We start from the raw sequence: 72,089 nt of genomic DNA, 5'->3' as shown, positions 1-72,089 counted from the left end.
TGAGATGATTATTCGTGCAATATCCCTAGGTCAAGGTTAACCTGGTTGACTAAGCTTGAGTTGGCTCAAGCTTGAGTCTTGATATTTGGGTTTCGATATTTGATAATATATAGAGATTACATATGCAATCTCCCGTTTGGGGAGATTATTGATACAATTCCCCTCTGGTCAAGGTTGACTAGTTAGATGTGAAGAAGAGTCAAGTAGGTCAAAGGGTTGACCGAATACTTGACTGGGAAAGTCCTAACTAGAGGTTAGGCAGTTGAAAGTCCTGGTGAGTGAAACCAGACAGTTGGGAAATCTTGGTGAGTGAAGCCAGGTGAAAATCCTAGCGAGTGAAGCTAGGTGAAAATCCTAGTGAGTGAAGCTAGGTGAAAGTCCTGGTGAGTGAAGTCAGGTAGATGGAAAGTCCTGGTGAGTGAAGCCTGGCACGTGGAAATCCAGGTGAGTCAAGGGTGACCGAACATCTGGTGGAATTCTAAATGGGTCATGGAGGATCGGACACTTGGCACAAAACAGTAAATCCATGTGGGTCAAGGTTGACCAGATATTTGGCACAAGCAGAAAAGTCCAAGTGGGTCAAAGGGATTGATCGGACACTTGGTGAAGAAGCCTTAGCAGGTCAAGGGTGACCGGATACTAGGCATGATGTCCCAACAGGTCATGGTTGACTGGATGTTGGGTTTGGGAACCTTGGACTTGATTTAGGCAAGTCAAAGGTGGGCCAATCGATCAACCGATCGATTGAACCATAGTCCAATCGATCAGTTGATCGATTGGATGTGTATCGTGAAGAAGGTTTGGCTCAATCGATCGGTCGATCGATTGGTAGCAATTGTCTCGAGCACAGAACCTTTTCCAATTGATCGATCGATCAATTGGAGATAGGATTTCTCACGCACAAACGTGAGAAAGGTTGGATCGATTGGTTGATCGATTCAGCCATTTCCAAAGAGCACAGAGGCGCTTTGAATCGATCGATCGATCGATTCAAAGCCTCCTCAATTGATTGAGAGTCATTCAATCGATTGGGATCCGACCATTGTGCAGGTTTAATGCTGTTGCGATCAATTTCTTTGACACGGCTTCAAGCGCTTCTTCCCCGATCTTCACGATCTGTTCTCCACTGAGCTCACCGATACACACCAGATCATGGAGGCTTAGAGAGGAGTGTTTTTGCACTTCCAAGCAAGTCAAGAGGTGTATTTAAGTAAGAAGAAAAGCAAGCTAGGGTTTCTGCCGTGTAAATCTTGTAAGATATGATATTGTATTAGCTTGTATTTTGTTCTTCTTGTATATCTTTGTGTGTGAGCTTATACAAGGCTTCTTCGCCTTCGGTAATTACCGTAAAGGAGTGTTTTCATAGTGGATGAGTAACTGAGGGTCGGATTCTTGGATTAGTCACCTCTTCTTAAGGTGGATACCAAGTAAATCCTAGTATTAGCATTGCTTGAGTATTTTCCGCTACATATCATCATCAAAGAAGCAAGCAACGAGCGTGCGACGAGCTATTCACCTCCCCCTTTTAGCATATTTTGACCCTAACAATGATTAGATCAATAGAATTTGAATTTAACCCAAACCTAACTTAACTCAAATAAAACTCATATTTTAAATTAAACTAAAATTTAAAATTAAAATTAAAACTAAAACTAGATATTAAAATTAAACTCAAACTAAACTTAAACTTAAATTAAATTTAAAGACTAAAATTAAAACTTAAATTTTAAATTCAAAAGTAAATTAAACTTAAGGAAAGTAAACTTAACACTTAAGCTAAATTTTGACTCCTACCTTCTTGTAGGAATCTAAGTGGAGTATGGATAGTGGCTACTCTAGACACATGACTGGTATCACACTAAATTCACCAAACTCAAATATAAAAATTTAGGATCGGTTTCCTTTAGAAACAATAACAAACTTAAGGTAACTAGTATAGGTAACATTGAACTTGAGTCTAATTTCATTTTTTTTGTAAAATATTACTTGTTGAAAATTTTAATTTCAACTTACTCAGTATTAGTCAATTATGTGATTCGGAGTATAAGGTTAGTTTTTCATCAAATGAATGTTTAATAAAACATATAAGAAACCCCACAATAAAATTTAAAGGACTTGGGACTAACAATCTTTACACAATTGACCTAGTCAGCTCCTCACTTGAGTGTCATTTGACACAAAAAGAGAAAACCTGGCTATGACATAGAAGACTGTCCCACACTAACTTTCAAATCTCACTAAATTAAATAGACTAGTTAAAGGACTACCAAAATGACCTAATTTAGATGTAACAGTTTGTAATGCTTGTCAACAAGGAAAACAATCCAAGTCAACCCACAAACTAACTAATCAAACTCAAACTAAATAAATACTTGAACTTCTACACCTAGATCTATTCGACTCTCATGGACTCAAATCAATTAATGGAAACCTATATTATTTATTAATAGTAGATGACTATTCTAGATTCACCTAGGTAAAATTCTCAAGAAATAAAGATGAAATATTTAAAATCTTTAGTGATTTTTGTAAACAAACAAAAAATGGAAAGGACTTGAAAATCAAACGAATCAGAAGTGACAACGGTGGAGAATTTACAAACTATAGATTTACTAAATTTTGCTTAGAAAATGTGTATCATCAAGAATTCTCATGTTCCAAAATATCGCACACTACAACAAAAACTGCAAATGACAACACCCCTACGACAACGGTTTTAAGAGAAAGCATTGCGTATTTGCTCAAAGACAACGGTTTTTGACAAAACCGTTGTCTTTGAACTCCCCATTAAATATAAAAGACAACGGTTTTAGCAAAACTGTTGTCATTGAGCGAGTTTTTTTTTAAAACGACAACACTTTTTACAACGGTTTTATAAACCGTTGTCTTTATCCGCGTTTTTAGCGGCTACAACAACAGTTTTGAAAAAACCCGTTGTAATTGAATTTGGTCATTTCCCCCCTTCGTTGTTTTTCTTTCCCTCGCTGTTTTCTTTTCGGCGCCATGTTTTCGCGTTCCCAAACCTAAGCCATTTATCTTTCCCTCTCCTCATACGACGTTGTACTCCTTCTCGTTTCCTGGTGAGCGGCGGCGTTCTCCAATTGGCTGCCGAAGATCTAGACGCACGGGAGGGAGAAACCCGAGAACGGAATCTGCCACCACGACAGCGCGCCGCCGGTGAAGGCGAAGACCATCGACGAACTGCACTCCCTGCAGAAGAAGAGGTCGGCGCCGACCACCCCCATCAAGGACGACGCACAGCAGGGCAACGCTGCCTTCGCCACCATCTCAGAGGAGGAGCGCCAGAAGCTCCAGCTCCAATCCATCAGGTCAATATTTAATCTCCAAATAAACATCTCTTTCTCAATAATAAAAAAAGGGGGAAACATCCAGATTCCTTGCCGGATACTGGTGGCACACAACGACGTAGATTTGCTTGTTCTATGTGTGATTCAATGGCCACCACATCCTTCGCCTTCACCTCTGTTGCCATCAATAGCCGTTGTTGCTATTGTACCACTTGCACACCCATCAGTTTCCTTTGTGTTTCCACTCTGCCGCCCCTGCCAACCCCTCATCAATTTTTGCTGCAGAGTCTCCTAGACCCGCATACTTGATCCAACAAAAGTGCCACATCGCTGGATTCAAAGGTCGGTTCCCTAATCCCCTCTATTGTAAGCGGGTGATAGATGGATTACTCTTGTTGCAAAGATCAAAACTTTCTGTCTGTTTTTAATGAGATTTAAGACGCTTTTGGGGTTTTCGTCTTTCGTATTTCCTCTTTTTGGTGGCTAATAATTTCTTTCCCCCCTTTTTGTGTGTGTGTTTATGTAGTTTTGCCTCTGTGTTGTTGTTGTAACCAGTTGTGGGATTTGTCTTATTTTCTAGCTTTACAATCTATTTCCTAACTAAAGTTATTTGGGAATGCATCTCTATAACACTGTGGGCTTTTGGTATTGAAATATAACAAATTTGCTTCGCAACTGTGGAATTTTGTTTCGAGATGAGTGAGCTTTCTAATTATGCAGCCTCAGACTTCTACCACAATCATGCTGCCTAAAAATTCATGATCTCTTTCTTTAACTTTTACCAATGGACAAGAACTGTTAGTGTTGTTAAATTTTTTAAACATAAAACATTCTACCATCTGACTTCAATTTTAACTGAAATTTCTATATTAACAGACTGGTGAAGCATACCAATCATAGTTTGGGTGCTTATCAAATAAACTATAGAATGGAAAGTGGAACGAGTAAAAGTAAGGTGAAGCGTCATGTGGGTAAATATGAGCTCGGGCGCACAATTGCGGAAGGGACATTTGCAAAAGTTAGGTTTGCAAAGAACATTGAGACCGGGGAACCTGTTGCTATCAAGATCCTTGACAAAGAGAAGGTGCTGAAGCACAAGCTAGTAGAACAGGTATCTTCTAAATCATATTCACAATTTGAGATTCAAAATGCTGCATCTATAGATATATATATAAAGTTAATACAGCTGAACTGTGCTCAGAGGTGAAATACCAAACAACCAAAATACTAGTAATAGAATATGCTAATGTAAAGTGCTAAGTTTTTTACTTTAAGTGCTAAGGAAAATATTGGACAAGTGGTCGTGCTTGATTTTTTTTTTACTTTAAGATTTAGAGTGAAGATGTGTCTTTTTTTTTTCCACTCTCCGTCCATTTATCAGAATTTAAGGCAGCAGCAAAGCCTTAAATTATGTTCTTATATTTACGTCTATGCATTTCTTCCTCAGTGCTACTTCTTTTATTAGAAAAAAGAAATCATAGCATGAGAGACTCCTACCTTATACTGTTATTTTGTTCATCTTCTCCCCCTTCGTCATAATATCTCTACGTTTTCAGCCAACACACCCAAAGACCAACCTTTTTGTAAGCTACAAGCCACGTGATTAAGGAGGTAATTCTATTGTGTTTACTTTCAACTCTACAATGGAGGCTACGTAGATGTAAAATGGAAGAACTCATGTGGATTTCTCTTTTTATTGTTTTCCTTCTTTTAGTAGTGTAACAAAGATGATTGATGCGGAAGAGATATCCCAATTATGGAGTCCATTTCTCAATTATCTCATCAAATTAGAGAAGGAGCTGAAATGCTTCATATGGTAGTGTTATTCAGTCATTCTAAGGCTTCAATTCTCTAGCTTCAGTGATAAGAATAATTTTCTTTTCATTTGAGAGTTTATTTAGAATGAAATAATATGTCTTATTATCGTTTATTTTCTTGCAGCAATGGTTTGCTTAGAACACCAAAATTATTACCTTGTAATCACATAGTTTGCAGGTATTTATGTTCATTTGTGTGTTATTCCAAATCTGATGATAGATAATACTAAATACAAAGTCATTGCTCTGAGCGTATTCAGCGACTGTATTATCACTCCTTTAACCAGTGAACGTTCTGTTTGCCTTTCTTGTCAAAACCCTTTTCGATACGAAGGTATAAATTTGTTACAATTAACAACTTTTACACAGCTCTGAAATTATAAATCATTTCATGTGTTAGCCTTTCTTCTAAATATTTGCAGACACTAGGCATGCTTTTCACGTAGAAAGGATGGTGAGCCTTTTTCAAGATATGGATGTTGCTATTGGCAGCATTATTCAACATAGACCATCACCTAAAAATGTGCTTATTATGCAAAATTCTCAACTTAGGATGAAACATCCTAGTTTGTGATGTCTATAGCTGCAACACACTCCAATAAATATTTCACTTGCAGGTGATAAACCACAAGGAGTACATAATGTACAAGATAAATCATGCCATTCACCCCTCTCCAAAAAAGTTTCACTTGTAGGAGATGAACCATCAAAAGTACATAATGGACAAGATAAACCAAGCCATTCATGCCTCTCCAAAAAAGTTTCACTTGCAGGAGATGAACTGGCAGGAGTACATAATGCACAAGATAAACCAAGCCATTCACTCCTCTCTAAACTTGCAGGAGATAAACCAAGACATTCACTCCTCTCTGAAACTGTGCCTGGTATGCAAAATTCTCAACTTAGGATGAAGCGTCCTAGCTTGTGATGTCTGTAGTTGCAACACACTAATAAATTTTCACTTGCAGGTGATAAACCAAGTCATTCACGCCTCACTATGCAAGCACATCTTCGTCCATTTATCACTTGTAGGCAAAAGTTTCTAGGAATTGATATGTTCCATTCCTTTAGTTGTATCACCTAGAAGAATCATCAAGGCAGGAGTAGGTAGAAAGTTAATTTAGATACTAACCTCACTATGCAAGTTATCGGGACTGCAACAAATGGTGAATGCCTCTTCTTACTGTACACAATGCATTAGTAGCTGATTTTGTTTACATGCCTTGCAGTACCATTCGTGCTCTATTCGGCATGAAGATCTACGCATTCTATTGCTTGAAATAGCGGGTGAGCATCGATAACTCAGATTGCATATTCAATAATTCAGTGATACTAATATGATCAAACTATCTTTTGGTTAAGACCTTCATAAAGATGCATAGAAACTGTTCTCATAGAATATTTTAAGGGTTTTTTTCCGATATATTGTTCTTGATGATGCTTGTTTTTCTTTCTTTGCAGGTTGTTGTATCGACATCCAGAGCATAGGAAATCAATACTTCCATTTGCTTCCATTTGCTCAGTTAGTTGTCTCTCTTCCATTTGCTTTGTTTCTTAATTGAAGAGATAATTGTTATAACAATACTTCTAACAGATAACATTACTTGTTTCCTTGTGTAATTCTAATAGTCGGGTTCTCTAATTGTTTGTTTCCTTGAACCTTCCATAGATTGCTATTTTTTCTCTACAACACAGAGAATTTGTATTAAAGTTCGCATATATATATTTTGAATGTTGATAGTGAACTTAATTGATTTTAATTTCCTTGTCTGTTTTCAACATTTGCCTAGACAAGTTCTTGTCATTTTGTCAATCCTGCCTATAACTCAACAAGTCTGCATCCTAAATCAATGTTTAGATGCATTTTCTGCAGGTTTAGTTAATTTCTTATTGCCACAAGTATCTTTTAAGAATATTTTTGACTGATTATTTAGAAACTCAATGGCAAGGTCAATGACATTCATTGATCTAATAGACAGGCACAGGCAGAGTAAACTTATTCTGCGAATTTAAATCTATGTGCATAAGTTTTCCAATGGAAGTTACCAAGACAACTCTAAGTTGGTTAAATTGCTTATATTTTATTAGTTTGTATTGTATTAGTTTGCATTGCATTAGTTTGTATTGCATAAGTTACATTCTGAGACTATAAGTTGGTTACATTGCTTGTATTTTATGTAGATTTATATGAATAAATCGAATTCTGGAATTCTGGAAATGAGTGTTGTCCTGGAATTGTTTTATATTAGACCTATGCGAAATCATGGAATTGCTTGTATTGCATAAGTTTGTATTTCATAAGTTAAATTCTGAGACTATAAGTTAGTTATATTGCTTGTATTTTATGTAGATTTATATGAATAAATCTAAATCAGAATTCTGGAATTTTGGTATTGACCGTTGTCATTGAATTGCTTTATATTAGAGCTATGTGAAATACTAGAATTGCTTGTATTGCATAAGTTTGTATTGCATAAGTTAAATTCTGAGACTATAAGTTGGTTATATTGCTTGTATTTTATGTAGATTTATATGAATAAATCTAAATAAGAATTCTGGAATTCTGGTATTGCTCGTTGTCATGGAATTGTTTTATATTAGAGCTATACGAAATCCTGGAATTGCTTGTATTGCATAAGTTTGTATTACATAAGTTTTATTTCTTAGACCATAAGGTGGTTATATTGTTTGTTTTTTATGTAGATTTATATGAATAAATCTAAATCTGGAATTGATAAGTTTTGTTTAATTTTTCTGTTGTAGGTACGTAACTCAGTCAATTCGTGTAACTTGAGACTTTTGATGCAAGGAGTGAGCTTTGTTAGGTTGTAAATTGCCTTGCTAATGTGTAAAAGTCATATGGAGAACAGTACTAGAAAACATGTGATTTATGCATGGTTTGATACTACTCATCTTGTATATGTGTGGCTACAAGATGAATTATATATGGATGTTTATTTTGGATTTAATTTAGTAAATATTTAGTTTTGTATTGGTGGTTTGCTTATAGTAAAATAAGATTGGTTGTTTGGTATTAATGAACATTAAAGACAACAATTAAAAATGTTGTAAAAACTAGGTAAACCACAATGAAATTTTTTTTGTAAAAAGTGATAAAAGACAACGGTTTTATCCATTGTAAAATATATTAAAACTATTGTAAAAAAACAAAACGTGTCAAATATTATCTACCACAACAGTTTATATCTGTTGTAAAAAATGTCTACCACAACGGTTTATTTTTGTTGTTGAAATTATCTACCACAACGGTTTTAAAACGTTGTCGTATCCTTCGTAGCCAAATTTTGGGCATATAAACAACAACGGATAAAAACCGTTGTCAAATGTCTACAAAGACAACGGATTCAAAACCGTTGTCGTAGGGCAATACATTCTACAACACCCTCAGTTACAACGGTTTTTTGACTCTACAACAACGGATAATATCCGTTGTCGTTTGTAATTTTTGTTGTAGTGGCAACAAAATAGAATAGTTGAAAGAAAGAATAGAATTCTACAAAAAGTAACTCGAACTATGGGTTGAAGCTGTAAATATAGCATGCTATGTGCAAAATAGGACAACAATAAACAATAACTATAACAAAACCTCCTATGAACTATATTATAATAAGATGCCAAACATTAAATACTTTAAGGCATTTGGATGCCTAGTTTATATATTAAACATGCAAGAACACTTAGAAAAATTTACCTGGAAAGTAAACAATGGAATCTTTCTAGGTACTCCCTAAACAGTAGAGGCTATAGAGTTTACAATAAAACTACACTAAGAATCAAGGAAACAACCAATGTGAAATTCGATGAAAATGCTAACTCTAAAGAATCTAACTCAACTCAAACTCAATACCAACCCATAGACTTCATTAGGTCTAGCACAGATCTAGGGAGATCAAGTGAAAATCTAAATCAAATAGACGAACACAAAAATGAACAAAATTAACCACAAGAAAATGAACAAACACAAATTGAATCTAGAATAATAAGAACTAGCCATGACCATTCGGTGGATCAAATAATAGGAGACTAAGATTTGAGGGTTTAAACTGGGTTAACCTTTAGAAATCTAAGCCAAATTGCCTTAATTTCTAAAATTAAACCTAAACCCATTGAAGAATCCTTACTTTACCCAAGTTGGATCTTAGTCATGCAAGAGGAATTGGCTCAATTTGAAAGAAGTGAAGTCTAGGACTTAGTTCCATTACCCAAAAGCAAAAAGTCTATAGAAACAAAATGGGATTTTAGAAACAAACTAAATGAAAAAGGAGAAATCATTAGGAATAAATCTAGGTTAGTAGTCAAAGGTTTAATCAAGTTGAAGAACTTGACTATGATAAAACCTATACCCCAGTAGCTAGACTTGAGTCTATTAGGATTCTATTAAGTTATGTAGCCCATAAAGGATTTAAGCTCTACCAAATAGATGTAAAATCTATCTTTTAAAATGGGTTAATTAAAGAAGAGGTCTACATAGGTCAACCACCGAAATTTGAAAGTTTAGACCATCCTGATCATGTGTTTAAAAAGAATCTTCATGTACTTAAAAGGTACATCGAATGTAGAAATTTGGTACCTAGAATAACTAATTTTGAACTCACAGACTACTCTAACTCAAATTATGCTAGCTATAAATTAAATTAAAAAAGTACAAGTGGTGGATGCCAACTCCTTGGTGTTGGTGCGGGAAGCATCCGACGATCAAACTCGTGTTTTGATAATGGCAAAGGATTCAAAGTTAAGGTGTTTTGTAATCTAACAAGTCTGCTTGAGGATTTCAGGAAAGTCCTAGCTGCGGTTAGGCAAAGGGAAAACCCTAGGGGGTGGTAACCCTAGGTCATAGGGGGTGGTAACCCTATGCGGAAAGTCTTGGCAGGTCGATGACTTCAGGCAAAAGTTCTAGGGGGTGGTAACCCTAGGTGGAAAGTCCTGGTGTCGCGAACCAGGTGAAAGACTGGACTAGCCAGGAAGCGGATGTCCAGCAGAAAGTCTGGAAGCGTCGAGTGCTGAGCAAAAGTCCAATCGATCTGGAGGATCGACTGGCAATAGGTAAATCTCCTGAGTGGAGTAGGTGAGGACGCGTTCCCCGTAGAGGGAACAGTAGGCGTCGGGTCGACCTAGGGTTTCCGGTTGGAAATTCGAAGTCAGATCCAGACAGTCTGGAGACTGTCAGAATCTTTTTATCATATTCATACTATTGTTTATGCTAACTTTGTGTTTGCAGGATATTGTTTGGGACTAACACATCTTGCAGGTACAAAGAAATGAAGTTCTCCTCGGATGAACAGTGTCCAAGGCGCCTCCATGGAGCTTGAAGGCGCCTCGGGTACAAAAGCTGACTTGGCCGCGAAACAGGGTTGAAGGCGCCTCAGCTGGCTCTGGAGGCGCCTTGGAAGGCGCCTTAAAGACCCTTGAAGGCACCCTCAAAGGTGATAAGCATAAACTGGTCAGCGCTCATCTGCACGGTGGACTCGGAGCTATGAAGGCGCCTTCGGAGGCTTCCAAGGTGCCTTGGATGCCTTTTATAAGGGGACTTCGAGCAGCATTGAAGAATAACAACTTCCAAGCTTCCATTCTGCTGTGTTCTGCTCAAGTATTGCTTCTGAAGTGCTGTTGCAACATTCCGACGACCCGGAGCTCAGATTTCTTTTCTACTACTGTTGTCGGTATAATCTTAATTGCAGTTACATTTGTAACTAGTTTGTAATATTCATACGAGCTTATAGTTGTTGCCCACGGAAAGCGATCAAGGATCGCGGGCCTTCGAGTAGGAGTCGACCTAGGCTCCGAACGAAGTAAACGACCGTGTTCTTGTGTTTGTTTCCTTTATTCCGCTATTTTAATTACTCGACGAACATTTTACGATTTCGATAATCGAACGATTTAGCCGCGAGCGCTATTCACCCCCCCCCCCCCCCTCTAGCGCTTCTCGATCCAACACTTGGACCATCACTTGTCAGCTGATTTAGTAGAAAGAAATACTATGTTGCTCTATCAATTACTAAAGTTGAATACATAGTAATGGGAGAGTGCACAACACAACTATATATTATGGATAATGCACACTCTACACGACTTTAACTTAGAATTTAAAAATATAAAAATCTTTTTTGATAATGTAAGTTCAATTAACTTAACTAAGAATCCAGTGTATTATTCAAGAACCAAACATATTGAAATCAAACATCACTTCATTAGAGATCACGTCGTCAAAGGAGATATTAAACTCAAATCTGTTAAGTCCAAATTAAATTTAGCTGACATCTTTACTAAATCACTACCAGAATCAAAATTTAGTAACTTACAAAGAAGATTGGGAATTCACACAATAGACTAGTACTCTTTTTATCAAATAAAATTTTAAGTGATGTACAAATTCTAGGCCACTCTTATTTTTTTATTCCTTTAAAAATTCTCATTTCTCTAGTGTTTTAAAATTTGTTTTAGCCTTAGTCTTGGATGAATCCATAGAAAGTATGATCATATAGATCTAGGCAACAAGCATCTCACAAGAATCTAACTTAGAATGTCATGAGATGTGTAGACCTTTTGCCTGAAATTTATATGTTTATATCAGTGCATCAACATAAGTCTGAGGCAAAATACAAAAAATACAGTGATCAAGTTAAGTAGTCATTTTTCAGTAAAAATTTAACTAGATAATCTTATTTAACTTGACTAACCAAGTGAACGCTGCTATCTTCTGGTAGTTAGTTAGTAATTAAAAGTTAGACATTTAAGGATTACTTTCTAAATGAATATTATTTTTAAAAGTAATATCATATTAAAGGGGAGGATGTATATACCTTAAAAATATTTTGTAAAATATTGCGATATTTTATTTGAAAATTTATGTTTTGAAAACAACTTGAATTAAATAATTAAAAATGTTTATTCAAAACTTGCCTTAAAAATTGCTTGCTTTGAAATTTATATTTGAAAATGCTTTGCAAAATCATTTTTGAAATGTTTTTAAATTATTTTGAAAACACTTTGAAAATAACTGGCAAAAAATGCTTGAACATATTTGAAAAGTTTATTCAAAAATTTGCTTTAAAAATTGTTTTGAACAATCCTTGTCAAATGCGTTTTCATAATTTTTAACTTTGATAACTTTTGTTTGAAAAATATTTCAAAAACTATTTTGTTTGATTTTCTCAAAAATGTTCTGCAAAATTCTTGTAAATTTTCAAAAAAATATTTTTAAAAATTACTTGTTTAAAAATTGCCTTGAAATTACTTTTATTCTGCAAAATGCTTTCAACATTTGCTTTCAAAACTTGCTCTTATACTTTTCAAATATCTATTTTGAAAAATGGCCTTTCAACTCTTGATTGACAAATTAACTTTCAAAAACTTGTTTTGGCAATTAACTTAAAAATAATTGTCTTTAAATATTTGGCTAGGTTTAACTTATTTTGAAACCATCTTCCCTAATATAAACCTAAAATAATGTTCCATACTTACTCTTACTCAATTGCATGTTTTTTGATAAATGCTGTAGGGAGAGGAGGAGAGTTTAAGTAAGAAAAAACAAAGAAAATTTGAAAAACTTAATCCTAAAATGATCAAGAGAATAAAATAAAAAATCAAAATCGTTTAAATTTCTCTTAAATTATTTTTATTGCTATGTTTGCATATATTTTTTTATTACTTTAACTTAGATTGTCATTGCATCAAAAGGGAGAGATTGTTGGTGTAGTTGGCATCAATGATCAAACCTAAGTTTTGATTAATGACAAATGGATTAAAATTAGATGTGTTGTGATATAGCCTTTCTGTAGAATTGGAAAGAACGCTAGAAGGGGGGTGAATAGCGATCATCGAAAATTTGATTTTAAAACAGATATGCAGCGAAAGAATAAGAAGCAATGCAAACACGACCAAGTTTTTACTTGGTTCAGAGCCTTCGATGACTCCTACTCTAAGGTCCACACTCGTCGAGTGCTTTCGTTGGAAATCCACTAATAGTTTGAAATGGTAACAAATGCAAGTACAAGAACTATATATAAAAATTACCAACAATAAAAAAACTAATTGAAGATGTAGTCCGGTTGTCGGTGGAGTGTAGTAGCATTGCAGGAGCCTTTTCGAAGCACCGAGCAGAAGAGAAAGTCGTTGTAGTTATTGTTCTGAAGCTCCAGGTCGAAGGCCTTTAAATAGGTCCATGCCGAGCGCTTGGAACCCCTCCGGACACCTGGACCACGTAGCCCGGACAATCGACGCGTTACACGTCAGTTTGTGGATCAATTTTCGGGTCTGAGTGTAAAATATCGAAAAAGGACAAAGAATCATAAGGGAATTTTCCAAAATTTTAAAAAATTTCTGTGAAATTTTCGGAGCTCGTACGACGAGTTTACGGGGATAAAAATATAACGACCCAATTTTTCCTATTTCGAGTTCCAAATGTCCATAAAAATATTTGGAAATGCTTTTAAAATATTCTAGAGATTTTTAGAAATTTTTAGAGTATTTTTATGCAATTTTTGGAGTTCGTTTGGTATTTTTATCAAGAGGAAGAAGTTTAAAAAAAAAAAAAAGAGAAGAAATATGTGGAAGCCAGGTTTTGAACCCACAACCTCGACTAAAGCCGAACCTCAGCCGAAACAAGCCCAACCAGCTGAGCTACACGATTTTTGTTAACCATATATTGTGAGAACTAAGTTTATAGCATAGTTAATGATTAGTGAATTAATTGGGAAAAAGTGCGCGGCTGAGGGATTGAAGCCGAGACCTTTGGCTTGGGTCAAAACTCGGCTGACCAGCTGTGCCAGCGGTTATTGCTGATCAGATATGCAGCGACTAATATTTAAGGTATAGTATTTAATAAAAAACCCTAGTTATAAAAGAGGGCTTATTTTTTTTTCCCGAGACCTAATTCTCGCTCGTGAACCTCTCCTCTCTTGCTCGCGAACGGCGCGCGATAGTCTCGGGCGGAAACACTGGGCTTCTCCTCCGGTGGCCGGCCAAGGGGTTCCTATGTGAGATCTTCACATCTACGAGTCCCTCTCGTCGAAGAGGACACGCGGAGGCGAAGGAGTCACCGAGGAGGCACTTCTCCGGAAACCCTAGAATTCTTCCCGTCGGCTGTGAGTCCAAGGAACCGAGGTGAGTTGCTTCTCACCTGCAGTAGGAGTAGTTCCGTTCGATTGGTTTTCGAAAAAGTTTTGTCTTTGAAGTTTTCTGCCGTGAATTGAGGATTTAGATTTCTACACGAGTTTTGTGTTTTGTTCTACTTCTTCTAGGTAGTTTGGGATTCCAGATTAAGAACGTGAAGGTTTAGGCTTGTGGATTGGACTCCTCAGCCTTATGATTTGAGTTTCATGTTTAGATAATTATCTGTTGTTACCTTAGTGGGCAGAATTGATTGGATCAACTTGTTGCCTTACAGGTTCCGGGTTTGTTTCATGCTACAGCAATTTCATGAATAGGTGGCTGCAAAACCCTAGTTTCGGTTGTAATTAGATCAGCCTTTCTAGGGAGTTTTTCAGTTTTGTTTTTCTTGTAGTTTAACAAGCATGTACAGTTTTGGAACTTAGAGGTTTAATTTGAATTGTTTGTTGAATTTCCTGCTGTACAGTTAGCATGATCGTGCTATATAATGTCATGGTAAGTTTAGATGTTTTCCTTGGAGTAGATAGCCTTCCTCAATGTGATACTAGCTTGGTCCCTGCACTCTCAATTCCATTGTGCATTCTGATCATGACCACCTGTACCATTGTGCACTCTTTTGTTGTTGTTTTAGGTGCAAGAACAATCTTTATTTAGTAGAATAAGTTTAGCATTATAGTTTTCTTGTCTTTGCACTTAAGGAGCAAGAACAGTCCTTAACATCAGTGTTTTGGTTTTGGGTACATTACATTTTAACAAGCATGAACAGTTTGTGTCGAGTTTCGGATTTCTTTTGAAGTATAAAGTTATTCCAGTAAGCATGATATTTTCTATTTGTTATTCCAGCAAGAATGAAGTTTTCATTGCAAGTTATTAAGCATGAACAGTCTCTAATTTCCAGAAAACAGTTTGTTTCTGTTTAATTACAATTAGTATATTTTAAGCATGCATTTATTAGTTTTTTTTTTTTTTGCTATTTTATAAGCATGAGTTTCTGTCTTTGAGAAACTATAAGCAAGAAAGACCAATGTCTAGACTTGATTTCAATTCCAGAAAATTGAATATCAAAAGCGCACACAAGGTGTTTGCTTAAATGTCAAGTAAGGGCAAGTATAAAGCAGTTATAGTTAAAAAGAAAGTATTTTACTTTTAAAGGGCATGTACCGGACACAAGGTCCAAGGGATGGGCTCCAAGTTGCCCCTAGGCACAAGGCCTAGAAGTATCTTAGTAGTTTCGGGATTAGCTACCTCGATTCTTATTAAGAATGCGCGCTAAGTGGTACAATGTCGGGCCCAAAAGAAGTTTATTATTATTTTGAAGTATTAAAGTATAAGTTTTGAAACAAATGAAACAAGCTTCAAATATGTTTTGAATTAGAAAGTTTAGTTTCTTGTTATTTGAAGCATGCAGTAGTAGTTTTATTTGTTTCTTGCTATTAGATTATTCAGCATGTTTAGTTTTATTTGCTTTCAGCATGCTGTTATAGTTTTATTCTTATGAGCATGTTTAGCTTTACATGTTTGGTAGTTTTACATGTTTAGTAGTTTTACATGTTCAGTAGTTTTACATGTTTAGTAGTTTTACATGTTCAGTAGTTTTACATGTTTAGTAGTTTTACATGTTTAGTAATTTTACATGTTCAGTAGTTTTACATGTTTAGAAGTTTTACATGTTTAGTAGCTTTACATGTTTAGTATACTTCTTTTATAGTTTCATTCTTATGAGCATGATTAGCTATACATGTTTAGTATTTCAGTTAGCATGATTCCTTTGCTATATATGAGCATGAGTAGTTTTATATGTTAGCATTTAGTTTTAGCATGTTTTTATTTATATACATGCATATCGAGTTTTTGTGAATAGATAGCGCTCACTAAGCTTTATGCTTATAGACTGCACTTCCTCCTACTGCAGATAAAGGAAAGGAAAAGATTTAGCAAGGAAGGCGACAAGGTGGTGGTGATGAAGGTGTGTGATGGCTGGACTATGGAGAGATCCAGAATGAGCTGGCAAATTGCCAAGACTTTTCTGTTTAGTTATTTTAGTTCTCTTTTAATGCTATGATGAAGTTGAGATTGTAATTGAGTCTATTCCGCACTTGTAGTTTGGTATGTCTTATCGTTGGAGTTCTATTTGTTTACTATTGCTAGAATAGTTTCCTTTTAGTTATTGTGATATTATTACTGCGTGGTTGTGAAGTATTTATACCAGCCGCATGTGGCTGATGGTTTATTATTTGTTTGTATTATGGGAAATGGTCACCGGTACAGGGGAGATTCTGCCAAAATTTTTCGGTAGGGTTTTCCTAGAGATTTTTAATAAACCGGTTAAGTAGAGTTAGTAGATAAGTAACGGTCACTCTTAGAGAGTAGTAGTAGTAGTAAGAAGGGTGGTCGTTACAAAAAACTGGACCCTGGGAAAGCCTGTTTAGGTTACCCCATTTAAACGAGGAAAAGTTTATTTTTTTTTCCTTTCTATTTTCTTTTTCCTTCTCTCCACACGTCGTTTCCTTTCTTTCCCTTCCCCCGCGTGCCGAGCCTCACCCAACGCTCTCCTCGCGCCGATTTGCCCTAACTGACGCCGCATGACGGTTTCCTCCTTTTATTTCTCTTCTTCTTTCCCCTCTTCATTTGTCGATTCTCCCCTCTCTGTGCTCGTGCCCTAGCCAGCCACTGGCCACCACAACCGACGCTGACTCCCTCTGCCACCTGATCGTCGTTGCCAGCCAGCCACCACGATAGCACCGTCGGCCACCAGGTCCAACCCAGCGCCGCCGTCGCCTGTGCCCTAGCACAGCCGTCGACCCATCTCCTCTCTTCTTACTGCCGACCGAAGCTTCCCTTCCTCCTCTTTGCCGAGCAGTGCTTTCCCCTCTTTTCCCTAGCCGTCTTCCACTCACCACCGGCTACTATCGCCGTTGATCGACCGACACCGCCCAGAACCGCTCAGCACCTCCTGGCGCAGTCGACGCCTCGCCTCTCTTCACTGCGCCGATTCCTCCAGAGAGGGAAACTGCCGGTTGGGTAAGTTTGTTCACTTTTGGGTTCAAGATTCATAGAGGTTTGCATTTTGATATCATTATGGGAATGGTCTAACTGTGAAGGATGTATGGCAGTGGTTCTTGGGTAGTGACGGCAACAAAACTATGACAATAGTAACTCCGGCCACAATTTCCAGCAGTCACTTGGCTGTGAGTTTGAGGTAAGAGGTTAAATTAGGTTGATTTAGGTTTTTAGTATAATCAATGTGTGAATTAGGTTTATGTTTATGTGTTGATTAGGGTTTGATCCTGTCCGAACGCTGAATCAACGGACGCTGGGCATGTGGCGCTCTCCGCGTTGCTGACGTAGATCCCCGACCGGACGTACGGGCCTCCGGCGAACCTACAAAGAAATCGGGTCGGGAAGGGGTTCCCGGCGACGATCCTCCGACGCTCAAGTCAGGCAAGCGGACAACAAAGAAGTGACTCTCAATATTGGAGAATGCGTACCTCCGGCGAAGGGTGAGGACCCTTTATATAGAGCTGTGAAGAGGCTCGGGCACACATACCGAGGTGCATACGTGTCCTCTGTCCATACCTCGGTATGGGCTTGTCAGAAGAGCTTACCTGACACCATACTGCTACAGTCCAAGCACATCTATGATGGGACAACGGGATCCTCTGTTGTAAGATCTTGCATATGGCCTGGTCGTTGAACATGCCCGCTGTCAGGAGATGTTCCCCCGATGTTTCCTTTGTCCTTTTGTCTCTTCTGTTCCCGCGCCGAGCGGCCAGCCGCTCGGCAGGCATAGGTCCGACCGGGCGTAGGTATCGGTCCGACCGGGTGCTCGTGTTGGTTGCTACTCGGAAAGCCTAGAGGTTCCACTGTACAAAAATTTTGTACAAAGGTCTGAACCTTTTCCTAGCTACCATGTGTTCTTTTAAATTAAATTTTGGATCGCCTACGGAACTTAACACGTTTGATCCAAAACTTAATCTATTTGTTCTTTTAGGTTTTGACTTGGATCTCCTGCGGAACTTAACACGTTCGACCCAAGTCACCTTAAGTTATTAATTCCATTAATTATTAATTTCCATAATCGGTTCCCAGTACTGACGTGGCGAGGCACATGGCCTTCTTGGATATGGGAGCAACCACCACCGACTAGACAAAACCTTTTATAGAAAGCTAATATTTAATTTCCTAAAATAACTTTAGGTTAACCAAAAAGAACAATCAAATCACAAGGGAAAAATAAAACAAAAGAACACAACTTCGAAAAACATATTCGAAATACTAGAACGTAAGCCTCTTGTATTTGGTATTATTTCCATAAATAACTAGCATGACGCGGAAAGAAAAATTACTAGTTATACCTTGTAGAAAAACCTCTTGATCTTCTACCGTATTCCTCTTCTAACCTCGGACGTTGTGTGGGCAACGATCTTCCGAGATGAGAAACCACCAAGCACCTTCTTCTCCTCCTAGCTAGGTTCGGCCAAAACAAGAAAGCTCCACCAAGGAAGAAGAAAAACACCAACCAAGCTCTAAGAGATGCAAGCTTCCTCTCCTTCTTCTTCTTCTTCTCCAAGTAGTATCCGGCCTCCACAAGACCTCCAAGCAATAGAGAGTTTCGGCCACCACAAAGAGGAAGAAGAGAAGAGATGATGGCCGGCCACAACACCAAGGAAAAGAGGGAGAGAAAACAATAGAGGTTGTATCTCATGAAGGCACCCTCACCCCTTCTTTTATATTCCTTGGCCTAGGCAAATTAGGAAATTTAATTACAATAAAATTTCCTTGACATGATTTAATTTAGAAAAATAAAACAAATTTTCCAAATTAAACTTCAATGGCCGGCCACATCATTGGAGAGCAAATTGGACAAGTTTTAATCAACAATTAAAACTTCCTAATTTGTTTCCGGAAATTTTAAAAATAAAATTTCTCTTTAAAAATCTCTTCATGGTTGATAAAAGGAAATTTCTATAATTTTAATTTTATCAACATGTGGATAATTTTTAAAGAGAAAATAAAATAACTCTCCAATCTACAAATAAGGAAAGAGATCTAATCTCTTTCTTTAATCTTTTGTAGATCTTTTACAAGAGAGATATTTTAATTTTAATTCTCTTTAAATTATTTCTTCCACATAATAAAAATAAAATTAAAATCCTTTTAATTTAATTTGGCGGCCCCACTAGCTTGGGTTCAAGCTAGGGCCGGCCACCCAATTTTATACCTAGGCCGGCCCTAGCTTGTTCCCAAGCTAGCTTGGCCGGCCTCTATTGTGTGGGTATAGAAGGTGGGTATAGGTGGGTATAGAACTCTATAAATAAGAGGCTACGATAGGGACCGAGAGAAGGAATTGGTTTTGGTCTCCCGATAAAATCAAGCATCCCGAACACACAACTTAATTTTATCAATAACAATTCATTCCACTAGAGAATTATTATTGAACTACCGCACCAATCCCAAATTACATTTTTGGGCTCCTTCTTATTATGAGTGTGTTAGTCTCCCTGTGTTTAAGATATCGAATGTCCACTAATTAAGTGAGTTACTGACAACTCATTTAATTAATTTCTTAGTCCAAGAGTAGTACCACTCAACCTTATTATCATGTCGGACTAAGTCCACCTGCAGGGTTTAACATGACAATCCTTATGAGCTCCTCTTGAGGACATTATCAACCTAGTATCTCTAGGACACAGTTTCCTTCTATAATCAACAACACACACTATAAGTGATATCATTTCCCAACTTATCGGGCTTATTGATTCATCGAACTAAATCTCACCCATTGATAAATTAAAGAAATAAATATCAAATATATGTGCTTGTTATTATATTAGGATTAAGAGCACACACTTCCATAATAACTGAGGTCTTTGTTCCTTTATAAAGTCAGTATAAAAAGAACGACCTCAAATGGTCCTACTCAATACACTCTAAGTGTACTAGTGTAATTATATAGTTAAGATAAACTAACACCTAATTACACTACGACCTTCCAATGGTTTGTTCCTTTCCATCTTAGTCGTGAGCTACTGTTTATAATTTATAAGGAACCGATAACATGATCTTCTGTGTGTGACACCACACACCATGTTATCTACAATATAAATTAATTGAGCAACTACATTTATCATAAATGTAGACATTTGACCAATGTGATTCTTATTTCTAGATAAATGTTTATACCAAAAGCTAGGCTTTTAGTATACACTCTAACAGCTTGGCTGAGAGTGTTCCACAGCAACGATGCTTTATGCTTCGGCCGAGCGGGCTATCCGCTCGGCCAGGTGACCCTTTTCACTATGAGCGTCGGAAACCCGCCCATGGTCGGGTTGTCTTCTGTCCGGCCCGGGAAGCTCCTGGCCGAATGTCAGGTCGGCTCGGTATCCTTCCGTTCGGCCTGGCATCCTTCCGTTCGGCCCTGCATCCTTCCGTTCAGCCCGGCATGCTTCCGTTCAGCCCGGCATCCTTCCGTTCGACCCGGCATCCTCCGTTCGGCAGGGCATCCTTCCGTTCAGCCCGGCATCCTTCGTTCGGCAGGGCATCCTTCCGTTCGGCCCGACATCCTTCGTTCGGCGTGAACTTAGGGTTGACCTCCACGTGTCTTTGACCCTCCACCCATGAGGTTCCCCCGTCCTTACCACCGGATCATGGGTTTTACCCTAATTTAGGGTTAGAGATTTTATTTAGCTATTTATAAGAATTTTAGCTAAATAAAATATATTTAAATTGGTAATACAGGACTTTGACGCCAGACGAGCATCTCAACGTCGGATTTGGACCGGATATGATCCTCTTATTGGAGGCGGGTACCTTGACTTATCTATTTTGAAATGTCATTTGATATGTATAATAGTTTTTAACAAGTAGTAATAATTATGTTTCTTATCTGCATCGATTTGTCACTACTGGATACCTGTTACATACTTGCTTTTGCTTACTTGTTATGCATTCTATGTTAGTACCCACCTGATTTTATATTCTTATAGAGGTAATGACATAACCATGTCTTATTATGTTTAGGACCTAGGTTGTTATACCTTATCTGACCTGTGTACCTAGACCATTGATTTGATCCATTTATCGTATGGTACACATTATGTAGAGATGGATAGGATCAGGATATTTCCATGCTTAGTGTCATGCACCATCTCGTATGATTGCATGCTGTGCGATAGTCGGCTTCATTATTGTTGAGCACATCGCCAGTTACATAAATCTGCACACACCACCACTCATAGGTTAGTGGTATGTCAGGCAGGGTGTGTAGCAGTTCTGCTGTTAGGCTTCCCTGGTCTAGTGACTCAGCGTGGTAGCCAACAGATAGTTCTGCTCTGTTAGGCTCCGCTGGTCTGGAGATGCAGCGTGGTAGCCGACAAACAGTTTACTCTGTTTGGCTCCATTGGTCCGCTCATGGGTAGTGTGATGCAGTGTGGTAGCCGACAGGGATCCCTTCTCTGGACTTACTCAGGGAGATGAGAGCATTGCTGTAACGACCCAACTCCTGGGTACTAGGCTGTGAGCCGGATCGCTACATTAACTACTGAAAATGCTGTGCGGAAAACTGAGCAAATTTGAAATTTGCTAAACTAATTACTGTAAAGTCTCAACTTGACATTCTAAGAGTACCTAAGTGTTGTACACATACTAGGAGAGACAATCTATGCCTCTTGAAGGTCCTGCTAGCTGTAATCAGACATTTCAACCGATCCGTAAGTCGATTGAGCCTTCGGAACGATTCACAGATCGTTCCAGCTGATACTGGCACGGTGGCACCTTCTGGATCGGTCGGCTGACCGATCCACAAGCTTACCTCGCTTTTGTACGCAGCTGGATCGGTCTACCGACCGATCCAGGAGTACCCTGATCGGTCAGTAGACCGATCAGTATACTTTCTATGCTTCTGTTCGCCTCTGGATCGGTCAGCTGACCGATCCATAACCCTTGCCAACTCTCTGTTCGTGCCTGGGTCGGTCGGCTGACCGATCCAGGAACCTGCAAATCTCCTCCGAGGCTACTGTATCGAGCTGGATCGGTCGGCTGACCGATCCAGGAGGATACAGTAGCATACTGTATCTCTCTGGATCGGTCGGCTGACCGATCCAGTGGCACAGCTCAGACCCTGATCGGTCTGGGGACCGATCAGTAGCTGATTTCACTCGGGAGTTCTGATTTCAGCACTTTGGCGTGCCAAAACATCACACAATAGTTCTAAAACAATGGAAACACATATAAGCACATAAGTACCAATGTTCTAAACGTGATAAGCTAAACCAAACATAGTTACTAAGCTAGAACAATTAGTAACAAGACTAAATATGAAACTAGACATGTTAAGTGCTAAAACTGAATTAAAAGCGTGTAGATCCCAAGGATCTTTATTCCAGACCCCTTGCACACACACATCATCGTAGCATCGCCCTCCAGCCTCCGCTAGTCCACTTTTCTTTTACCTGTATCTGCAGTATAAGAAAAGTAGTACCTGTAAGCTTAAAGCTTAGTAAGAAACCATCTACCTCACTAAATCATGCATACGATGCGAATATGATTTTAAATCATGTTGTTTGAAAAAAACATACTGAACATGCAAGCATGGCATGGCATATCAAACAAAGCATAAACTGGAACTGAAACATGGCATAACATATAAACTGAGCATGAAACTGAACTAGTCATGCATATGTCTAAATCTGTACATGAACTCAAATCATGTAAATTGAACCTGAACTGAACTGAAAGCTAAATTAGTGTTTTCATCACTGGTTTCAAATTTGAAAACTATACATATAATAGATGAAAATACTAAACATGCTGCTGGGGCCCTGGCAACTGTGCTTACTGTGCGCGCATCCCTACGAGACCCGGGATTGCAAGTTCCGAATCCAGCAGGGTTACTAGGTTATCTGAACCTAGGGACGACTGTGGGAGTCCAGCCCATGGATATCTGATCCAAGCACGATGCCAACTGAATAAAAGTAAAATACTGAATACCGTTTAATTTTACTTTGCTGTTCTAGGTTATCTGAACCTAGAGCTAGGTTATCTGAACCTAGAGCTAGGTTATCTGAACCTAGAGGCTACTGTGGGAGCCCACCCAATGGATATCTGATCCATATAGCTGTAATAACTAATAATAAACTGAATAAAATGTTTCTATTACATTTTATATGCTGTTAGGACGCCTATTGGTACATCCTTCTGAACTGGGCATTCTACCGAATGCTTGGCGTGCACTAAAAGCATGCCCTAAAACTGAAAACTATAAAATTACTGAACTAACGCCAAAACTAACAAGCGAGAGCAATTATACTGCAGGTGAGGGGTTTCTTACCTCAATCGTAAGGTTTTCTTACGATTCTATTCGCTAGGTGTTTCCGGAAAACTGTCCGCTCGACGAACCGCTTACGTCTTCGCGTTCCTCTCGCGGAGAAGAACCCCTTTCGTGTTGGAGTCGTCGCCGGAAGATGATCCTATGGACCCTTGCCTTGGTGTGCCGTGCGTGAGGAAGAGGAGAAGAAGGGAGAGGCGGCGGTGAGGTTTTGGAAGAGAAAGTGTCGTGAGGTGAAGAGGTGCCGAACCAAAATAAACCAAACCCCACTTAAGTTTATTATTTATATTAAGTGGTTTAATGAACCCAACTCTAATATAAATATATTTGGTTCTCCTTTCTTTCAGCACGGCCCTGCTGGGTACACCGGTTACTAAACTTATCCGTAAACCATAGGTCTCGGGTTCGATTCCCGCCTAAGCTATTTTACGACCTATTTGTTTTTGCTACTCCCGCTACTCGGAAAATTCCGGAAAAATATCTAATAATTCCAGAAAAATCATAGAATAATTCTAAAATAAATTTGGGAATTTTTCGGGCTTTACAATCCCCCATACCTTATAAAAAGTTCGTCCCCGAACTTAAAACAATTCTGGGTACTTCTGTCTCATGCTGGCCTCTGTCTCCCAAGTCGCCTCTGCTGCTGTGTGATTTTGCCAGCTGACTTTGACTAATGGTACTTCCTTGTTCCGTAATTTCTTTACTGCTCGGTCTATTATCTGAATAGGCCGACTGTCATAGCTGAGATCATCACGGACCTGTACCAACTGGGGCTCAATCACCTGGGTGGCGTCTGGAATATGCTTCTTCAGCATGGAAACATGAAATACGTTGTGGACTGCTGACATCTCCTGAGGTAGCTCTAGCTCATATGCTACCTTGCCCACTCTCTTCGTGATAAGGTATGGTCCCACATATCTGGGAGCTAGCTTGCCCTTCTTCCCGAAACGCATGACTCCCTTCATGGGAGCTACTCTGAGGAAAACTGTATCCCCTACTGAAAACTCTAGGGGTCTGCGTCGTGTATCAGCATAGCTCTTCTGACGGCTCTGTGCTGTCTCTATCCTCTGGCGAATCTGCTGTATGGCTGCTGTGGTATCTGCCACTAGATCTGTCTGAAGCTCTAGTTCCTTCTGTTCACCACTCTCATACCAGCAGATTGGTGATCTGCACCTCCGCCCATAGAGTGCCTCATAAGGAGCCATGCCGATAGTGGCCTGATAACTGTTGTTGTATGCAAATTCTGCTAGACTCAGATATTTGCACCAACTTCCCTTGAAATCTAGGGCACAAGCTCGGAGCATATCTTCGAGTACCTGATTCACTCGCTCCGTCTGACCATCTGTCTGAGGATGGAAGGCTGTGCTGAATTTTAACTGGGTGCCCATAGCTGACTGTACACACTTCCAGAAGTGTGATGTAAACCTGCTGTCTCTATCTGATATAATGGTTCGTGGGACTCCATGCAATCTGACAATCTCCTGGAGATACAACTGAGCTAGCTTCTCCATAGAGTAGGATATCTTGATAGCTAAAAAGTGGGCTGATTTAGTCAACCTGTCGACTATTACCCAGATGGCATCAAAACCATTCGTGGTTCTGGGTAGTCCCACTATGAAATCCATGGAGATATCCTCCCACTTCCATTCTGGAATCTGTATAGGCTGCAGAACTCCTCCTGGTCGCTGATGTTCTGCCTTGACCCTCTGACAGGTGAGGCAGATGCTAACATATCTGGCGATGTCTCGCTTCATCCCGGGCCACCAAAAGCGTTTCTTCAGGTCTTGATACATTTTGGTGGAGCCTGGATGCATAGCGTAGGGAGTCCTGTGAGCCTCGTCTAAAATCTGTCTCCGTAGCTCCTCCTGATCTGGAACACAGAGTCTGTCGCCAAAATACACCCCGCTGTCGGACACTCTGAATTCTCCACTTTCCGATTCTGCTAGCCCTTGCTTGATTTTCTGAATTTCAGGGTCCTGATCCTGAGCTGACTGAATATCACCAAGCAAGGTAGACTCTAAGGTCATAGTGGAAAGTTGTCCGACTATAAGCTCGAGACTAAAGGCCGTAATCTCCTTCCTTAGGGGTGGTGACATAGCTGCTAAAGATAATAAGGTAGCACTGGACTTCCTGCTGAGTGCGTCTGCTACCTTATTAGCTTTTCCTGGATGGTAAAGGATATCTATGTCATAATCTTTGACTAGTTCTAACCATCTACGCTGTCGCATATTCAGATCCTTCTGAGTAAAGAAATACTTCAGACTTTGATGATCTGTATACACTCTGCACTGAGCTCCGTACAAATAATGTCTCCAAATCTTGAGAGCGAACACCACTGCTGCAAGCTCAAGGTCGTGAGTAGGATAGTTCCTCTCATAATCCTTGAGTTGTCTGGAGGCATAGGCGATCACCTTGCCCTGCTGCATCAGTACTGCTCCTAATCCCAATTTAGAGGCGTCACTGTAGATGTCGAAGCTATCTGTGTTTTCTGGTATAGCTAAAATAGGAGCACTGGTCAATCTCCGTTTTAGTTCGCTAAAGCTGTTCTCGCAGTCCTCTGTCCACTGAAATTTCTTGTTCTTCCTGGTGAGAGCTGTCAGTGGGGAGGCTATCCTGGAGAAGTCCTCTACGAATTTCCTGTAGTAGCCTGCTAATCCCAGAAAGCTTCTGATTTCACTGGCGTTCCTGGGTCTCTTCCAGTTACTTACTGCTTCTATCTTGCTGGGATCTACCATAACACCATCTTTGGAGATGATGTGACCGAGAAAGGCTACCTGGTCTAGCCAAAATTCACATTTCGTGAATTTGGCGTACAGCTGGTTCTGCTGAAGGATCTGCAAAACTGTCTTCAGATGCTCTGCATGGTCCTCCTGAGTGCCTGAATAGATAAGAATGTCATCGATGAACACGATGACAAACTTGTCTAAGTATTCTCTGAATACTCTGTTCATGAGGTCCATGAAAGTAGCTGGAGCATTTGTCACGCCGAAAGGCATGACTACGAACTCATAATGTCCGTATCTGGTCCTGAAAGCTGTTTTAGGTATATCACCTTTCTTGACTCTAACCTGGTGATATCCTGATCTGAGGTCAATTTTAGAGAACACCGTGGCTCCCTTTAGCTGGTCAAACAGGTCATCTATCATGGGGAGAGGGTACCTGTTTTTAATTGTGACCTGGTTCAAGGCACGGTAGTCTATGCATAGGCGCATGCTTCCATCCTTCTTCTTCACAAACAACACAGGTGCTCCCATGGTGAGTGACTAGGGCGTATGAAACCCTTGTCAAGAAGCTCTGTAATTGCTCCTGAAGTTCCTTCTGCTGGAGCCATGCGATATGGTGCCTTGGAAATTGGATTTGTGGAATGAGCTCTATCTCGAATTCAATCTCCCCTGGTGCTAAGCCCGGTAGCTCTTCAGGGAAGACGGCTGGGTAGTCACAAACGACTCGAACCTCGATAGCTGTTGGTTCTTGTCTGGCCGGTGTTGACTACATTTGCTAAAAATCCCACGCATCCCGAATCTGTGCTTTCAATGCTGAGAGAAACTTCGGCTTTCCTCTTTGGCTTTCCCGTGTACTCAAACTGTACTCCTGCTTCCGGTTGGAATATGACCTTCTGTTTACAGCACTCTATAGAAGCGCCGTATCTGATCAGAAAATCCATTCCAAAGATGACATCGTAGTCAGTCATTTCTAGCACTATCGGATCACCAAAAGCTCCCTGTCTGCTATAATGACGCCAGTGCGTAGATGCCATAATGTCTCCTGAGGGTAGCGTTGTCCGACTATTGAGTACTTCGAGGTGTTGCTAGTTTCTCGAAATGCCCGGATACATAAGAGTGGGTTGCCCAGTATCGAATAAGACAGTTGCATTATCTTGAAAAAACTGATCGACTGTGACAACTGTCGAGGCATTTGCTCGTCCTCTCCGGTCGGTGAGAAAATCACGGCATTTGTGGTAGCTGGGGGCTTCTAATCTGCCCGATGTGGACCATCTAAGACATACATCGTGTGGGGTGAGCTCCATCTTTATGTCGGTGAGGCGGAGGAAGATCGTTCTTGTTCGAACCTTTGCTTAGCCATGTGCCCTTCCTCACATTCAAAACAACCTCGCGTACCCTTGCGGCAAACTCTGGATGATGTTTCCCACAAGTAGCACACTTGGGATGTCTGGAATGTTTTCCAGCTGGTCCTCCTTTTGGGTCACTACTTGCCTTGCGTTTCCCCTTCCAGTTGGAGCTATGTCCCTGTTGTTTCTATTGAGTACCTGAGCTAGTTTGTCCCTTGGGCTCTGTGGAAACCTGCTTCTGCTGGGTGATATTGTGCTGATAGTGCTCGGTGATCAGAGCACTACTCACTAGCTCCTCGTGGTTTGTGGCCTATGAACGCCACCAGCCACATTTCGGGTCTGAGCATCTTGACATCAGCGTACTCGTTCCTTCTCGGTGCTGACTAACACAGACGGGCCAACTGTTGAATTTCTTCACGGCCTCTGAACTGATAGGTTGCCCTGGCGAAAACTCGTCATAGTGTCGGTTTGTGACTTGCATATGAAAGAATTCCTCGAAGAATTCTTTCTCGAGGTTGGCCCATGTCATCCGGTTCATTGGCCGCTTCGTTTAATCCCACCACATGCGTGCATCTCTGTTAAATGAAGGAGGCACACTTCACCTTTCCGTGCTCGGCCGGTCTAGAAGTTCCATCGTGCTTTCCAGTGTTTTAAACCATGCCCGAGCATCCCATGGTTGCTGGTGCCCGAGAAGTTCTCGGGCTTAATTCTCGCCATCGGATAAGGTAAGCTTCTCTCTTAGCCCCGGCTACTGGGGACTGCAGGCTGAGGTGGTACTACCTCTGTGATTCTTGGAGTCGTGAGGTTCGGTTCTGGAGTGACTGGGGGAGTAGTCTTCTGGTTAGCCTTTAAGGAGGCTATCTCTGCTGTTCGCTAGCTAATGGTGAGCCACTAATCTTTGTAAGGTCCGGGAGGCACCGCACGCCTCGTCTTTGAGCTCGGCCATTTCTGCTTTCTTAGGGCGTCCTCGTCATTTTCTAAATAGCGGAGAACACATATATATAACTAAGCTATCATGTTATAGTTAACTACTAGTAACATGTTAAATACTATCACTGTAAACATAAATTAATTAACTACCAACATGAGAGCAAACATGGAAGCACACATAACTGATATGAAAGCTGAAAACAAACTGAGTGAGAGATGTTCTTACTTGGAAGCTGTAGGCACAATGTTGATGTGTGTGTAGGAAGTAAGGAACCTGCTCGATACCACTCTGTAACGACCCAACTCCTGGGTACTAGGCTGTGAGCCGGATCGCTACATTAACTACTGAAAATGCTGTGCGGAAAACTGAGCAAATTTGAAATTTGCTAAACTAATTACTGTAAAGTCTCAACTTGACATTCTAAGAGTACCTAAGTGTTGTACACATACTAGGAGAGACAATCTATGCCTCTTGAAGGTCCTGCTAGCTGTAATCAGACATTTCAACCGATCCGTAAGTCGATTGAGCCTTCGGAACGATTCACAGATCGTTCCAGCTGATACTGGCACGGTGGCACCTTCTGGATCGGTCGGCTGACCGATCCACAAGCTTACCTCGCTTTTGTACGCAGCTGGATCGGTCTACCGACCGATCCAGGAGTACCCTGATCGGTCAGTAGACCGATCAGTATACTTTCTATGCTTCTGTTCGCCTCTGGATCGGTCAGCTGACCGATCCATAACCCTTGCCAACTCTCTGTTCGTGCCTGGGTCGGTCGGCTGACCGATCCAGGAACCTGCAAATCTCCTCCGAGGCTACTGTATCGAGCTGGATCGGTCGGCTGACCGATCCAGGAGGATACAGTAGCATACTGTATCTCTCTGGATCGGTCGGCTGACCGATCCAGTGGCACAGCTCAGACCCTGATCGGTCTGGGGACCGATCAGTAGCTGATTTCACTCGGGAGTTCTGATTTCAGCACTTTGGCGTGCCAAAACATCACACAATAGTTCTAAAACAATGGAAACACATATAAGCACATAAGTACCAATGTTCTAAACGTGATAAGCTAAACCAAACATAGTTACTAAGCTAGAACAATTAGTAACAAGACTAAATATGAAACTAGACATGTTAAGTGCTAAAACTGAATTAAAAGCGTGTAGATCCCAAGGATCTTTATTCCAGACCCCTTGCACACACACATCATTGTAGCATCGCCCTCCAGCCTCCGCTAGTCCACTTTTCTTTTACCTGTATCTGCAGTATAAGAAAAGTAGTACTATAAGCTTAAAGCTTAGTAAGAAACCATCTACCTCACTAAATCATGCATACGATGCGAATATGATTTTAAATCATGTTGTTTGAAAAAAACATACTGAACATGCAAGCATGGCATGGCATATCAAACAAAGCATAAACTGGAACTGAAACATGGCATAACATATAAACCGAGCATGAAACCGAACTAGTCATGCATATGTCTAAATCTGTACATGAACTCAAATCATGTAAATTGAACCTGAACTGAATCGAAAGCTAAATTAGTGTTTTCATCATTGGTTTCAAATTTGAAAACTATACATATAATAGATGAAAATACTAAACATCTTGTTTGGGCCCAGCAACTACTGTGCGCGCATCCCTACGAGACCCGGGATTGCAAGTTCGAAATCCAGCAGTTACTAGGTTATCGAACCTAGAGACTGGGAGTCCAACCCATGGATATCTGATCCAAGCACGATGCCAACTGAATAAAAGTAAAATATCGAATACTGTTTAATTTTGCTTTTTCTAGGTTATCGAACCTAGAGCTAGGTTATCTGAACCTAGAGGCTCTTGTGGGAGCCCACCCAATGGATATCTGATCCATATAGCTGTAATAACTAATAATAAACTGAATAAAATGTTTCTATTACATTTTATATGCTGTTAGGACGCCTATTGGTACATCCTTCGAACTGGGCATTCTACCGAATGCTTGGCGTGCACTAAAAGCATGCCCTAAAGCGAAAACTATAAAATTACTGAACTAACGCCAAAACTAACAAGCGAGAGCAATTATCCTGCAGGTGAGGGGTTTCTTACCTCAATCGTAAGGTTTTCTTACGATTCTATTCGCTAGGTGTTTCCGGAAAACTGTCCGCTCGACGAACCGCTCACGTCTTGCGTTCCTCTCGCGGAGAAGAACCCCTTTCGTGTTGGAGTCGTCGCCGGAAGATGATCCTATGGACCCTTGCCTTGGTGTGCCGTGCGTGAGGAAGAGGAGAAGAAGGGAGAGGCGGCGGTGAGGTTTTGGAAGAGAAAGTGTCGTGAGGTGAAGAGGTGCCGAACCAAAATAAACCAAACCCCACTTAAGTTTATTATTTATATTAAGTGGTTTAATGAACCCAACTCTAATATAAATATATTTGGTTCTCCTTCCTTTCAGCACGGCCCTGCTGGGTTCAACTGGTTACTAACATTATCCCTTACACCATAGGTCTCGGGTTCGATTCCCGCCTAAGCTATTTTGCGACCTATTTGTTTTTGCTACTCCCGCTACTCGGAAAATTCCGGAAAAATATCTAATAATTCCAGAAAAATCATAGAATAATTCTAAAATAAATTTGGGAATTTTTCGGGCTTTACAATTGCACTCCCCCACTTATGATTTGGGGTAGGAGGATAGGTGTACTCCGACAGCATCCTGTCCACTCGGTCACTCATCAGGAGCAGTGATGGCAGAGTGTACTGTTATCACAGCCCTACCCACTCGGTCTCACCATCGTGTGTGAGATGGCTGACTGGCAGTAGGGGTGACCAGGAGATGTCATTGGCATCATACGCATTGATGCATTTATTGCTTGTGTTTACTGCACTTATATGATGCATATTGGATGAATGCATTTGTTTGACATGCATACAGGATTTCTATACCTCTCGAGTTATTATCCATACACCAGGTCCTGGTTAGTACAGTTGTTCTCCTATTTATTTCCATTTGCATTTATCCTTATTATATCAGGAGATTGTATGCATGATTAGTGTTATTTGTTATTTTCTTTATTATGCATATCGGATTTGAGCTTTATGGGTGTAGTGAGTAGGATTTTTAACTTGGTTTTTCATTATCGTTGCATTTGTTTAGTTTAACTATTTAACTGCGTTGATGCTTGCTTATCGTGTGGTATGTTATTATATATATTGTTTCGGCCGTGTTGGCCGAGGTATCTAGATGATGTAGAAACTTCAGATTGGCACTCGTACAGGGGAGATGCTGCCGAAATTTCTTCTGGTAGGAACTCCCCCGGGGCGTGACACCGAGGGCCTGGACTGACTCCGGGTGCCCGGATTGCCTGACCGCCTGTGGCCCGCCCGAGCGAGCTTGGTCTGGGCACCCAGACCCCTTTTCTTCAGCAGCTTTCCCCTACAGAAAAGGTTAGTCTAGGGCAACCAAAAATAGATTTTTTCTTGCAAAACAGAGTTATCACAACATAATAAAATATGAGTAGTAATTAGATCCTATCTCCTTGAGACCAAGATCTGGTCAAGATCTCAACTTAGATTTCTCAGATGGATCTAACTTGGATCTACACCTACAATTCCCTTAACGGGGAATGCATCCTCACTGGATCTCTCCTCCAGTTGCTTACCTTCACTTACCAACTACAGACACTTGACTTGCCTCTAACCCACCAGGTATTCCAACCAGTTGTCAGATCTACAGACCTAACTAGATGTCGATCGGTTGTTAGGTCCCGCAGACCCAACCGGACTTCCTGCCAAATTTCAGGCTCTACGAACCTATCTGGACTTTACACCAGCTATCGGGCCCCGTGGACCTAGCTGGATTTCTGACCAGCTATCAGGCCCCGTAGACCAAGCTAGATTTCAGCCTGGTGTCAGATTTTTCAGACCAGTGAACTCCTGTATACTTGGTGGAAGCGTTAGACAAACAACACATCCAACTTTAACCTATTTGTCATCATCAAAACTAGACTATTAGTGCAACCTACACCAACACTTTCTACTAAGTGTGCAGGACTTGACTGGTTTGACACCAAGCTAAAATCTAGCTAGGTCTAGAGGACCTAATAGCTGGTGTAGAAGTCTAGATTGGTCAAAAAGTAATATGATATCTAGAGAAAAGTCAAGTTGGATCCGTAGGACCTGACAACTAGCTGAAGTCTAGTTGGATATACAGACCTAACAACTAGCAAGAAGACCTGGTGGACCGTATGGAAGTCAAGTGAGTTTGTGTGGTAAGTAAGGTAAGTCACTATAGGAGAGTGTTCTAGTGAGGATTAGTCTCAAATTGAGACTTTAGGTACAGATCCAATTTAGGTCCATTTTGAAAATCTAAATTGAGACTGTGAATAAATCCTGATCTCGAGAAGACATGGTCTAATTAATAATACTATTTTATTATTGTGCTAACACTATTTTATAGGTTATACTTTATTTTTAGACTAACATGCTGTTACAGGAGTTAAAGAGAAAAATTAGCCTTGGTAAACAGTGCTCAAGGCGTCTCCTAGTGGATTAGAGGCACCCTGGACAATGGCGCGAAGGCGCCTCATGTGCGAGTGAAGGCGCCTCGGATGATGATCAAAGACTCCACATGAGAGGGCACGGAGGCACCTCTCATGCCTCTAGAAGCGCCTCACATGCCTCTAGAGGTTCCTTAAGCTTGGTGCTGGAGGCGCCTTGGAAGAGCGTTGAAGGCACCCTCCAAAGAATAAAAATCGAATGTTGTAGAGCTTATCATGACCGAGGTTTATGGGATAAAGTTTCTCTTGAAGGTGTCCTGGACAAGGTTTGGAGGTGCCTTAAACAGACTATAAAAGAAGGATACAACAAAAATGTTAAAAGACAATGGATTTTATCCGTTGTCGTAGGCCCTTTAAAACCATTGTAATTGATTGTGTTGTTAAAAGTGGGGGCTACGACAACGATTTTAAATCGTTGTCTTTGAATGAAATAACAACAGTTTTGCAACGGTTTAAAATCGTTGTCTTTGAATGAAAAGACAACTGTTTAAAACTATTGTTGTTTAGAGCACTTTTAATAACACTGCCAGTTACAATAGTTTTTAGGGCTACAACAACGGTTTTTAACCGTTGTCTTTGAGGGTGATAGACAATAACAACAGTTTTAAACTGTTGTCTTTTAATTATTATTTTTTAATACCAATATATATATATATATATATATATATATATATATATATATATATATATATATATATATATATATATCATATTTCAATATAAATATATAATAATGAATCATAATCACAAAAGAAAGAATATTCTCCACATCAATGTCATTCAAAATGTTACTTTTACAAGAATTACAATCACAAAAGAAAAAACATGTCACATATTCAAATAAAATTTATCCCAATACAAATAAACAAATAAAATCTATTTACAACTAATGAACAATAGCTAAAAGACTAGACACTTGTGATGGTGGTTCATGCCAAGTAGGATTACACTTAATTATTGTCAACCCAAGTCCCATCATAATCATCAACTTGTAGGATTTCATTGGACTCCTCTTTCTTACTTGTTGATTCTCAGCCTTTTCCAACATTGTTGATCATCAGTTCTATAATAAATCCAGTCCTTAATATGTAGTCCTCATCAACTTCACAAAGTAACTCTTCACTCCCTGTTTCAGAGAGTTCAACACAATTACATTAGAAAATTTAAAATAGCATGCAGGGAAACACACTAAGTTTGTTGATGATTTTGCTAAAGCTAATGTTATCAGAAACAGGTGAGGAAAAGTTGTGCCAATACATGCACCATCAATGTCTTATTAGAGTTAAAGAAATATGCAATGATTTGATAAATAAGCAATCTCTGTGTGTGTATTAAACTAGAATCTAATGTTGCATGGAAAACCAAGCAGGTATATGTATCAAAAATATCAGAAAAATGTAGCTTCTGACTGAATAAGGACTGAGCATTTCATAGGATATATCAAAGAAACTAATATGCTAAGTAATTTTCTCTTAGTACATGAAACTTGGAACATGCTATTGTACCAATTCTTGATTGAGTGTAGAGTACCAAAATGCAAATTCTACCAAATGTCACAATACACATGCAATACAGTTTGCAAACAAAACAAGATAAAATATTTGGTAGCTTCACCATCTATATTATCTATCATCCAACAAAGTAACTTTTTCAATAAGTTCATAGAATATTTCAAAATCTATTGATTGACAACAATTCAAGGGGAAATCTAACATGAAAGTATAGTTATATAAAGAAACTATTGTAAAACTTACTTGAGTCAAATTCCTAACTTGGATATTAAACCTTTGAATGACTACAATAATGTCCCTCTTTGGCACTGTAGTTTCTTCATTAAGGCAACTTATTATATATGTATTTAAATACACACTTTAAAATTTAAACAATGTTAAATAAGGTTCAATGCATTATAAACCAAAAATTATAACAAGTATGAGGTCAAAAAAATTGAACAACAAACCACAAATCTTAAATGAGTTTCATATGCTAAATAAACTCCATCAAGAAGCTACTACTTGATTAAAGGATAAAATTTCTAGTCTTATTGAAAGTACAGGCTCAACTTGCAACCTTAATCAACTGATTCAAGCAATAGCAGATACAACTTGATCAATAATTATTATCTCAAAGGAGGGATCAAGGGCTTCTCGGATAAATCTTGTTTCGCCATCAAGTTTCTGGAAACAAAATAAAGTCATTAGTGTGTTTAAGAAAACAAAGATTTCTGATCTACTCATCTATCAAGCACCCAAGAGGTATGAACTTCATCAAGACTAATAATTTGTGAATAAAGTCAATAGGAGATGAAGGACTAAGATTAAGGGCACTTTCAAAAAGGAACAATTATAACGTCAAGCAGAGGGGAAAATATAGAATTAAGTATTCAAATTATACAGTAGCCCAGCACAAGTGACACAATAGACTTCTTCCAAGACAACTAAGATATTAATAGACTTATTTTGCACTCATTTCTATCTCAAGAATGTTCCATTAAGAGGAAAAAGGTTAAACTAGATGCAAATTAACCTTTCCATTCGACATTGTAAGTATTTCTTTGATAGGTGCTTGCATTTTTCTGATTAATAATCAAAAGATTTGAGATAGACAATGTACTCTTTTTTCACCTGTGTAAAAAAATTGAATTCTTGTATAATAAACATACTTGAGAATATGCATGAGTAATCAAATAAATATGAACATATTTGCATAATGAACATACTTGCAAGCTTCACTTGGAAAAGAAGTCAAAGTAGTAATATTCAAGAGAATAAACAAGCATTTTGGGCATTAAACTATGCTAAATCTATTAATTCCCAAAAATAGAGCCAAATCTATTATTTTCATAATGTATGATGGAATTCCACCAATTATAGTAACTAAATAAGAACAAGATGAGTTGAGCTAGAACAAAGTCAACCGTTTGACACAATCAGGTTAGCAAACCTAACAAACTGCCTTATTTGAGACAATCAACAACCACTCAAGTAAATCAGAAATATGACAAACCTCTGCACTTCCTTTCCTGTAAAAGACTGAAAGCACTATTTTAATCAAAGATCACTGCACTTAGAGCAAGATAAATTGGAACTAGATTAGATCAGGTTAGACAAAAGTTAAGTACATTATGATAGTGCAGACTTTTACCATTAGAGAAGATAATGAAAAGTTGATAATTTTTATGATTTCTTCGGGTCCAAATAGAAACTACAACAAGGGAAAAAGCGGAAAGGAAAAGAGATAATCTTGAGCTGCAGATGCAATTCCCTTATTCATCATTGATCCTGTCCCAACGCTGAATCAACGGACGCTGGGCACGTGGCGCTCTCCGCATTGCTGACGTAGATCCCCGACTGGACGTACGAGCCTCCGGCGAACCTGTAAAGAAATCGGGCCGGGAAGGGGTTCCCGGCGACGATCCTCCGACGCTCAAGTCAGGCAAGTGGACAACAAAGGGGTGGCTCCAAGAATCAGATATTTCATACCTCCGGTGAAGTCTAAGGGCTCTTATATAGAGCTATGGGAGTTTGGTGCACACAAACCGAGGTGTACACGTGTCCTATACCATACCGCAGCATGGGCTTGTCAGAAGAGCATTTCTGACGCCATACTGCTACAGTCTGAGCATCTCCTTGATGGGACAGCAGAACCCTTTGTCGTACGATACTGAGTATGGCCTGGTCCTCGAACATGCCTGTTGTCAGCAACAGGGGTTACTAAGATGACGTCCCCACTGTCCCATACTTTTTGATTTCCTCTTTCCGAATCAACCATCAAGCCGCTCAGCCAGAACATTCGCCTCTGATCTGGCGTAGGTGGTCGTCCGTTCGGGAAGGTTCAGGGTCATCGCCTGCTCGACTCTCATAGCCTGGCACCCTGGCCGAGCGGGCAGACCGCTCGGCCTTTACTCTTGCCTTCCACTGTGGCCGAGTGGACTATCTGCTCGGCCATATGATCTTCTTCATTGGAAATCTAGACTCTCGGCCAGATGGTTGTTCTCTCGGATGAAGGTCATTGCCTAGTGATCGGCATGTCCCGCCCGCTCGTCGAGCCCATGGGGTTGACCCCCCTTTGACTGTTGACTTCCACGTGTCGTTGACCTTTCTCTCATGAGGGCCCCCCGGCCTTTTCACCGGATCACTTGCCTCCCCCTCAAGTCTAGTCGAAGGAGGCGTCAAAGTCCGACTGACTGGATTGCCGGTCTGATTGAGTAACGGCCGCTACGCCGGCCCCGGGAATGCTCATCCGCTCGGCTCACACTCTTCATTATGCCCGTTCGGCTCTACCAATGGACGGATGGTCAATGCTGACGCTTTCGATATCCCCTCGGAATTCGTGCCAAATCTTCTCCATTAACGCCAAGCACGCGCGCTGCGCGCAGTAATGGGCGTTCATTAAATGCGCCCTGTGTCCTGCTGACACGTGGCGCTCCCGCAGTCGTCAGCATACGGCGATGGCGTTACCTCCGATAGGACAACCTCCATTTGAAATGAACGGTTCGATGACAGCTTCGTTTCTTGCGACCTGAATCTGACGGCTGAGGCCATTAGGGGCCAACACTATAAAGCTTTCGATTCTTCTCTCCGCCGCATTTCTGCTCCCTCGCATTTAGGAGCCTTGCTGCTTTCTTTGCTTCGGCGACCTCGTCTTTCGGCTCTCCGGCGACCTCGCAGCCCCTTCGATCATTCTCTTGTTCGTAAGCCTCCCTCATCCTTCACTTCATCTTTCCATTGCATTTTTCGTTAACTGTCCTCTTCATCTTGTCATCATCCTTCCCCGCTTGCTCTCTCTTCCCTTTTCCGTCTTCGATATCCTCTTCAACCCCGACCATGGCGAGCACTTCCCAGCCGACCACCGGCGCTCCTGGTCTTTGGTACATGACCATGGAGAGCCGGTTTGACGAGGAAGATGCTCTTCGCCTCGTTCGTACTTATGAGTTCCCCACTAACCTTGAAATAATATTAGCCACTCCTTCCGACCGGCCCAATAACCCGCCGTCCGACACTGTTTGCTTTTTTGGGATCAATTTTTGGCCGGCCTGCGGTTTCCTATACATCACTTCATCTTGGAAGTATGTAATTACTTCCGCCTCCCGCTCGGCCAACTTGTTCCGAACTCCATTAGGTTGCTATGTGGGGTGGTAATTCTTTTCAAGCTGAACGACATCCCTCTGGACCCCAAAACCTTCCATTACTTCTACTATCCGAAACAATCTGAGTGGAGCACCTTCATTTTTCAAACTAGGATTGGTTTTGTTCTTTTTGGCAATATGCCGAGCTCCAACAAGCACTGGAAGGAATACTTTTTCTACGTGCGTTTCCCCGAGCTGCCGCTTTTCCGAACCAAGTGGCAGACCACGGTGCCGGCCCAACTAGAGCTCGACAAATACAAGAGCGATCCATCCTACCTCCATGCAGCTAACCGTCTGGTCGGCCAACGATACAACATTGATAAGTTACTCCTTAAGGGAGTAATGTACTTGTTCGGCCTATCTCCCGTTCGGGCTGGCATTCCCTGCAGCATGGGTAAGGATTAATCTTTATCCTTCTCCTTTGCTCTAACTGATTTATTTTTCTTTTCTGCAGTTGAGATCATGTGGCGCGCTAAGGCTACCGAACGTCTAAAGCTGAGAGCCGCAGAGATTGAGGCGGCTACTAAAAAGGAGGTTGCTGCGCGGGGGCTTGTCCCAGCCAGCTCGGGGGTTGAAGGGACACAGTCCGCCCCCGAGATATCAGCCGCTCGAGCACCCGTACATGAAGCCGCAGGTGACGCTACTTCATCCGCCCTAGTCGGGGAGGAGATTCTTCCTATTGATGACGCCCCACTAAGGACTCGGAAGAGACACCGGGCGGACCCCACGCCACCATTGGTCCCCTCTGGTGAGTAGCTTTCTGAACGGGGTGGTAGTCCTCCCGATCGAGAAGAAGGAGCTCCGGAGACCATCGAGGAGCTCTCTTCGGATCGAACACCCTCCCAGCTTGGCTTGCCTGAGGCGCTCCCCGAAGGGGAGCCGACTGATTCTCGCCCCCGCACTCGCCGTCGCCTCAGGCGCTTAGGCGACCTTTCTACTATTGGGGGACCTTATGATCAGGCAGCTGAGACCCAGGATGATCCGAGCGGCCCTCGGGTGATCAAGACCATTCTGCGCTTTCCATCCGAGGAACAACTTTTGGAGGCCGATCGGCCCACGAGCCCCGAGCAGCAAATTACCCTAACAGGGCCTCTTGCCAAAGTTTGGGAGGATGCCCGAATTCGTGTCGCGCTCATGACTCCCAGTCAGTTGGGGGACAGCAATCTGCAGCAGGCCACCGGGGTATGTTCTTTCTCCCCTGGCGTTCCTTTTTAATTATCCCTTGACATCTCTCCTTCTGTGTAGACCTGGGTGGAACAGATTGCAATTAGCAATCGCCTGGTTGAGCTAGAAAATGAGCTGAAAAAGCTCAAACTGTCAGGGGAACGTCAGGGGCATTCATCCGCCGAGCTGGAGAAAAGTAAAAAGCTTTTGGAATCCGAGCGGCGAAAGTCCTTCGAGCTGACGGCTGAGGTGACTCGTCTTGAAGCTGTGGTCAAGAAGCGCGACCACGATATAAAGCTTGCAACTAACTGGAAGCTTCAGGCCATCTCAGACCTGGATATTATGAAAGTGGAGAATCGGGGACTAGATCAACGCGTCAAAGAGTTGGGCACCCTCTTGTCCACCGAACGGGAGAGCCGCTCGGCTGATCGGGCTAAATTTGAAGGGGATTTGAAAGGTCTCCAGGCTGCCCTTGACGCTTCCCAAGCCACATTCAAAGAATATCAAGACGGGGAGCCTGGCCGGTCGGCTAAAGTGCGAAAAGCTTTCGTCCGCTTGGACGAGTTTGGTGAAAAGTTCAGCGACAAGCTGTCCCTAACCTTTGAAGAGGCTATCAAGGTGGCAGTTGATTATTTGAAGACTAAGGGCCACCTACCATCCGAGCCGAAGATCTGACTGTCATGATGGGCTCTATCCCTGACGCCCTTTTTAATTTTGATGAGTGAGGAGTATTTGAACCGCTTTTTGTATGGCCGTTGTTCGGGGCGAACATTCTTGTTATTACTACTTTTGTCTGGCCGTCGTTCGGCGTAAATGAACTCTGTTTTTGCTTGTTATTTGCTTGCTAGACCAATATTCATCCTTAGCCTTTGCTTCGATCATAATAATTTTTTCACGCTAAGTATTCTTTATAAGGGGGGCCGCTCGGCCGTACGATGGCCTTATTCTTGCCTTAATAGTAGGGATGGTTATGGGTCGGCGCTTACGACCGGGTCGTACCATGCGAACAGCTATCCGTCCGGAGGCTTAATAAACGGCGGTTCATCGCTCGATTTTTAACGTCAGAGCTCGACGGTCTGCCGGCCGGGAGGTTTATAGACGCTGGTTCGTCTCTCGATTTTTAACGTCGGAGCTCGACGGTCTTCCGCTCGGAGGGTTTATAGACGCCGGCTCATCTCTCGATTTTTAACGTCGGAGCTCGACGGTCTTCCGCTCGGGGGGTTTATAGATGCCGGCTCGTCTCTCGATTTTTAACGTCGGAGCTCGACGGTCTTCCGCTCGGATGATTTATAGACGCCGGCTCATCTCTCGATTTTTAACGTCGGAGCTCGACGGTCTTCCGGCCGAAGGGTTTATAGACGCCGGTTCGTCTCTCGATTTTTAACGTCGGAGCTCGACGGTCTTCCGGCCGGAGGGTTTATAGACGTCGGCTCATCTCTCGATTTTTAACGTCGGAGCTCGACGGTCTTCCGCTCGGATGATTTATAGACGCCGGCTCGTCTCTCGATTTTTAACGTCGGAGCTCGACGGTCTTCCGCTCGGGGGGTTTATAGACACCGGCTCGTCTCTCGATTTTTAACGTCGGAGCTCGACGGTCTTCCGCTCGGATGATTTATAGACACCGGCTCGTCTCTCGATTTTTAACGTCGGAGCTCGACGGCCTTTAAGGCTAATTTTAACGCTGATGGTATACGCCCTACCGAGCGGCGAGGGGTCTTCGATGACTTGGCTCGGATAATTTTTACGCCTGGCCGAACGGCACGAGGTCTTCGCCATCGAGCTTGACTCGTGTAACCATACACCCGGCCGATCGGCACGGGGTCTTCGCCATTGAATCGGTGGCTCGGATCTTATACATCATGGAGATAGGCTGCTCGGCCGTTAATGCCAATTGTGTTTTTTTTTTAACATTTTGCTTCCTGCATTTCGAATATATAGCCAAACGGAAAATACACAGCATACATTACATTGGCGCACCTTTCACCCTGCCCCGGAAAGGCTGGAGATAATTTACGCTTCATGGTTGATCCAAGTCCCAATCCATCTTCATCCGCTCGGCAGCTCGTCCACCCAGCTTCCTCCTATGTGGTCAATCCATCGCCTGACATCAAACTCCCGCTCTTGAGGTTCCAGAAGGAGGGGCTTGCTATAAGTTGAATTCGGGAGATGAAGTATCTGCTTTTGAGGGAAATGGAACTGTGGCAGGCGGTGCTTCCGCTCGGCCCCCTGATGCTGATGTCGCTTGTTGCTCAATCCGCTCGGCTTGCGACTTCTACTTTTGTTGTTCCACAAGCTTAGCTGCTTTTGCCTTGATTAGAGCGTCAAACTCCTCTGTGGAGAGCATCACCGAGTGTGGTCGTCCAGCTTCGTCCATTGCTTCCGATCGGATGCAGGAGCGTTCCCATAGACGCCGCCAAATTGATCCTGTCCGAACGCTGAATCAATGGACGCTGGGCACGTGGCGCTCTCCGCGTTGCTGATGTAGATCCCCGATTGGACGTACGGGCCTCCGGCAAACCTGCAAAGAGATCGGGCCGGGAAGGGGTTCCCGGCGACGATCCTCCGACGCTCAAGTCAGGCAAGTGGACAACAAAGGGGTGGCTCCAAGAATCAGATATTTCATACCTCCGGTGAAGTCTAAGGGCTCTTATATAGAGCTATGGGAGTTTGGTGCACACAAACCGAGGTGTACACGTGTCCTATACCATACCGCAGCATGGGCTTGTCAGAAGAGCATGTCTGACGCCATACTGCTACAGTCTGAGCGTCTCCTTGATGAGACAGAAGAACCCTTTGTCGTACGATACTGAGTATGGCCTGTTCCTCGAACATGCATGCCTGTTGTCAGCAACATGGGTTACTAAGATGACGTCCCCACTGTCCCACACTTTTTGACTTCCTCTTCCCGGATCAACCATCAAGCCGCTCAGCCAGAACATTCGCCTCTGATCTGGCGTAGGTGGTCGTCCGTCCGGGAAGGTTCAGGGTCGTCGCCTGCTCGGCTCTCATAGCCTGGCACCCTGGACGAGCGGGCAGACCGCTCGGCCTTTACTCTTGCCTTCCACCGCGGCCGAGCGGACTATCCGCTCGGCCATATGATCTTCTTCATTGGAAATCTGGACTCTCGGCCAGATGGTTGTTCTCTCGGATGAAGGTCATTGCCTAGTGATCGGCATGTCCCGCCCGCTCGTCGAGCCCATGGGGTTGACCCCCCTTTGACTGTTGACCTCCACGTGTCGTTGACCTTTCCCTCATGAGGGCCCATCGGCCTTACCACCGGATCAATCATCTTCTTCATCCTGTTCATCGTTCAACAATGTTTTATTTATAGAGACATAATGTGGAAAATAGCTTCTTTTTTATTATTATTAGATTTCAGACCTCTTCTTCTTCATCATCCTCATCGTCATCATTCACCTCGAATTTTGACTTGTCGGATTCCTCACCTTCTTCTTCTTCTTCATCTGTGGCAGCAACACGACTTCCTCCTCCTCCACCAGACTATGAACCAGATAAAGGTGAATGATTAAGTGATTTGATATTGGAGTTGTTCCACAAAAAGTGGTGAGTTTGTGATCAGTACCTGGCCTTTGTTGTAGGCAGCCATGGTTTTGGTGTAATCGGCTTTGAGCTTTGTTGCCTTGGCTACGTATGGAGCTTTCTCCTGCAAAGGAGAGTTTGTTAAAGGTTGTTCGATTGAATTAGCAAATCATGTGTTGCAATTGATTACTTACTTCTTCCGTTAAAGATTTCCACTTGTCTCCTCCAGCTAGCAACCTGTTCGGATCAAATTGATGCGTTTATTATGGTGGTAAAAAATCGAAGAGAAAAAAAAATCAGTTATGGAGTAGAAAGATCTATAGGGGAAAGGAAGAGGAAAACTAATCGTTGCGACCGACTTATTATTAGGGTTCTTTTCCTTGAACGTCTTCCGAAATTCTTCCCTGTCGAGCTAATCGAGTAAGCAACGACGTACAAACAAGGGTAAAGCAAATCGATGAGCCGATAAGAGAGGATCTCACATGAAGACGAAGAAGGCACTCTGAGGCCTCTTGGGCTTGGGATCTTTAATTTGCCAGCTTTGGACTTCCTTGGCTTCTTCGCCGCCCGTTCCGATCCCTTCTTCACCAAAAGCCTTTAGAGAGAAGAAAACAAGCGTCCAATCCCCCCAAAATCAAACTTTTTCAACACCGATCGATCTGCTAAGAATATTAAAAGGTGAAACAGAATCTCACTTGGTATCAGTTTTCTTGGAAGCGTCAGTCTTCGATTTCTCCCTCTTCATGGCGAGATCTGCGGCAAAGACGATCAGATCCGTCCAGAAAAGTTAAAAAAAAATACACACACACACAAATCACATAAATCATGAGAAATCATAAACTTTACCTTGAGATTAGGGTTCTATGGCGTAGGAGAGGAGGAGCGATCGATCGATGGGATGCGGAGGCGAAAGCAAAGAGGATCAGAAGAGAAGGCGAGGAGGGCTTCGCCGACATAGATGGGGTCGCTAGTGTGAAGAGATCAAGAAAGAAAAATGCAAAGTAGGTGAAGAGACTGTAAGTTGGAGAAGGTAAAGGAGGAGAATGCGGTGGCAAAAAATTTTGGGGAGAGGGAAAGAAAAAACACGGCGGCAAAATATGGCGAAGGGGAAAAAACAACGAAGGAAAAAAAATAATGGTATTCAACAACACTTAATAGACAAGGATTTTCAAAAACTATTGTCGTAATCCCTAAAAAAGCACACATAGACAATAGTTTTCAAAAACTGTTGTCATAGCCTTTAAAAACATTGTCATAGCCCCAAAAAATATAAATAGATAACGATTTTTAAAAAATGTTGTCGTAGGCCAAAATAACTACTAAAAGACATCAGTTTTTATTAAAACCGTTGTTAAAAGGTAAAAAAACAACAATTTGATAGAAAATCGTTGTCGTTTGAGTGTTGTTGAACGAGTATTTTCTTGTAGTGGGTTCTGCCAAGCTCTCAAAACAACTCACTTATAAGTTTAATACACGACCCTTCGAGTTTTTGGCTGCTCCAAATTCATCCTCCTGCTGCGCTATGATGCTGCTACGTCCAACTACTACTGAGAAGCTATCTAACATCAAGCTCAATCCTATAATCTTCAAAAGTGTTGGGTAATAAAAGTTTAATCCTGTACTTAATTACTGCATAAAAGGAAGTGTAGTTTGTTATACTTATCATAATTTTTCTAGTGTACTCGTTTCCCTCTTCCGACGGTTCCAAAAGAGAATTATAGTGGATTATCCATCGAAACGGTCTGAGGGATCGTGAGTCTTGGAGTAAGAGTCGTCGAAGGCTCTGAATCAAGTAATTGATCGAGTTCTTATTTACTTTTATTTTAGTTTCTATCATTTGCACTGCGTACTCATTTTTGTAAAACCAAAAAATAGAGATTTTAAAACCACGTGATTCACCCCTCCTCTTCTCACATGCACTACGATCCTGCATTAACAAGTGGTATCAAAGTTATGATATAGATCAAGCCATATGGGTGAAATTGTGACCTTGAACAAAAGAGGTGGAGGCTCCCAGATGAGTGAACTATAATTGAAAAGTCTAAGTAGATCAAAGGTAACAGGATGTTTGGCGAAAATCCTAGGGTGTAAATCGTAGGTGGTAAAAAGTCTTAGCAAGTCAAGGGTGATCGAATGCTTGGCAAAAATCTTAGGAACCTTTGGAGGTAAAAAAAATCTTAGAGGAGAGGAGTGATATCGATTGACCGAATGTTTGAGGGGAGACCTAGGGCAGATCAATAGTGACTGGATGCTTGAGGGGAGATCTAGAATAGGTCAAGAATGATCACATACTTGAGGGGAGACCTGAACCATGAGAATAATGGTGGTCCTTAATTTGAAGGGAGGATTATTGAGAATACAATCAAAATTTCATATTAGAAATACATAAAAAAGATCATGGGTTTATAAGATGAAAGATATCTTCATTAATATGAAAACTTTTAGATATAGTCCAAAAATAATTTCATGACTATAATAAAATAATTTTAAATTTTATCACCAAAATCATAATAACAATCACAAAATTTAAGTTGATGATAACGTTGATGTAAAATTAAAAAAATGAAGAATATTTTATTAGTATTTTGAGATATAAGTGCTGGTGTAATCGTACTCAGGTCAAGATTGACTAGTTTAACTAAGGTCGAGTTGCTTTGAGCTTGTGTTGCAATGTTTGATAATATATGAGAAAAGAGTCAAGTAAGTCAAGGGAGGACCAAATACTTGACTGGGAAAGTTCTAACTCGAGGTTAGGCAAGGTAACAAGAAGTCCTAGCAGAGCTAGGCAGTAGAATACCTAATTGAGCAATCACAAAATTTAAGTTGATGACAACCTCAATGTAGTGTTAAAAAAATGGTTATTATTTTATTGGTATTTTGAGATATAAGTGCTAGTGCAATAGTTCTCGGATCAAGATTGACTAGTTTGACTAAGTTCGGGTTTGTTCGAACTTGAGTTTCGATATTTGACAATATGTGAGAGAGAAAACACATAGGTCAAGGGAAGACCAAATACTTGATTATGAAAGTCCTAACTAGAGGTTAGGCAAGACAATGGAAAGTCCTAGCGGAGATAGACAGTGGAAGACCTAGTTGAGGATTAGACAATGAAAATCCTAGCGGAGCTAGACAGTGGAAGACCTAGTTGAGAACTAGGCAATGGAAATCCTAGCAAGGCTAGGCATTGGAAAACCTAGTTGGGAACTAGGCAATGAAAGTTCTAGTGGTACTAGGTAGTGGAAGACTTAGTTGGGAACTAGCGAATGAAAATTCTAGCGGAACTAGGCAGTGGAAGACCTAGTTGTGAACTAGGCAATGGAAGTTTTAGTGGGGCTAGCCAGTGGAAGACCTAGTTGAAAACTAGGCAATGGAAATCCTAGTGAGGTTAGGCAAGGAAAAAGTCCAAGTGGGTTATGGAGAACCAAAATCTTAGCACGAGACGGTAAGTCCAAGTGGGTCATGGAGGACCGGACACTTGGCATAAAATGAAAAGTCCAAGTGGGTCAAAGGTTGACCAGACACTTGGTAAAGAAGCCCTATCAAGTCAAGATTAACCTAATGCTAGACAATAGAAAATCCCGACGAGTCATGGATAACTTGAAGGTTGGGCAAAGAAACCCTAAACTCAAGTTCAGAGTCTAGGGTTGGGCAATCGATTAGTGTGATTGATTGACCTAAAACAATCGATTTGTGTAATTGATTAAGAGTTGTTTTCACAAAGCACATAAGTGTACTACATCGATTAGGACAATTAATTCAACATGAGTCAATCGATTAAAGTAATCAATTGAAGATGTCATCGCGAGAAAACAGAAAGAGCCAAAATCAATTAGGGTAATCAATTCTGGCATCACCAATCAATTAGGACAATCGATTAGATGATTTTCGAGAGGAAACGAAAAGGTGCTGAATCGATTGAGGTGATTGATTAGGAGTGTTTTCTTGCGAAAATAGAAGGCTTCGGAATTGATTCACTCAATCGATTGGAAAGTTATTAATTGATTGCTATGACTCACCAATCAATTTGTCAAGCGAAAAAAAATTGTTCTGTAAATTTGAATGGTTGGATTTTATGTGGCAATCGATTAAAGATAATGTCAATTGATTGGAAGGTATTTTCTAGCCCGAGAGAAATCCTAGAAAAGGGGCTTTCATGATGTTTTGAAGAGGTCGATTTTTTAAAAGTTAGAAGCGAAGTGCGGCTACATTTCTAACCGATCAAAATGTCACGCCCCAGAGGAGTCTCTGTCCGAAGAAATTTCGGCAGCATCTCCCCTGTACGACGGACAATCTGAAACTTTTCTACAAGCACTATATACCTCAGCCACATGCGGCTGGAATAATAACAAAAAAAGAAAACAAACACCACGCAGTTAATATCAAATTCAGCCTCTGGCTGACACAACCACGCAGTTAAATATATATCATCAGCCCACTCGGCTGGAACAAAACCAAAACACAAAGACTGCTAGCCGGCTAGGCTTACACAACCAATAACAAATACAAAACACCACATAACAACATCAACTCTCCAAAAATAAAACCAGAGTACCGAGCTAAACAAACTGATACATAAAAACAAGCAAAACATACGTGAAACCGATAAGTCCTCTGATGTGACGTGGGGACCAGCAGACAGGATGCTCCAAGCGACACCATAAATAACCTGGTACCTGAAAAGTATAGAGTCCACGGGGGTGAGTTCAACAACTCAGCGAATACCAATAGACATGCCTAGTAAGATATATCTAACAGCAATAAACATGGAATACAGCTTCCTAATCATATATCTAGGAAAGATGCAAAACTGAAAGGTAACTAAGGAAGCTGTACTCACCAGGAACTCCTATCCAAACAAAAGGGTCGTCAAACCGAAAGTGCCCTAAATCCTGTATGCATGTCAAACATATGCATCCAACCAAATGCAACAAATAAATGCAGCAAACACAATCACAAGAAATAAATGCATCAATGCATATGATGCGTCCTGGTCACCCCTGACGCCAGTCAGTCATCTCACACACAAATGGCGAGACCGAGTGGGTAGGGCTGTGACAACCGTGCACTCTGTCGTCACTGCTCCTGATGAGTGACCGAGTGGACGGGATGCTGTCGGAGTACTCCTGTCCTGTGACCCCAAATCATAAATGGGGGAGCTCAATGCTCTCAACTCCCGGTACACGATGACGGGGAGGAATCCCTGCCGGCTAACACGTTGTGTCACACTACCCATGAGCGGACCAACGTAGCCAAACAAAGTCCCTGCTGCAACACACACTGCCTGAATCGACCACTAACCCATGAGTGGTGGTGTGTGCAGATCCATGTAACTGGCGATGTGCTCAACAACAATGGAGTCGACTATCGCACAGCATGCAATCATGATGCATGACACTAAGCATGGCAAAAACTGATCAACATAACCATATCCATACATACAAAATGGGTACTGTAAAAACGATGGTCACATACCAAGATCTAGAGTACACAGGTCAGATAGAATATCAATAACCCTATATCCTGAACATAATAAATATGGAATATCCTGATCAGCATAGAAAAATCCATATATACATAATATGGGTAACACAGTATCAGTAAGTTAAATCCACGGATCTAGGGTATACAAGTCCTCTAAGGTATAACAACCTAGACCCAAATCATATCCCTCTTCCATAGCATATGTACCAACAATATACACAGATCAAAGAATCAGGGTCTAAACACCCGAATCATATATGATATACAAATAGAGGTACACAAATCTGATATGGCACAAAAACCTAAGTATCAGATAATCTAGATACACAGGCCAGAAACAACAATCCAAATCCTAGTCCTAACCTCAGTAAGCATGGTATGTCACTCTAGAAACAAAGATACTCATGGTAACAAGATAATCATGGCAACAAATCACGAGATATAAGCACGGATACATCACAGGTGACAAACCTAACATGCTAAGGATATCAAACAGTGACATACCAACGACAAACATGTTCATTGCATGTAGTTATAAAATACTATGCATATCCAAAGACATTATCATAAAAGATAAGTCAAGAGGTACCCGCCTTTAACTGTAGATCGTGTCAACCATCTTCAATAAATCCAGAAGATCACATCCAACTCGAATCCTACAAATACAGAATACAAGACAAAACTAAAGATCTATAATCAATGTGTCAACTATCAACCAACCTAAACTGATCCAAGAAAGGCATGAATGAACAATCTAACTTATCCAATCCAATTTAATTCCATCAACAACTACCTTAGATTAAACATGCTATAATCACATTAGATTAAGGCTTAACGAAGAAGTGCTCACCCGAATTGGAGACCTCTCTGTTAATTCACAACCGAAGAAGTGCTCGCTACCAAGGATCACGGTCGGAGCAAGATGGAGTTGTTGATTTCCAAATCCAACACCCTACATAATATCATCACATTCATCAAAGCATTAAACTCAATCCCATGTTGACAACCCCTTCTCCAATTCTATAAACATCTTACCTTCATATGTTGCTCCCCTGTTATCTCACAGCCGAAGACCTAATTGTCGAAAAGGGTGATCAATGAAATTGCTGCTGGAACCAGAGATAGAACTACAAATCGGTTCTAAAATTCATATACAGATCGAATGAGTGTCATGGCCAACAATCAGAAGAAAATGGAAACAAAGGTGCTCACCATACCTCAACCTACCTGATGACAGAACCAACCTCAAGCTGTGAAGGAAAAACCCGACGAAATCAACTTGAGTCTAGGGCTCGGAAAGATGATCAAGTGGCGGCTATGGAGAACTAGGGCACGACTTGGAGGTGGTTTCCGGCCGAGAGGGGCGGCGGTACGTCCCAATCACAGTGGCGGAGACAGGGAAGAAGAAAGGAAGAGGGAAAGAGAGACGCTCAGCCACCGACTCGCTGTTCCCTGGCGTCGTCGACGTCGGCAGGGGAGAGGGAGGCAGGATCGGGAAAGAGGCTCGACCGACAGGGCGCTGGGGTCGGCGTTGCGTGCGCAGAGGAGAAGAGAAGAGGTGACGCCGGCGCTAGGGCACGCGACAGGGAGGATTTGGGTGGCGGCGCGGGCTCAACGAGGAGGAAGATGAAGGTTTCGGCAGTTTTTCCGGCGCAGAGGATTTAGGGCACGCGGGGTTGAGGGAAACGACGAGGGAGAGAAGAAAAGAAAAATAAAAGAAAAAGAAAAAGAAAAGAAATGTTTTAAAGAAAATAAACATTTCCTCGTTAAAACGGGATAGTCTAAATAGGCTTTCCTGGGACCCATAATTGGACCCCGTGAAACTCGTCATACGAGCTCCGAAAAATTCCCAGAAAATTTCCAAAATTTTCAGAAAATTCCCTTATTAATATTCGCCTATTTTCGGTATTTTACATTCTCCCCCACTAATAAAAATTTGGTCCCCAAATTTCGTTATCTACCATCAGCAAATACAAACAACAGATATAGAGTATAAATGCTGAACGGTAAATAAATCACAATCCTCAAGTGAAAAGATGGGGATATCGAGCTCGGATCGTATCCTCGAGCTCCCAAGTAGCCTCCTCGTCTGAATGATGCTGTCATCCGACTTTAACCAGCCGGATAGTCTTGTTCCGAATGACGCTCTGTCCGGTCTAGTAGCACGGATCAACTCTGCCTCACGCTGAGCTCGATGAAGTCCCAATAACTGGGCCTCCCCAACCTCATCCTAAAGGATGGGTGTCCGACAAGGCCTACCATACAACGCTTCAAACGGTGGCATTTGGATAGCCGAATGCAAACCGTTGTTGTAGACGAACTCTACCCATGGCAAATGGTCCTCCCAACTACCTCCAAAATCCAATATACAAGACCTCAACAAGTCCTCTAGAGTCTGAATAGTCCGCTCTAACTGTCCATCTATCTGCGGATGGAAAGTTGTACTAAAACAGAGCTGCGTGCCCAAGGCCTGCTGCAGACTCTGTCACAATCACAACGTGAAACGGGGTCTCTATCCGAAATAATACTCAAAGGAACACCATGAAATCTGATGACCTCTCGGCAATACAGATTTGTCAATCGATCCAAGGAATCAGTTTTCCGGATCATTAAGAAGTGCGCGAATTTGATTAATCAATCAACGATTACCCAAATCGCATTATGGCCTCGTCCTGTCCTCGGCAAACTCACCACAAAGTCCATAATAATCTATTCTCATTTCCACTCAGGAATAGAAATCTGCTGAAGTAAGCCGGCAGATCTCTGATGCTCGGCCTTCACTTGCTGACCGACAAAACATCTAGCTACAAAATTCGCGATGTCTTCCTTCATGTCGTTCCACCAATAAACACACCTCAAATCTTGGTACACACGAGTACCGCCTGGGTGGACAGCAAATCATGAGCGATGAGCCTCCGGAAGTAACTCCTATAAGACCGGATGAGACTGAAGTACGCATAATCTACCTCGGAAGTATATAATACCCTCCTCGTCTCGTATAAACTCGGTCTGCTACCCGGAAGCTATCTGGCTGCAAATAACCCGCAAATACAGCATAGGGCTCTCGGATCCTCGTCCTGATCGACGACTAAGAAATCATGGTAACCAGTCTGTGACCACAACTCGGTGGCAAGCCAAAGTCACTCTAGACTTCCAGCTAAGTGCGTCGACAACCACATTAGCTTTCTCTAGGTGATAGCTAATGGTACAATCAAAATCCTTCAGGAACTCCATCCATCTCCTCTGTCGGAGATTAGGTTCCTTCTAAATAAAACAGATATTTGAGACTCTTATGGTCAGTGAGAATCTCAAATGTAATACCATATAAATAATATCGCCAAATCTTCAAGGCAAAAATAATGACGGTCAGCCACAAGTCATATACTGGTAGTTCTACTCATGCTCCTACAACTGTCGAAAACATAGAAGACTACCGTGTCGTGCTGCATCAGAACAGCGCCAAATCCTGTAGAGATGCGTCGGTATAAAGCACGAATCCGTCCTCTCCAAAAGGAAAAACCAAAAATCGGAGCCGACACTGGTCTCCGCTTTAGCTCCTAGAAGCTGGTATTGTAGTCCTCGAACCACGTAAACTTCACGCTTTTCCTGGTCAAGTGTGTCAATAGCATAACAATCCGTGAGAAATCCTCAACTCATCTCCGGAAATATCAGTCAAACAAAGAAAGTTGCGAGCCTCTTCTATAGACTCCGTCTACTCCCACAGTAACAACCTCGATCTCCTGTGGAACCACGGTATACTCCTACCAGTGACCATGTGTCCCAAACATCATCACAACAGACAACCAAAACACGCACTACTGATCTTCGCATATAAATGTTCTCGTCGAAACATCTCTAGATCTATGCAAAGGTGGTGCACGTGACTCACCTCGGATCCGAAATAGATCACCACATCGTCAACAAAGACAATGGAAACCAATCTAAACATCCTAGGAATACCCATATCATCGAGTCTATGATAACACCTAGGGCACCACAAGCACTAATGGTAAAACCAAGACACAAAATGTCCGTATCACAGACATTCCTAACCATGAGATCCTCAACAATAAATAGATCTAATCACCAACGATATATAATCACCAAAGAATAGAACCTCCAGTGTGAGAGCAATGCTCTATCACACGAAATACCACATATGTGGGAGCAACGCTCTACCACAAGAAATCCTCCATATGTGGGAGCAACACTCCACCACAAATAATCCAGAATATATATCCACAATAAATATGGGAGCAATGCTCCGCTACATGCAATCCGTAATATGTGGGAGCTACGCTCTACCACAAACGATCCATAACATGTGGGAGCTACGCTCTACCACAACAATACATAAGTGCCCAAGCACCTAACTATCTAGCTAGAGACAGCACAAGATCTCTCTACCACATATCACTGTGGGTAGCCTAGGGTATAACCACCCAGTAAGCAAATCAATTCCATAGTCAACTCTATCATCCTCCTAGTGGGTCGGTCACCCACTAATGGGAGAATTAGTTGACAGGGTAAAACAACCAATATCATAATGTAGACATTTAATATTCTACATTTAACATAGGTAGAATCATCATGATTCTACCAATCATACATCTGGCACACGTGCACACACAACATAAGTATGATCGACATACTCCTCCATTTAGTACACACCAAAAATACTCACATCATAGGTATAAATCACCGTGATACCTCCAACAATGTATACCGAACCCGTGTGCATATACCATCGTAGGTAAAATCAACAATACCTCTCAAACAACACTCACATGACAAATATACACATATGCCAAGAGTATAATCAACATATACTTCCAATAAGGCATACTAAAACCCAGGTGCATTCACAAATCACACATAATCAACAAGATACCTCAAATATGTCAATCAGGCACGTACAGCTAACTAAATAGCTATAATCCACAAGAAATCTACAATAACCATATCTAGATGGGAATATCTCACTATCCACAAATGAACTATCCATCATAGAACTTCTTCCACTCATATCAATCATATACACACTTCATAGATATGCAAAATCAGCATATTTAATCCAATCTACCACATAAACCCTATGTCATCTTTTAAGTTATCCAATTAGGTACATACAGTCTAAAATTACAGTACCCATGGAATAGGATACATCGATCCTCTATCGACTGACCAAATCATCAATAGTATATGGCTAGTTCAACCCTTTCCCACATCAGTATAAGCTAGGTACTCGTTGTGCTCAAGTTATCCAACTAAGCACGAATAACCCAAGATTCAAACATCTAAAAGTAAAGTAGGTCAATCCCCTACTGATCGGATCAACAAAACTAATCGGTCATCTACTAACTAATCAAGAACCAATAAAACCTCTACAAGCGTCTAGGGTAAATCAACCCACGACTAACCCTAGTCAATATGTGTAAATCAGTTTTCTATTGACCGATCTAACCAGAGTACAATAATCATCTACCGACGAAAACTAACTAAAGTATATCGATATTCTACTGACTAGTCAACATGAATATGAAGGTACTATCTACTACACACTAATAACAACAGAGGCTAGTATGTGCCTCCATCTCATAACCAATTAGTAGTAACTAAAGCTAATACTACTAATGGTAAAATATGAAAAATCAAGAGAGATTATATTCCTTAATCTCTATTAAGGTCGATCAAGATCAGTGACTATCCCATCACATATAATATGGCTACAACATCAGACAGATACCAGATACAAAGTGTCATAACTATCACAGTCAACAATGCATACACTAACTAAATAATAGGATAACAGTATACCAACATACCTTCTATAGCTTGGAGATGTCCTGCTGCTGCTAGGTCCCGAAAAGTCACATCGAGAAGACCAAAACACAAAATCTGAAACACCGGAAAAATAAGACACGTAAGTCGATCTCTGATACCAAATAAATTGATATCAGATAAATCTCGAAAATCCAAAACACATAGCAAGTATCGTATACCTGCTCTGATACCACTAAATTGTCACGCCCCAGAGGAGTCTCTGTCCGAAGAAATTTCGGCAGCATCTCCCCTGTACGACGGACAATCTGAAACTTTTCTACAAGCACTATATACCTCAGCCACATGCGGCTGGAATAATAACAAAAAAAGAAAACAAACACCACGCAGTTAATATCAAATTCAGCCTCTGGCTGACACAACCACGCAGTTAAATATATATCATCAGCCCACTCGGCTGGAACAAAACCAAAACACAAAGACTGCTAGCCGGCTAGGCTTACACAACCAATAACAAATACAAAACACCACATAACAACATCAACTCTCCAAAAATAAAACCAGAGTACAGAGCTAAACAAACTGATACATAAAACAAGCAAAACATACGTGAAACCGATAAGTCTTCTGATATGACGTGGGGACCGGCAGGTAGGATACTCCAAGCGACTCCATAAACAACCTGGTACCTGAAAATAGTGTCCACGGGGGTGAGTTCAACAACTCAGCGAATACCAATAGACATGCCTAGTAAGATATATCTAACAACAATAAACATGACATACAACTTCCTAATCATATATAGGAAAAATACAAAACTGAAAGGTAACTGAGGAAGCTGTACTCACCAGGAAATCCTATCCAGAACAAAAGGTCATCAAACCGAGAGTGTCATAAATCCTGTATGCATGTCAAACAGATGCATCCAACCAAATGCTGAAAAATGCAGGAAACACAATCACAAGAAATAAATGCATCAATGCATATGATGTCGATGATGCATCCGGCACCCTGACGCGATCGGTCATCTCACACACAAATGGCGAGACCGAGGTGGGTAGGGCTGTGACAACCGTGCACTCTCTCGTCACTGCTCCTGATGAGTGGCGGGATGCTGTCGGAGTACTCCTGTCTGTGACCCCAAATCATAAATGGGGAGCTCAATGCTCTCACCCGGTACACGATGACGGGGAGGAATCCCTGCCGGCTAACACGTTGTGTCACACTACCCATGAGCGGACCAACGTAGCCAAACAAAGTCCCTGCTGCAACACACACTGCCTGAATCGACCACTAACCCATGAGTGGTGGTGTGTGCAGATCCATGTAACTGGCGATGTGCTCAACAACAATGGAGTCGACTATCGCACAGCATGCAATCATGATGCATGACACTAAGCATGGCAAAAACTGATCAACATAACCATATCCATACATACAAAATGGGTACTGTAAAAGCGATGGTCACATACCAAGATCTAGAGTACACAGGTCAGATAGAATATCAATAACCCTATATCCTGAACATAATAAATATGGAATATCCTGATCAGCATAGAAAAATCCATATATACATAATATGGGTAACACAGTATCAGTAAGTTAAATCCACGGATCTAGGGTATACAAGTCCTCTAAGGTATAACAACCTAGACCCAAATCATATCCCTCTTCCATAGCATATGTACCAACAATATACACAGATCAAAGAATCAGGGTCTAAACACCCGAATCATATATGATATACAAATAGAGGTACACAAATCTGATATGGCACAAAAACCTAAGTATCAGATAATCTAGATACACAGGCCAGAAACAACAATCCAAATCCTAGTCCTAACCTCAGTAAGCATGGTATGTCACTCTAGAAACAAAGATACTCATGGTAACAAGATAATCATGGCAACAAATCACGAGATATAAGCACGGATACATCACAGGTGACAAACCTAACATGCTAAGGATATCAAACAGTGACATACCAACGACAAACATGTTCATTGCATGTAGTTATAAAATACTATGCATATCCAAAGACATTATCATAAAAGATAAGTCAAGAGGTACCCGCCTTTAACTGTAGATCGTGTCAACCATCTTCAATAAATCCAGAAGATCACATCCAACTCGAATCCTACAAATACAGAATACAAGACAAAACTAAAGATCTATAATCAATGTGTCAACTATCAACCAACCTAAACTGATCCAAGAAAGGCATGAATGAACAATCTAACTTATCCAATCCAATTTAATTCCATCAACAACTACCTTAGATTAAACATGCTATAATCACATTAGATTAAGGCTTAACGAAGAAGTGCTCACCCGAATTGGAGACCTCTCTGTTAATTCACAACCGAAGAAGTGCTCGCTACCAAGGATCACGGTCGGAGCAAGATGGAGTTGTTGATTTCCAAATCCAACACCCTACATAATATCATCACATTCATCAAAGCATTAAACTCAATCCCATGTTGACAACCCCTTCTCCAATTCTATAAACATCTTACCTTCATATGTTGCTCCCCTGTTATCTCACAGCCGAAGACCTAATTGTCGAAAAGGGTGATCAATGAAATTGCTGCTGGAACCAGAGATAGAACTACAAATCGGTTCTAAAATCCATATACAGATCGAATGAGTGTCATGGCCAACAATCAGAAGAAAATGGAAACAAAGGTGCTCACCATACCTCAACCTACCTGATGACAGAACCAACCTCAAGCTGTGAAGGAAAAACCCGACGAAATCAACTTGAGTCTAGGGCTCGGAAAGATGATCAAGTGGCGGCTATGGAGAACTAGGGCACGACTTGGAGGTGGTTTCCGGCCGAGAGGGGCGGCGGTACGTCCCAATCACAGTGGCGGAGACAGGGAAGAAGAAAGGAAGAGGGAAAGAGAGACGCTCAGCCACCGACTCGCTGTTCCCTGGCGTCGTCGGCGTCGGCAGGGGAGAGGGAGGCAGGATCGGGAAAGAGGCTCGACCGACAGGGCGCTGGGGTCGGCGTTGCGTGCGCAGAGGAGAAGAGAAGAGGTGACGCCGGCGCTAGGGCACGCGACAGGGAGGATTTGGGTGGCGGCGCGGGCTCAACGAGGAGGAAGATGAAGGTTTCGGCAGTTTTTCCGGCGCAGAGGATTTAGGGCACGCGGGGTTGAGGGAAGCGGCGAGGGAGAGAAGAAAAGAAAAATAAAAGAAAAAGAAAAAGAAAAGAAATGTTTTAAAGAAAATAAACATTTCCTCGTTAAAACGGGATAGTCTAAATAGGCTTTCCTGGGACCCATAATTGGACCCCGTGAAACTCGTCATACGAGCTCCGAAAAATTCCCAGAAAATTTCCAAAATTTTCAGAAAATTCCCTTATTAATATTCGCCTATTTTCGGTATTTTACACAAAAGGTATTTCAAAGCAACAAAATAGCAAGTTGAGCAAGATCTCATTATAAAATTTTTATTTTTATTTTTGCTTGTCTATTTTATTATACTTTTTGTGTTCTTGTGAGAACAAGTGTACTACTTTTTAACTTCCGGAAGATTTTCAAGAATGAGGTAGTGGAACTGTGAGCGTAAGAAATGGAGTTTTAGATTAATCATCTTGAGAAGATAATCTAAAATAAAATTTAAATATTAATATTATAAAATATCATTCCTTCAAGTTTTCACTGCAATACCAATTTTTAAGAAGCGAATGAAATCATTCGCCCCTTAGCTCATTCATATCCTGACAATAAGATTTTTTTAAAAACTAAGAATGAATTTAACGTGTTGACTCTAAGATGGAACGTGATGATAATAATCGTTTGAGTTATTTATTGCATATAAGAAATTAGCCGGCCTGTACCGGATTGATGTGATATATATTTATTATTTCATCTATTGTTTTGTCCTCTCTTTTAGAGGAAAACCAACCATCATAAATTTTCAACTGACAAAAAAAATATGTATATATATGCAAAGGACGTAAGAAAAAAACACATGCTCATGGGGCCAAGGAATAGCAGCTGTACTCAATGGATTATTTTATATACACATGTGCTATGGATGCTAGGCCGTGTTTACCTCGTGAAGGAGAAGATTAGCAATTTGTTTGCTTAAGTAGAAGACAACTAAACAGAGAGAATTAATTTTAAAAAATTAGGGACGGAGTCATCCTGGACTAGGATGGGCTTCAGTCTCACCTTTAAAAAAAATTAATAATTTTTAATTATATAGTTTTTTCAATTTGATTATAAATTTATTGATCATTTTCAAATAGCCAATTCCAAATAATGGATGTCAATTTTAGTAGTTTTGAATCCCACTACACCCCTGTAAAAATGAACAAAATTATATCCCTATTTTTCTTATAATATAATTGAATCTCATTTCTTATAAATTATCCTTTCATGTCACTAATTTTATTCATTTATTATACGGCAATTTACCAAAGGGCGCACTTGAAAATCTAAATTTACCAAAAGGCATACACTACTTTGGTATTTACCAAAAAGCGCACTTTTTTAAAAGCATTTCCTATTTTACCCTCCTGATAATTTGACTTTTTCTATTGTTTTTCTTTTCTTCATTATATTTCTCTCACTTCTCTCTCTCCTCTGTCGGCAGAATATAGGAATAACATTAGTCAATCTTTAATCACATTTTAATACATTTGAAGAAGCCAAAATAAATAATGGACACCATATTTGGACTCCTTGCAATTTTAGAAATCCACAGGAACTGAAATGGGTGCAATCGGAGCTTTCTAGGTCGATCAGTGGGTTTCGATCAAAACCCACTGATGGACCTAGAAAGCTCCGATTGCACCCATTTCAGTTCCTATGGATTTCTAAAATTGCAAGAAGTCCAAATATGGTGTCCATTATTTATTTTAGCTTTTTATAGATGTTAACAAACAAAATCAAAGAATCGACATAAAAGCCCACGTTGGGCCTGATATGGAATCATATCAGGCCCAATATCATTCCATATCAGGCCCGCGTTGGGCCTGATTTGAGTCCATATCAGGCCCAATGTGGGCTTTTTTGCTGATTCTTTGATTTTACTTGTTAACATCTATAAAAAGCCAAAATAAATAATGGACACCATAATTTCACTCCTTGCAATTTTAGAAATCCATAGAAACTGAAATGGGTGCAATCGGAGCTCTCTAGGTCCATCAGTGGGTTTTGACCGAAACCCACTGATCGATCTAGAAAGCTCCAATTGCACCCATTTCAATTTCTATGAATTTCTAAAATTACAAGGAGTGAAAATATGGTGTCAATTATTATTTTTGGCACTCCTAGTGGTGGACCAGAGGTTTTGAAAAACTCTAAATCTCTCTTTCTTTCTTTTTTTTCCTTTTTTTTTGTTTAGGCCTGATATGAAGAGATATCTGTAGGACCGTCAGATTCGATAGAGGGGGGGTGAATATCGATTCGAAAAACAAGAGTATAGGCGCAGCAGAAAAGTAAAATAGACACAGTTGTTTTACTTCGTTCGGAGCCTGTGACGACTCCTACTCGAAGGCCCATGGTCCTTGACCACTTTTGTTGGGCAATCACTAGCAATTCGAAATAATGATTACAAAAGAACCGTACAGTGAATGCTAATGAAAACTAAAAACAAAATACCGACAAGAAGGGAAACGAGTGGAGCGTAGTGTCGGAGCTTTGTTGGCATCGCACTGAACGTTGAGCAGCAAGACCAGCAGCAGAAGAATTCTCAGCTTGATTGTATTTGAAGCTCTGCACGGGCTTCTTTATATCTTTGTTGGCGCTGGATCCCTTCGGCGCACGGAATCTGACGTAACTACCTGGCCGTGATGCTCCACGTGGCGACGACTCGGTGGATATAATTTGCCTTGGCGTCCGGATCCCTTAAGGCGCCGGATCTCGGCGGGACCTCCGGCACCGGATCCTCCGGCGCCGGACCACCTTGTTCAATCTCCTTTTCACGCAAAACAAAGTTAGTCGAGGCAATATATATCCTGAAAACATATTATTAGCACATTTGTAATAGTATGAATTAGCATAAGTTAGTATGACTTAGATTCGTCTTTCCGGGGCCGGAATCTAGTCACGATCTCGACTTAGACATCCGAAATGGATCTAAGCGGATCGGCGCCTAATGTCCCTTCCGGGAACCTCCCCAGTCACTCCCCTCCGGTGACTTACCTCACTTACCGCCAGAGGCGTCAGCCCGTCGACCTAGCTGGACTTCTCGCCAAACGTCCGGTCAGCCCGTCGACCCGCTTGGACTTCTCGCCAGCTATCCGGTCAGCCCGTCGACCTAGTTGGACTTCTCGCCAAGCGTCCGGTCAACCCGTCGACCCGCTTGGACTTCTTGCCAGCTATCCGGTCAGCCCGTCGACCTGTCTGGACTTCTCCTGCACACTCGATCAAAGTGTCAGACAACAACAAAACTAACTTAAGCTATTTGTCATTCATCAAAACCTGGGTTAAATCGTTAGTGCTAACCGCACCAACAATCTCCCCCTTTTTGATGGAATGACAACCTGGTTAAGTTAGTGAAAGCATATGCAAGAAACAACATGCATTTGTGTGGTTTTAAAGTTAGTTTGTGTTTTCAAATTGGTTTAGCTAACTTAACCACCTAACCCTCCTCCCCCTTTGGCATTCATCAAAAAAAATGAACAAGGGTAAATAATCATAGTGAAGAGTTACTGTAACAGGTAATCAAATTTTGAAAGATAAAATTGCAATTTTTAACACCAAGTCAGAAAAATTGTCAAGTTGACTTGGGTAAGACAGGTTGAGTTTTGAAGTTTAACTCTCAAGCGTGTGGAAATTTTCAAAATAGGTTTTTCAAATTTACTTTTTATGTTTAAATAACATCTACTAGGTAAATTTTTCAATTTCGATTTTTCAAAAACAAATCAAAAATTAAATAATTTTTCAAGAAATAAAATTTTTGCCAAAATTACTTTTTTTTTAAGGCTGATTTGATAAAGGCTAAATTTGGAAATAGTTAATTTTTCAAATTAGGTTTGAAAATTGGGTGGGAATAAACTTTCACATTTTTTAAATACTTAGTTAAATTTAAATTTTGTAAATCAATGTTCAAACATAGGTTAGGTTTTAAAAGGCATTTTTCAAACACACAAAATTTGAGTTAATTCTCCCCCTGAACTTGATATTTGACTTTAACCAGCTGTCTAACCAATTAGGTACTCACTAGCTATCAAAAGATAGTAGCTTTCACATGGTTAGTCAGATTAAGTTGATTACAAGCAATCAGTTTATATTTGACTTGACTGATTAACTTTAATCTGATTAATATCTGAGTTGTATTTAACGTCCAGACTTATGTTGATGCACTAAAATAAGCATCTTAAGTCCAGACAGTTGGCCTATGCATCTCACCCCTTTCTATGTTTGTCAAACACAAGTAAGGTAAACCTAGGGTGTTGGTGAGATGCTCAAAAACTAGTCCTATGGGTACATGCTTTCTAAGGATTCAAAACTAGTCTAAGGCCAAAACTGTTTTTGAAAATCTAAAAATGGTAAGTTTTTGAAAACATACAGTTTTAACTTATAAGTTAAAAAACTAGTTTTTAGAAAAAATTATAGTCTACCGAGATAGAACATAATCAATGTAGGTCTGAAATATCACTAGATAAATCCAAAATATTTTACAAGTAGTGTAGCTACAGAAGTAGGTCATCACTAAAGCTACTGAGATGATGAAGGGGGTGGTCCAGATCCCAAGGATCGAAGAAGTGCCATCAGCTCAGTGTGTCGGGTGTCTCCGGCAGCTCGTAACTCGGCAACCTCTCGCCGTATGTCCCGATGAAAATCAGAGTTCTCCTGCTGGAGACTCGCCATAGCTCTCTCTAGTCCGGTCATACGGTCGGCTAGAGTGCGGGGAGCGTGTCGTGGTGCTCGAGCTGGGGGTGGTGGTGGAGCCGGTGCGGCTTCCTCTGGAAATAGTGCGAGCATGAACTCGTCCACCTGTGCGTCTGGATCGGGCTGGTGTTGTGCCCCCCTCCGCCAAGACATAGTCCCGTCATCTCTATCTATGTGGATACCGGCTAGGGAAAAGTTTCGAGCGGCTATAACATCGAACTCGGTCATATGGGCAACGTCTCCCCTAGTGACATCAATGTGCAACGAGGACATATAGGCTGTCAGAATGTGACCAAATGGTATATGGACTCGACTGTCAGTCACAAATCCAGCTGAATAGATGATGGTGGAGAAGATGTGTAGGCTAATGTCAATGTCTAACCTATGAATCAGGGCATAAAGTAAGAACGAATGGAATGGGCGCATCACAGCGATGTCCCGAGTAGTCAGTGGTAAAATGCAAAGGACTACAACCCTATAAAGAGCGTAGTCCTGGACTCGAAGTTTCTCTGACCTAAACTGTGTCACAGTGGGTTCTCTCTCTCCGAAAAATACGAATAAATCGTATCGAGAGTAATATGTGAGTAGGGATCTTCGAACGGTAGATCCCTCGGAGGATAGCACAAAAAGGAGCAAGTAGATGGACGCAACTCTAAAAACTCTCGGATAGTCGTAGGGGAAAATACGATATCAGTGCCTGCTGCCCTAGTGGTATAGGTGAAATCGTCTACTTTTACTAGGTTATTGCAAAATTTGGCACACAGACTTATGTTTATTGGACTGGTACATTCGACAAGGTTCGTTAAGTTATAGTAGCCTATAACCTCTAAAGCAGAGGGACATGACCTTAGAAAGAACGATCTATCTATGCAGGTAGTCCTTATGGCCTTATAAATAGTGGACTCAAACTTAATCCTAAGTTCGTCTGTGGGAAACCTAGGGTCTGTACTAGCATTGGAGGGTCCAGCACCAGTATTTGTTCGTTTCTTACTGTTTAAAAAAATATTCTAAGAGAGTTTGCAAAGATAATTTCAAATAAAATTTCAGATAGGGGAAGAGGTTTTACCGAGGAGCCATCGATAAATATAGATCTGACGACCTCGGTTGAATCGCGACAGCGTCTTCACCGTAAGAAAATTTTAGTTAAAAGTACTTTCGCGCTGAGGTTCGAAGTGAACCTTGGTAAAAGTGAGAGTGAGTGGTGCAAAAATTGGGGGCGCCTGCTGCCCCTTATTTATAGGGGACTCCGGGCACCCGGATCCCTTCCGGGCGCCCGGGGTTGATTTAGGGCGGGGCGCCCGGATCCCCTCCGGGCGCCCCGGAGGGGAATACCTGGGGCGCCCGCCCCTGGTTTTTGACTGATTTTTTTTTGACTGATTTTTTTTATTTTTTTATTTTTTTATTTTTTTATTTTTTTTTTTTAGGTTTTGGAGTTAAGTTTTAAAATTAAAATTTTGAAAATAATTTTTAAGTTTAAAATTTAAAATTTTGAAAATAATTTTTAAGTTTAAAATTAAGATTTTGAAAATTAATTTTTAAGTTTAAAATTAAAATTTTGAAAATAATTTTTAAGTTTAAAATTAATTTAAAAATTAATTTAAGTTTAAAATTTTTGAAATTAATTTTAAAGCCTTATTCATCTCACCCGATCTATATTATCAATCAGGAAATCCTATGATTTTGTGAGATGAAATTGGTTTAATTACCGAGTTTTGGTTTAACTTGAGTTAGATTCAGACTTAGCTTTGGTTTCCACAAATAGGCATTCTCCGAATAAACTTCTAAGCTTGGTGAGTCACATGGACATCATTAGAAATAACCAACCTTTCGAGGTTTTCCGAATAGTCCTATCCACGGAACTTAGTACTAAATCTTGGTCTAACTAGTTAGGATTCGTTTAAGGGTAGCTTCGGTCAGTTCCACTTGGCCAAATGCACCAGATCGAAACCATATCTTTCTAGACATGCGATGCCCAAGTTTCCCTAACGTACTATCATCCAAAAATTTCACCAATACCATGATTCAAGTTTAAACTTGGTCTCTAATTCTAATTGCCCTGCCGGGTTTGTTAGTTTTGGGTTACCCTGTCGGGTAAGTTAGTTTTGGAGGTGCCAGCTATTCTGGAGCCTCCCCCTGAATTATTGGCCATTAATTTAAGTTTTGATTTTAGGCTTGTGTCGATTCTTTTTATAGTTATAGTTAACTTGGTGATAATTTTGTTGTTTTTTAAACTGTTTAGATTTTGAATTTGATTTAGGTTTGTATTTTGAATTTTGGTTTGGTTTATTTATATAATGTATTTTTTCTTTAGGTATATAATATTGATTAAGTCCTACTTGCGTGGTTAGACACGCTTTCGGAACCCAAGCTAGATTGGTTGACTTGTATTGGGTTATTAATGATTTGAAGGTTTAATTTGAATTCGACTTATATCCTAGTCCGGTTTTATTATAACATGCTTTTTGATTATTTAGGATTAAGTCTAAATTTTTTGATCTTGTTGTGAATTTTTCTAACATCTCCTTTAAATTGTTTATTTCATTTTTTAATGATAAATTCTCCTCCTCAAGTGTTAGATCTTGAGTTGGATTTGAATTTTTTAATTGTTCCTTGAGGTTTTGATTTTCCTCAAGAAGTAATTTGTTTTCATTTTCTACTTTGGTTAATTTACTATTTAAACAAGAAATGATTCTAAAGAACTTTTTGTTTAAATTAAGATATACCTCATTCGAGCCTTCGGAAATGAGTACGGACTCGTGGCTTGTTTCGGGTTCAGACTCGTCTTCATCTTCCGACTCATTTTCAGTTTCGGCTTCGCGGGCCATCAGTGCGAGGTGGCTCTGATGTTTCTGCTCTTCTTCCTCTGATTCGTCCGAGGAGTCGTCCCACGTTGCTTTGAGTGCTTTCTTTTTTGTTGGTTTTGGTTTGTCGAACTTTAGTTTTAGGCATTCGTTCTTGTAATGTCCCTTTTTGTTGCAGCCGTAGCAAGTCACGTTCTTTTGTTCTGAGGGAGAGCTGATCTTTTGAAGATCCTTTTTGCTGAAGCTCCTCTTTCTCCTGGTAAACATTTTTCTTACCAAGTTCACCAGGTGTTCTTCGTCTTCAGAATCTTGATCGGAGTCTTCTTCAAATTCAGGCTTGCTTTTCTTTGAGGAACCCGCAAATAAGGCTACACCTTTCTCGGCTCCAGCATTAGTTTGTTCGTGCAATTCTAATTCACAAAAAAGCTCATCCAATTTTAATTTAGAAAGATTCTTAGAAATTTTGTAGGCATCCACTATTGATGCCCACAAACTGTTACGTGGAAAGGCGTTTAATGCGTACCTTATCAAGTCTCTGTTCTCCATCTGGTGGCCTATCGCATGGAGACCGTTGAGGATGTCCTTGATCCTCGCGTGGAGTTGATTCGCTGTTTCTCCTTCCTGCATTTTTATATTAAAAATTTTATTTAAAAGCAGGTCTCGTTTTGTTACCTTAGCATCGCTTGTTCCTTCGTGCAGCTCGATCAGTTTGTCCCACAATTCTTTATCGTTTTTGTGTGGACCGACTCTGTTTAGCTCTTCTCTTGTTAGTCTGCACTGTAAAGTGTTGATCGCTTTGTTTTCTGTTGACGCTTGATTCTTGAGATCTGCTGTCCAGTCTTCAGGATCCACTAGATTCCCGGCGTTGTCCACTGGAATTTTGTAAGGTCTTGTAATGCTCATCCACTGGTCAAAGTCAGTTTTAAGGTAGACCTCCATGCGCTTCTTCCAGTAAGGGAAGTCGTCCCCGTTGAAGAGTGGAGGTCGCACTGTGCTGAATCCTTCTTGTTGGGACATTCTGTGCACAGGTAAATAAAAAATATCCCAAGACTTGGATTAGTAGTGCGGGAGAAAAAAAACTAGATTCGTGTTGCACTAATTTAAATTGATTAGAGAAATATTAAGTTAACGAAACACCAGTTTTTAAAATAAAAAAAATCAAAAGAAAATTCACCCCCTGTCTGATTGGTGGTTGCACCAAATCAGAGCGGAACTTGGCTCTGATACCACTTGTAGGACCGTCAGATTCGATAGAGGGGGGGTGAATATCGATTCGAAAAACAAGAGTATAGGCGCAGCGGAAAAGTAAAATAGACACAGTTGTTTTACTTCGTTCGGAGCCTGTGACGACTCCTACTCGAAGGCCCGTGGTCCTTGACCACTTTCGTTGGGCAATCACTAGCAATTCGAAATAATGATTACAAAAGAACCGTACAGTGAATGCTAATGAAAACTAAAAACAAAATACCGACAAGAAGGGAAACGAGTGGAGCGTAGTGTCGGAGCTTTGTTGGCGTCGCACTGAACGTTGAGCAGCAAGACCAGCAGCAGAAGAATTCTCAGCTTGATTGTATTTGAAGCTCCTGCCTGGGGCTTCTTTTATATGCTATTCCGGGCGCCTGGATCCCTTCCGGGCGCCTGGAATGCGACGTAGCTGCACAAACCGTGATGCTCCACGTGGCGACGACTCGGCTGGATATAATTTGCCTTCCGGGCGCCCGGATCCCTTCCGGGCGCCCTGATCCGGGCGCCCGGACCACCTTGTTCCAGAAATCTCCTTTTTCCTGCAAAACAAAGTTAGTCCGAGGCAATATATATCCTGCAAAACATATTATTAGCACATTTGTAATAGTATGAATTAGCATAAGTTAGTATGACTTAGATTCCGTCTTTCCGAGACCGGAATCTAGTCACGATCTCGACTTAGACATCCGAAATGGATCTAAGCCGGATCGACGCCTAATGTCCCCTTCCCGGGAACGCGTCCTCACAGTCACTCCCCTCCAGTGACTTACCTCACTTACCTGCCAGACGTCCGGTCAGCCCGTCGACCCGTCTGGACTTCTCGCCAAGCGTCCGGTCAGCCCGTCGACCCGCTTGGACTTCTTGCCAGCTATCCGGTCAGCCCACTGATCGACCTAGAAAGCTCCGATTGCACCCATTTCAGTTCCTGTGGATTTCTAAAATTGCAAGAAGTCCAAATATGGTGTCCATTATTTATTTTGGCTTCTTCAAATGTATTAAAATGTGATTAAAGATTGACTAATGTTATTCCTATATTCTGCCGACAGAGGAGAGAGAGAAGTGAGAGAAATATAATGAAGAAAAGAAAAACAATAGAAAAAGTCAAATTATCAGGAGGGTAAAATAGGAAATGCTTTTAAAAAAGTGCACTCTTTGATAAATACCAAAGTAGTGTACGTCTTTTGGTAAATTTAGATTTTTAAGTGCGCCCTTTGATAAATTACCGTTTATTATATCCTCATTTTACCTTTACCTTTGGCTCATTCATCGGTCGCTGTAAACCGTACTATCTCACGTGCTATCTTACTTTCATCGAGCTAAATTTAATATAGGACAAAAAAATAGTCTTCTTTGCTATGATCTCATAAAGAAAAGAAATGCATGACCCGTTTGAATTTCCTTTAAAAATAATATAAAATTGTTTTATTGTAAATTAAAAAAGATATAATATCAATCATTGCTATGAACACGACAGACAGAAAATTATATTTATTTGAGTTGTTATAGAAATCTCATATGATCCAATAAGTCTAGACTGGTCGACAATGTAATTAAGATGATAAATGAATCAAATATTTATATTCATGAATAAATTTAATATATAATTTAATAATAATTTATTTATATTTATTCAATATATATAATTAAATAAATAAATAAGTTTGAATAGCTCGTTAGATTAAACAAGTAAATTTAAATATATATATGTTCAGCTCATTAACGTTCATGAATAATATTCGTGAATAATATTCATAAACTATATTCATTAATAAAATTCTTATCAATATACTAAATAAAAAATAAATAAATAAATTTAAATTATCAAGTTCAATAATCAATCAAACAACTAAAAATATTAAACAAGTTTGAATTGAGAGCTGGATAATATCTAAATAAATCAAGCTTGAACCAAGTTTGAATTGAGAGTTCGATAATATCTAAATAAATCAAGCTCGAACTAAGCTTAAGCCAAGCTTGAATTAAGAGTCCAATAACATCTAAATAAATCAAACTCAAGTGAAGCTTCAAATAAGTTCAAGTTCGTAAAAAATAAGCTAAGTCAAGTTTGAATAATCATTTCAAAAGCTTGGTTCAGTTTTCGCGTAAATTAGCTTAGCTCGACTCAGTTATCTTATCAAATAAACTTGAACATCTCAAAACTCGACTCGGCTCGGCTCAACTAAGTTCAGCTCATTTAACATTATACATATGACATGAGAAGATCACCATACGAAATTAATCAATTTAACTGTTACGTTGATTGGATTTTGTTTCCCAAATTTATTTATGGATCAAATCTACAAAATAAAAGTCAAAATTTGTTCAGTTTTTATACATGATGGTAAAAGACGAATACGTTCGCTCCCAGCGCCCCCGTCAATCCGTCCTAGGACTAACACGGAGAAGGTAAATCACGGACGACTACTAGCTTTTGGAATAATGACTAATACATAAGGGAGATATTTACCTCAGTTTTGTCGAGATTCAAATCTCGGACTTTATGATGACAATATCTTATGCGCTAACCACTAAATCGTCTCGAAGGAACTGTTCAATTTTCATATACATGAAAAATAATTATGTCTTATTTATATCATCGGAAAACCCTAAGATCTTTCATTTAAAATGTAATTGAAAGTTAATTAGTTTACTTAATTTCCATGTAAATATTTGTCGTTATTTCTTATAATTTAGTAGGTTTTATTTTTCATTATTCATTTGAAGTGCTTGAAATTGATTTGATTTTGCTAAAAGTTAAATAGGTAAATTTTTCGCTTATATATCAATTAACCATTCCACTTCAGTAAAAGTGTTCAGCATGGACTATAATTACAAAGACTCGCCGTGAACGTGGAATGGTGCGTTTGGCTGCCCCAGACTGCTGGCCGGCTAGAAGTCCAGTAAGTGCATCCACTCATTCTCCCCGTCAAGAAATGAATCCATGGAGGTGAGATCGAATTCGGCGTGGAGCTGATCAAAGCCGCCTTCCGTCTCCCGCAAATTCTCGTTCAGTCCCTGGAAGAAGAAGGCGTCGTCGTCGTCGTCAAGCGACAAGGTGAGGCGTGGATCCTCCACCACTTCCTCTGCACTCTTTGGAGCCTCCTGTTGAACTAGCAGCAGTTCTTCTGAGGGATCAACTGATGGCAGCAGCTGCTGGAGCTCCTCTAAATAATCGAGTGGCGTCTGCGGCGCTGCTGCCGGCGGTGGTTGGAGAAGTGGGAGCTGCTCTTGCTGGAAGAATGTCCTGGTGCACCTCTGGGCCTTGGTTTGGATGACAGCGGTGATCTTGTCTGGACCAGGAGCCGCTTCTGTCCCTGCTCTCTCCGGAGATGGATCCGAGTAATTACTAGTAATATTAAGGTCATCTTTGTTGGCTTTGGATGCTCCGCGAACTTTCTTACCCAAAGTTGTGTTCCAGTAATTCTTGATTTCATTGTCTGTTCGCCCTGGTAGGCGTCCTGCAATCAGAGACCACCTGTACACAGACATTATTTTAAGTCGTTTTGATCGTATGATCTACAGTAGACATAACTTTCGACGTCATATATATTATTTACGTATGAAATAATTCATACGGAACCAATAATTAATAAACCCTCTCGTCACCAGTACCTGTTGCCCAGGAGTTTGTGGAGTCTGACAATGAGTTCTTCCTCGTCGACGGAGATGTTGCCTCGCTTGATGCCGGGCCGCAAGTAGTTGAGCCACCGCAGGCGGCAGCTCTTCCCGCACCGATTCAGGCCTGTTACATATCACAAACTTCATAATCTTCGACACGGCATGAATTAATGCGAATAATGAGGTATATGTATGTATATAGATACGTCATGCATGCATGTGTGTTTTGGGGATGATTTGATCACCTGCTTTCTTGGGGAGGTTCCTCCACTTGCCTTCTCCGTAAGTGTTGATGTAGGACACAAGGATCTGGTCTTCCAGAGCAGTCCATGCCCCTCTGTTAATCCCTTCCTTGGCACAGCACGGCTTCCTCCCCATCTCTTCTCTTGGCTATCTGATGGTAAGTAACATTGAATTCATTCGCCATATATATAAGGTAGAAGGCCCAACAAGTCATTGTTCATAGAACTGGTGACGTCGCCAATGATCACTCATTGAATTCTATGTTTTTGAAAGTTAGATAGAAAGGTTGTTAGAGGAAGAATTTTAAATCTACGTTGCCGCAGCCCTGTGAATTCGGACTCTGTGTGTGTGCGTGTGTCAGTGTGGGTGCATGGTGAATAGCAAAAGCAATTAATTCAGCATTTAATTAAAATAGTTGCTCACTGCTCGTGCCAAATGTGCGGCATCTATCAATATTTAATTATTCAAGAAGATGAACGACATCTGTTGCTCATTGATTGACTGGCTATATACAATTGGGTGCGTAATATGGAAGAATGTGATTCTAATTTGAAACTGGACATTAAATCAATTTTCTTCTTCTTTTTGTTCCATCAATTTTTCAAGATATTCGACATCAACCCAATGGGTTCTTAGATGAGATTGAAAATTAAGAAGAAAAATTAAGATATCTCAATCATCAAACCATCACCGATGTTATATCATCTTAATTAAGTATAACTTAGAATAATATGCTTCAACCGACCAAGTTATTAAATATAACCTAGAAAATGTGTGGAGAAATTCAATATATATATATGACCTTTAAACATTTTCTACAGTTTGAAAAATCGACCATTAATTGATCCAAGTTAGTACGTACCTCCAAGATAAGCTAATTAACAACATAATTTCGTCTGCATTTCAAAATAATTTCCATAAACATATATATAATATTTCTTATGCTTGTAATGTCAAAATAGCATGAAACATAATTGTGTATTATTATATTATTATATATTCTCAGTAAACATAAGTATGAATTCTACACATATACAAGCAAACAAATATTTTATCTAAATAAATTTATAATCGAAAAGGAAGCCTAACTTCCCCAGATATCTCATCTTCATCATCAATCTATAAAACTTGCACATCCTAAGTAAAAAAACACAAAAGAATCGATTTACAGATAATCATCAACGATGAATTAATACCAATGTTAACAGCAATTGATGATTTAATATCCTCAAGTCCAAATGAATATCGACTTGTAAGCGTATATAAACTATATGTATTTCAAATTAATTCGATAAATAAATCAGAGAATAAGGCCTTCCAACGACTAGTCCACTATAAGGATGGTCAGCCAACAAAGAAGATCCACCAAATCCCTTGATAATTTATTATTCTCATTTAATTTCTTGCCCCCTTGCCAAGTCCCCTTGGCCCAGCAAGAACAAAAAGATATTCTCTTGCAGTGCATTGCCCTAAATTTTAACATAATTGTCATCATAAGACTAAAAACAGATTCAAAACATAGTTCAGTTGGTGAAGATGAAATGATCTACGATGCATGCTTCTCCTTGTTACATCTAGTTCGGAGATTAAGTTTAAAACCTAGCTAGACGTCTGAGTCCTCACCTCACAAGGATGCATCAACTCTTTCAACAAGCTTTATAACATTTTGATTACTGTTCCGGCCAAATATCATGAATAGTTAAACCACTGGTCAATGAACTTATCAATGCACATTTTTTTAGAAAATTGTTGATGACCGAGATGAAAGAGTTTGAATTGCACTCTAAACGAGAGTTAAACTCGTCATGTGGGATGGATCCTGGGGCCACTTTGACGCTCAAGTTAGAATTTGTTTGAAGTGATATATGAGAAGAAGAAGATGGAAAAGAAGGATAGAACCTAGTCTCAGATTTTAGGAAAATGGAGATCTCTTGTTATTACCTTCGTGAGTATTTATATGGTTGTCCATAGGGTGATAAACAAGCCAAGCGAAATCAAACTTTGAGGTTTTCAAGCGTGTTTGATAAGGTAATTGAGCCAAGCTGAGCTCAGTTTAAAATGAACCAAGCTTTTGAAATGATTATTCAATCTTGACTTGATTTATTTTTTTATGACTTAAGCTTATTT

General features: G+C 40.6%; 1 protein-coding gene and 1 pseudogene across 1 annotated transcript; both read right to left on the bottom strand.

Annotated features, from left to right (window-relative positions):
* Positions 1-42,684: 42,684 nt before the first annotated feature.
* On the bottom strand, positions 42,685-56,859 carry LOC122010548 (annotated as a pseudogene).
* A 12,085-nt stretch (positions 56,860-68,944) lies between these two features.
* On the bottom strand, positions 68,945-70,115 carry LOC122011630 (transcription factor MYB1-like). The gene is made up of 3 exons (XM_042568009.1): positions 69,965-70,115; positions 69,714-69,843; positions 68,945-69,576 (listed from the first exon to the last, which is right to left on the bottom strand). Exons 1-3 carry the CDS (start codon positions 70,095-70,097, stop codon positions 68,991-68,993), a joined length of 849 nt encoding a protein of 282 aa, XP_042423943.1. The 5' UTR covers positions 70,098-70,115; the 3' UTR covers positions 68,945-68,990.
* Between the last annotated feature and the right edge of the window lie 1,974 nt (positions 70,116-72,089).

The sequence above is a fragment of the Zingiber officinale genome, chromosome 8A (assembly GCF_018446385.1).
Source record: "Zingiber officinale cultivar Zhangliang chromosome 8A, Zo_v1.1, whole genome shotgun sequence".
Lineage (NCBI taxonomy): Eukaryota > Viridiplantae > Streptophyta > Magnoliopsida > Zingiberales > Zingiberaceae > Zingiber > Zingiber officinale.
This window is presented reverse-complemented; position numbering and strand designations above follow the sequence as displayed.

Bases quoted from the DNA above. Each gene is read 5' to 3' on its own strand.
- LOC122011630 (XM_042568009.1), bottom strand. From the start codon at position 70,097: ATGGGGAGGAAGCCGTGCTGTGCCAAGGAAGGGATTAACAGAGGGGCA. The intron at 69,844-69,964 runs GTGATCAAATCA...GATATGTAACAG, and splicing joins GAACCTCCCCAAGAAAGCAG to GCCTGAATCGGTGCGGGAAG. The intron at 69,577-69,713 runs GTACTGGTGACG...GTCTGTGTACAG, and splicing joins CACAAACTCCTGGGCAACAG to GTGGTCTCTGATTGCAGGAC.